Source organism: Molossus molossus, unplaced genomic scaffold (genome assembly GCF_014108415.1).
Source record: "Molossus molossus isolate mMolMol1 unplaced genomic scaffold, mMolMol1.p scaffold_m16_p_10, whole genome shotgun sequence".
Lineage (NCBI taxonomy): Eukaryota > Metazoa > Chordata > Mammalia > Chiroptera > Molossidae > Molossus > Molossus molossus.
Genome location: NW_023425345.1, coordinates 68,614,630 through 68,675,577, shown reverse-complemented (window position 1 = coordinate 68,675,577; position 60,948 = coordinate 68,614,630). Strand labels below are relative to the sequence as shown.

Sequence of the window (60,948 nt, the reverse complement as noted above, 5' to 3'; positions counted from 1 at the left end):
CATTTTAATGATGTTAATTCTTCCAGTCCATGAACAAGGTATGTGCTCCCACTTTTTTATATCTTCCTCTATTTCTTTTTTCAATGTCCTGTAGTTTTCTGCAAATAGGTACTTTACCTCTTTGGTTAAGTTTATTCCTATATATCTTAATTTTTTTTGCTGTGATGGTAAATGGGATTTTTTTTTTAGTTTCTCTTTCTGTGAGTTCATCATTGGTATATAAGAATGCCATTGATTTCTTGACGTTAATTTTGTCTCCTGCTACTTTGCCAAATTCAGTTATTAAGTCTAGTAGATTTTTGATGGAGTCTTTAGGGTTTTCTATGTGTAATATCATGTTATCTTCGAATAATGACAGTTTCATTTTCTCCTTTCCAATTTGGATCCCTTTTATTTCTACTTCATATCTGATTGCTGTGGCTAAGACTTCCAGTATTATGTTAAATAAGAGTGGTGAAAGTGGGCATCCCTGTCTTGTTCTTGTTCTTAAGAGAAATGCTTTTAGTTTCTGTCCATTGAGTATGATGTTGGCTGTAGGTCTTTCATATCTGGCCTTTATTATGTCGAGATATGATCTCTCTGTTCCTAGATTGCTGAGCATTTTTTATCAGAAATGGATGCTGAATTTTGTCAAATGCTTTTTCAGCATCTATTGATATGATCATGTGGTTTTTATTATTAATTTTATTTATGTGGTGTATCACATTTATTGATTTGCGAATATTGTACCAGCCTTGCATCCCTGGGATAAATCCCACTTGGTCATGGTGAATAATTTTTTTGGATTAATTCCTTAGACTTTTTCCACAAGTCTTCTTTAGTGTTTTCAGTTTTTTTCTACTTAAAATAACATCTAACCAGGGTTTTCTCCCATCATGTCATATAAAATAGTCCTTGTTTTTTTCCTCTAGTTGCTCACAGTTTATTATCGCTCTATCATTTTTCTTCATCATATTTATTTTGATTTGACACAAAACATGTTTGTTTGAGTGCCTGTCCTGTTCTCTACTATATCCCTAGTGCCTAGAAAAGTCCACCGCATCTAATAGGTTGGTATTTAATAAATGTTTGTCATGTGAACAAACACATATTATATAATGATGATATGTAATGCATCTGCAGTTAACAATATAAGGATCTGAAAAGGCCAGAAAACATATACATGATGCTTCTCCTTGGTGCAAGCCCTGTACTAGAAAGTGTATACAAAGCTTCTGAGAATGGTAAATTTACTCAGTAGTGTCTAATTTCTATTTAGAGATCTAACTCTGTTCAAGGGTTGGATTGATACATAGAATGATGATAGAAAATGCTAACAAAAATACAAAGTTTATCAAGTTCACGAAGACCTTAGATACTTTTAATGGGGGTAAGGGGAAGGCATCCACTTCATTCCTGAGGAAAAAATTAACACATTAATACTTCATTAGAGAAGTGACTTATGTTGAGATGTGACTGATAGTATAATTGTTTGTTGAGCACTTTTGGCAGAAGAGAGGGACACGACAGGGAACAGAGAGGCTGGGTGTGGGTGGCAGAGTGCTCATTGCTGGGACACAGCACAGCCTCACTGGTGAGGGGAAACAGAAGTCATAGGGGCCTGGTTTTCCATTCTGGCTCTGAACTTGGTGTCTCTATGGATCTTTGGCAAGTTGCTTGGGACCTCAGTCTCTGAATTTAAATAGTTAGCTTTTCCTAAGTATGAAGGGTAAAACTAAAAGGGCAATACTGAGGACAGTGTCTATCAGATTTAGAAAATGGGCAATAAATGGTAACTATTTTCTTATTTTTATCTAGGGCAAGATTCCATTTACAAAGATATTAGACTCTTGCCCTGGCCAGTTTGGCTCAGCGGTTAGAGCGTCGGCTTGTGGTCCGGAGAGACCTGGGTTCGGTTCCCGCTAAGGGCACGTACCTCGGTTGCAGTTTGTCCCCGGCCCTGGTTGGTCGTGCGGGTGGCAGCCACTCGATGTGTCCCTTCACGTCGATGTTTCTCTCTCTCTCCCTTCCTCTCTCTCCCTCCCACTCTATCTGTACAAAAAATGGAAAAATATCCTCGGGTGAGGATAAAAACAAAACAAAACAAAACAAAACAAAAAACCCACAAAGATATTAGACTCTTGTTGGAGAATGAAGTCTGTCTGTCAATAATTAGGTAAAAAAAGTTTAAGTTTTTATTATCAAATAGATCTTTAATGTTTTACTTTCCTGGATGAGCACTGTAACTTCACATAAGTTCTAAATGTTTTGCTGGACAAATACTGTGACTTTATTCAAATATATGCTTTCAGCACTTCTTATAAGTCTGTTTGAAGCTCATTATTTATAGTACAGGGTCCAGTTTGAGGACTGTGGAGCCCCTTTTCCCTACCTGAGTGATATGTGGCCCCTCCAACCCTGATGACTACAAGGCAATGTTTGGAGGGGGTCTTAGGGTCTTAGGTTGTCCTCATATAAGAAAGAAAGCCTATAATGTATATGTGCTATGGAGCCCCAAAATGGGGCTGCCTAGATTATGGGTCACGAGCATGACCCTTTTTTCTTTCCCAGTGGAGTTCTTATAAATTAGTACCATCTTCTTTTTAAGTTCTGAATTTGTAGTTTACTTTCTAATCATAATGATGTAACATTGATTATTAAAATAACTGAAACATTGATATGACTATATTTGAAGAGAAAAGATGAAGGGGAATGTGCTCAATCTCTTATAACAGGAAGTCAATAAATGACTTAAATAAATCAACAAGTTAAAGAATAAATATATTATTTAAGAGTATGGTGATACTTAACATCTGGAAAACACTTATTTTTCATTATCTTAGTATTTAATTTTTTAGATTAGATGCATGTATTACATTGTTAACTTAGAAAAATGAAAAAAATAAACAGTATAAACATAGTAAAGATAAAGATATGCAGTTATCAGCTAGAACATTTTCAATAGATTAGTGATGCTACTCTGAGATGACTATTTTCTGGTAATATGGGAATATAGCTTAATCATCTTGCTTGTGGGGAAAGACCTATTATGGGAGAGATACTCACATGTTCCTCTTAGAAATAAGAGGTTTAAGAGATGGGCCTTTATGAGGTAGACTGTGATCATACAGCAGTTAGGTAGAGAAAATCTGTAAAGGAGGGCAGTGTTCCCCTTGTTTCATCAGAAACATAGGCTCTCTTTCTTTTTTTAAAATTTTTTAATCCTCAAGTATTTTTTCATTTATCTTCAGATAGAGCGTGTGGGGGAGAAACATTGAAGTGAGAATTGGTTGCCTCCCACATGATCCCAACCAAGGCTGGGGCCAGAACTGCAACAGAGGTTGTGCCCTTGCCTGGAATTAAACCTTCAACTCTTTGGTCCTTGGGTTGATGCTCTAACAACTGAGCCAAACCGGCCAGGGATAGGCTCTTTTTCTAAAAGTTACTCTCATTTTAGCCTTTGAGTTCCCAGTCTATTCTCCTTTTCTACATTCTAGGTCTGGAATCAGGAAACTGCAAAGGAAAATTCTGAGGGCAACATTCTGGTGCAAGAAGCAGAGCAAGGAACCTCAGAGATCACTTCCCAGGAAGTGGCCAGACTGGGCAATTGATGCTACCTTACCATTTCAGAGGCTACATGTACCAGATACGGGACCAGTCAGGGATGAAACCTTGAAAATGACTAGGTAATAATTTTCATCACCATGTAGAAAACTCCAAGACCCTCTGAGGCCTGGCTACTCACAGTGTGGTGTACAGATCAGTAGGCTGTCATCACCAGGGGGGCTGTTGGAAACCTAGAATCTTATAATCAGCCCTAGTCAGTCATAACCTGCTGGATCAGATCATATACATTTAAATAAGATCCCTGGGTTATTTGTAAGTTGAGAAGCACTGGTCTGAGGATCCAGGATGCAGAGACCACCAGGTGGGCTGAAGAGAACGCGGTGAGCAAGTGTTGAGAGGCCACACTGGAAGGAGTTGCTCTCCAGGGGGAGCGGGCTGAAGCCAGGCAAGGTAGCAGAAGCTGACGAGTACAGGGCAGGGCTGCCTTACAGGTCTCGATGGGCCAGCATAATGTAGTGATATCAAGACCCAATGCCAGTTACCGGGAAGAAGAAAAAAATTTCAACTTTAGAAATGAAGTATTCTTGTTTAGAGACTTGTCTTTAGCTCCAGCACCCTGCCCTCCACCCAACCCAAAGTTGAACAGGCAAATTGGAAAGGCATGCACAAGATGGCTAGAAATAGGGACCAGTTGAAAGTCCAAGAAGTTACAGCCGAGGAGTAATTATTTCTCCCCTCTTCCTGAAATGTGCAGAGACATATGTTCTGAATTTAAATAAGAGAGAAAAATAACACCTAATTAAGTCTAAAATATTCAGAAAGAATAGGAGAGTTCATAAGACCTAATGATAGGTGTCCCTTCATCTCTCATTTACCAATGGAACTACTGAGCTGGTCACACACTTCTAATTTCTACAGAAAAATTCCTTCATCAAAAGATTTGAAATGGTAAAGACTAATTGTAGTAGCTCTTTAATCTAATGAAGATATAAATCATATTGGCATTTTATTTTCCAAAGACCCTGAACTTTTTATATCTCCTGGAATGTCAACATAAGCCTTGAAAATCAGACTTATACTCCATAACACAAACAGAAAAGGCAGTGAATGGCTTTGAAACAAATTAACTTTGTCATACTTAGCCCTTTTTTGACACCAAAACAATACCTCATTCACCTACTCAAAACATTCATTCCCACACTATTTACATAATAAGCCATTGACAATATATTACAACTTTCTATATATTTTAAAGATTACTTTCTTTATTGAACAGTTTATATATTTGTTTTAAAAAATTACAAGTTTTGCTTAGATAAGTAAGCTATTTATAAAAGTCCCTAGAAGCTGACTTTTATAGTCACCTTAATGCAACTATCTTACTGAAGTTCCATCAGGATTTTTATCAGATAAATTGTAACTTAAAATAGAAATATACGGGGAGCCTGGAAAGTGTGGCTCAGTGGTTGAGCATCGACCGATGCATCGAGAGGTCGCTGGTTCAATTCCCAGTCAGGGCACATGCCAGGGTTGTGGGCCCGATCCCTGGTAGGGGTGCAGAAAGAAGCCAACCGATGTTGATGCTTCTCTCTCTCATCGATATTTTTATCTCTCTCTCTCGAAAGAAAGAAAGAAAGAAAGAAAGAAAGAGAGAGAAAGAGAGAGAGAGAGAGAAAGAAAGAAAGAAAGAAGAGAGAAAGAGAGAAAGAAAGAAAGAGGCATTTATGTATATTTACTAAAACTTCCAAATGCCAGCTTTTATATCTTTATCATGAGGTTCCCTGTTTTTATCCAAAGCAGCTTAACCATTTATCTGCACTGTTTTGGGTCAGGGGTTGAGCAGGTTATTTGGATGCTGTAGTAAATGGTGTTTCTACAAAATGAAGCAATTGAAGAATAATTCTCAGCTAAAATACCTCAAAAATATTCATGTTTGTGTGTGTGTGTGTGTGTGTGTGTGTGTGTGTGTGTGTGTGTGTGTGGTGTTCTTTTGTTTTAGTTGAAGTTAGGTAAGAGTCTTATCTGAGCTCTTTGTTATCTCCAAATACAGTCATTGGGCCCTTTAGCTTTTCTAAAGGCTCTCACTGTTTATAGGCTGTTCTGCTTCCAAAAGTTTCTTAGGAGTAAGCATTTTTGGCATGTTCTGGGCCCTGAATTTCGCACTGACAAACAACAGGACTTGAGGGGCAAGATGCATCATTCCCAATCAGATTGTTGAAGATTGCTGTTCCTTTGAGAAATTTTGTGCCATTGCCTAAAAATTGAGCCACAGCTGGGAAGTGGAGCCTGGTCAATGTCTTTAAATTGGTATGAAGAAGAGGGAAAGAGAAAGAAGTACTATAAATGTCTCTAGCAGAGATTTTGACAAATGCCTGGGCCCAAGTGAAAGGCTCACTGTGGCAGGATTTTTTTCTTATGTTTCTATTTGTTTGAAAATATTTTAGAGTTGTTGTTGGGTTTATTTTATAAGATATTATTTTACAATAAAGTAGTAATTAGCTATACTGGAGCAAAGATCTGTGCCAGGGCATTAAGAACACAGTTGATAACACACAGCCTTGGCCAGTGTGGCTCTGTTGGTTGGAGCATCATTGTGTGCACCAAAGGTGGTGGGTTCGATTCCCAGTCAGGGCACACACCTAAGTTGCAGGTTAGATAGCCAGTCAGGGCACATACAGTTGCAGGTTAGATCGCCAGTCAGGGCACATACAGAAGGCAACCAATCAATGTGCCTCTCTCACATAGATGTTTCTCTCCCTCTCTCTCTCTCCCTTCCTCCCTCTCTGAAATCGATTAAAAAATAAATAAAATATAACACACAAAACTACAGAGATAATAAAAAGGTCAGTGGTTTCCGGAGGCTGGGGAAAGGGAGGGTGGAGCACAGAGGATTTTTATTTTTATTATTTTTTTATCCTCATCTGAGGACTTTTTTTTTTGCATTTATCTTGAGATAGAGCAGGCGAGAGAGAAGGAGGAAGAGAGAGAGCGAAAAACATCGACACGAGAGAGACACATTGCGTGGTCACCACCCACATGATCCCAACCGGGGCTGGGGACAAACAGCAACCTAGGTACATGCCCTTAGCGAGAACCGAACCCGAGCCTCTCTGGCCCATGGGCCGATACTTTAACCGCTGAGCCAAACTGGCCAAGGCATACACAGAGGAATTTTAGGCAGTGAAAATGCTCTGTATGACAGCACAATGGTGGATAATGCCATTACACATCTGTCCAAAGCCACAGAGTGTACAGCATTGAGAGTGAACCCTGTAATGTATGGACTCTTGGTGATTATGATGCATCAGTGTAGATTCATAACTTGTAACAAATGTGCCACTCTGGTAGGGAGAGGGGGTATATGGGAAATCTCTGTATCTTTCATTTAATTTTTCTGTGGACCTAAAACTGATATAAAAAAAAAAGTCTATGATGTATCTATAACTATATCTCTATATATATACCAATAGCTTGAGCATTTACGTATGCTTGACTGCTATGAAAAAGAATACTACAGAATTTTCCTCTAAGGTTATTATAGGATGAATATCTAATAGAGTATTTTGAGATGATCTTGTAACTGTGCATCTATGGGAATACAGGGCAGTCCAACCCAGAGAAATTTCAATTGTGTAAAAATTATACAGATGCATTAAAAGAGAAAAATCTGAACTATTAAGGTACCCTATATATTTCACAATCAGTATAAAAGAAATGAAGAAAAAGACCCTTACTTGTTTGGCTCAGCAGTTAGAGCATTGACCTGCAGACTGATGGGTTTCAGGTTCAATTCACAGTCAAGGGCAGGTACCTGGGTTGCAGGTTCAATCCTCGGCCCTGGTTGGGGTCCAGTGGGAAGCAACCAATCAGTGTATCTCTTTCATATTGATGTTTCTCTCTCTCTCTCTCTCTCTCTCTCTCTCTCTCTCTCTCTCTCTCCCTTCCACTCGATCTAAAAACCAACAGAAAAATATACTCGGTGAAAGGAGGCCCAAGTTCTTCTGATCGAGGCCCCCAAAAAATATACTTGGTAAGGATAAAAAAAGAAAGAAAGAAAGAAATGAAGAAAAAGGAGAAACCCAGCACGCCTTTTGGAGTGAGAATGGCTCTTATACTTGGGGAAACACCTTTAAAGACAAGGAGCTGTTTTGAAAAGCATAGTCTAAGTGAGAGTGTTTATACAAATAAAAGTTCATTAATTTTACCAAACAAAGTGAAGGAAATGTTCATTTCTGGCCGTTGGAAAAACAAGCGTTTTGAGAGGAGGATTGAGAAAGATAGCAGCCAGCAAGGTCCTAAAGGGAAGAATAATTACAGACTAACCCTTCTTAGAAGGAATGACCGTGAACCTTTAGGCGAGTGCACGTGAAGCACTCTCTTCTGAGGTATAATCTGAGCCCCCACCAGACTCCCAACCTTCAAGGCAACCCCATTGCACAGGGCAGCCAAGTGCTCGGGATTGTTGGAATAAAGGTGGCAGGAGAATGAAAGAAGAAAACGTAGTCCTAAGAAGTAAATTAATGGGCTGTGGTGGATTCAGAGGTCAACAGAAGCAGGAATTCATAATAATCTTCAGGATTCCTCTTAAATCTAGGGAAACACTTGTTTTTCTAACTGCTAGTCATTTCTCTCTCTCTGTGTGTGTGTATTATATGCGTAATATCTATATTAACTAAGCATATATTATAGACTGCTACTACTATATGAAGATGCAAAGATAAAGAGGAAATACTTTCTATTTTTAAGATAAAAATGATTATGATTGTTGTGAAGACTGACCAATAAACCAACATTGCAGTCATTTTGATATATGTCATAGTGAAGGTATTTAGAGATCATTTGAAAAGAAGAAATGCTTAACCCTGGAGATTATAGAGGGTTAAAGATAGAGAATGAATGAATAAATAAGTTCTACACTAGCACATTTCTTTATATGGGTGTCTTCTGGTACACAATGGAAGTATTAGTTCAATTTTACCTGATTGATAGGACCTTTTAAAAAATATGTTTTGGTAGAAATCTGTTTATTCTTAAGCATTTATAAGTCTTTTAAAATAACAGTGAGTTCTAAAATAGAGACTTCAAATTCTCTTTCTTCCATTCTGGGCATTCACTGTTTCTAGAGTTTAAGCCAAACCCAAAATAAGTCTTTAGTCCATGCTATTAGAGTTTAACTTGTAAAAAAATAAATAAATAAATTGAAAGTTAACATGATTTGAATTTGTTAGCCCACAGGGTAAAGAATTCCAATTGTAAAGACTATGAAATGGAAGAGTCTTCATCTGTGAGCCAAGAAATCAGTCTCGGCAACTTCTAGAGGCAAATGGACAGAGATGACATTTTTAGGCTAGGATGTCTTAGTACAGACTAAAATAAAATTAATTGGCTTTCATTATGGTAATTTATTGAAAAGGCAGTTGTGAAGTTTCATCTGTTTTTGCCATAGAGTATAAATATGAACATTTTTGTGCTCCAAATATAAAGCTATCAATAGCTACCAGCTGTGAAGTATTTCTTTGTTTCATAAAAATCAACATAATTAAATAGAAATATATTTCGTCATTAAACTAAATCACAGAAAAATTATTTCAAACAATTTTGAGATTTATTTTTATTTATAGTATCAATCCAATACACAGTAAAATTAAGAAATAAATTCACCAGTTATTTCAATATAATATCACAAGCCATTTTTTTTCTGTAAAGGATCAAATATTAGGTACAATCACAAAACATTTCAACATTCATCAGAACCAGAATCATACAATTTCCCCAAGAAAACACATTGAAATTCTCCTATATAGCACAATAAGTTAGGAGATATAGAACATTTGAAAACAGTTCCAAAAATGAAATACTAAATATGCAACATTAATTCTTAATAAATTTGTTATAATAATGAGCTAATACATCATAGAATATGTCATAAATCCTGTGATATAAAAATAACTGCCTTCATGTGTGGAAATGCTAATTATTTTATAATAATAATAATAAATTATTCTGATATTACTATTAGATTTATTCTCAGATTTTCTTTTTTGTACTTATGGTTTTGACTCTGGGACACAAAAATATTTAATTCACTCTATGACACTTTTATTTAGACTATAAATCAATGTAAAAAGATGTGATTTTATGTTATATAAAATAAAAAAATGACATTTAAATTTTAGTCATTATATATTTATTTTTTATACTGATCTACTAAAGGTCCAATATATTTTTTATTCATGATAATTTACTATACCTAATAAACTGAATTAGAACAACACTTTTTAAATGTCTGTGTATACAATAGAAACACGCAACTTGTGTGACTCAACACATTTAGGTTGCCTTGAGGACATAACTCTTCTTATGAATAGTTCTTAAAATTTTGCTCAGATTGGCTGGGGTCAAAAGACAAAAAATTCTCTAATAATTCTGTGTTACTTAGGATCCCAAGTATTGCAAATGACACTGAGTCTACAAAGGGCACAGGGACGAAGCGAGAGGAAGGGGGGAGTAGCTGCTTCTGCACCTCCTGAACTCGCATCCCAGATGGCCCTGCCCTGGGCTTTCTCTAAATAGAGCTGTTGCCTTCAGTATGAAGATCCACAAGGGCTCAGTGTGTGTGGAACTAAGGGAGACTAATCTTTGATATTTGGAGTGAAGGCTAGGCTCAGTGTCTCCCTAGTTAGCTCCTAATTACGCTTTCAAGGTAGAAAAAACTCTTAAGTTCCAATTTAAAGCTCTGAGTGTCCAAGTTCATTATAAAAATGTAGGTTTTAGAATCTGAATAAAACATAAAACTTTGATATAATTGGATTGCCTTACTTGTGTAATAACAGATTAAAGTTGTGTTTCTTAATCATCAATGGTTTGTCCGTTCTAGGAAATATAATAAGTTTAGGAGGGTACTGCATGTTATTAGGACCACTTGATTTTTTTCTCTTTAAAAACCACACTCTTCCCTCAATCGTGGCTGAAGACTGCTTTGAGGATGATAGACGTTCTATATGTAGGACAAGTATATAATTGATCATGGAATTTCACTAATTTTCTTAACAGTTATGTTCGAAATGATATTTTAGTATACACCTTAAAAATACATGTCCAAAAATTAACCCATTAAGCACATTATATACTTTAAAACATTTTTTTTCATCATCAACTACTAGTTATCAAATGCTCAACAGACAATACCATCAGTTTCTCCCTACAGGCGATTATTTATCAATCGCTTCCCCATACCCACATAGATACACTGATATTGTTTAGCTGGAGGATCTTCCCACAGATAACTCTACAAAATAAAATAAGGTGGTACAACACATTTACTCTTAACTGCAAGCCTTTATTTGGCATAATATCTCAGATCTTCTCTTTGGTCAGGAATGGGAAATCTCTTTTTTCCTTACCACCTATGGTTTCTTTTCTTCCCGAAACTGGCAGGCAGAACTATTCCAATTTGGAATATTGATTTGGGACATATGAATGTCATTCCTAGGTACATAACATTAAGAAAATTTAGCAACTATCAACGTTAAGCTTCTCAGACTAAACCACAGAGAATAAGTCCATATACTTGCTTAGTGCAGAACTAGCACTCGATCTCTGGTGTCTTCCCACCCTGTTTCTCTATCTTCTCACAATGCATTTAAAAGGAGAAAACACAGCTGGGTAGATTGAGATGCATCTTATTTGACAGAAAAGCAGAATTCTGAGACCTAAGGGCTTAATCTCTATAAAACATTTGCAAACATTTTTTAAGGTATTTCAATCCAGGGAGTAAAAGGCCTGAGAATTTGGAAAGGCAAGAGAATGAAGAAGAGTGACGTTGGTTCTCACAGTGCCATCCAGTCCTCAGTTTCTTATCTACAGAGTTAATTAAAAAAAAAAACAACAACAATGCTATTAAAATAGCTATTACTTCCCTGAAGAGTTGCTATTAAAATAGCTATTACTTCCTTGAAATGTTTATAATGTATCCTCAAATCATTGCATGGTCTCTAAGAAAGAAAAGGAGCCAGACAAAACAGCCTGAAAAAACCCACTGAGGTCCATTAATAAAAAAAAAAAAAATGCAGTAATAACAGCCAAGTGGTGCTGTAATTCATCTGTTTAGCAATGAAAGAAATGGATGCTCTTGGCGGGCTTGGATTTACCTGCATTCAAAGGAAAGCAAGCTCTACGTTTAAATTGGGGAACAGGCAGAAGTCAGGCTCGGCGGCACCGGCGGTGCTTTCCAATGAATCAGCGAAGTTATATTTAAGTTTTAGGATTTTATATCCCAGACATGAAACCAACAAATTCTGGTTAATGAAAAGTAAACAAAAAAAAAGGCTGAGTGATTCTGAAGGCCCCAAGACTACAATAAAAGCTACTGCCAGCCTTTATGCAGCCCTTGGCAGTTTATTTATGAAGGTCTTTCACACAGTTGATTTCATTTACTCCTCACAATGACCCTGCAAGGTAAGTTTTATCAACTCCATGTATAACCAAAGAAATAGAGGCTTGATGTATTTTTAAGTCGTTTGCCTAAAATGCATTTAATAACAAAAGAGGCCAGATGAGGTGCAGAGCAGTTTTCTTTCCATCTCCCTCAGCCTCTCTTCCTATTGACACCGGTAGATGGTGGGAGAGCTGAAGGAAAGACCCAGTTATTTTTATAATTAAACAGGCAGGGACATTGTATATCCTGAGTCACTCTTTAGTAGACTCTTTTATCTGTGAATCTGGACCCCCCACACATAAAGTCATGATCACATTAATACCCAGCATAGCCTTTTGTTAAAGGGCACTGTCAATAGCACAGTGTTATGGTTTGACACTGGTCAAAACATATTCACAATGTTCTAGATATAGTCTGCATAGTACCTTAGGCAATGCACTTCTACTTTTCTTTTTGTTTTTTAAATTTTTTTATTGATTTTTTTTTTTAGAGAGAGAGGAAGGGAGAGATAGAAACATCAGTCGGCTATCTTCTGCATGTCCCTCACTGGGGATCGAGCCTGAACCCCGAAACCTGGGCATGTGCCCAGACCAGGAATTGAACTGGGACCTCTCAGTCCATGGGACAATGCTCAGTTCACTAAGTCACACCGGCTGGGCGACTTCTACTCTTCTAATAAAATTGCTATTTCTGACACAAATTTGTATTTCCGATACAAATCTGACTTTAAAATGACCTTGCTGTAGAAAAAAATGTTATCAGTGAATCGACACATTTTTTTCCTAACCTTCAGCATTTTAGTCCATTAACTTTTTACAACCAATAAAACACGAGGAACCGAAGTGAGGGAACTGCCATTTCTAAGGTTCCTGTTTTGAAATTTAGGTGATTTATCGCTTCTAATAGAATTTTGCTCTTTCAGCTCAGAATCAGATACCCCCTGTTACTGCCTCTCTAAGGCACCATCCTATTTCCAGGCCACTGTTTGAGGCTGCATTTTCTAATGTATAAACTGATTCTATTGGATGGAAACAAATTATCTGAAGTCTCTTCTGATTCCTTTCAAACACTAGGACTGATTGATGGTGAGCTCACTTTGTTCAGAAATAAGGCCCCTACCTCACATGACTTCTAAGCCCATCAAACCTTAATTATGTCAGAAATAAAAAGAAAACAAAAGAAACCAACAACAAAATATAAAGTGAGGATAGTTATGATTTTTTCTTTAGAAACTTGTTATATTTCCTTTAGAAACTTGTTATATTTCTGGGACTTAGACCTGAAAATTTTAGTGTACGTTTTTGTTACTATTCTCCATAAAAAAATTCATAGCTTTTGGTCACAGCAGTGTGAAAACGGAACCAGAAACACAGTCTTGTAACCGACAAACTGATTTACGCGTATCTTAGTTCATTTGTTCTCCTGATTGCTGGTTGGGATCAGCCAATGGCAAGAACGTCTGTTTCAAGAGTCAGCTGCATGAATGAGGGGCTCAGGTTGAAACAGGAATAAATTTGATGAGCTTGGAGGATTTAGGTGAGTCTTTCCAAGTACCCATACTGTTTGTCGGGCTTCGGTTGTTAGTGTAAGAAGTCTGTCTTCTGCTCATACTGTCAGAATCTTCTTTGTTGAATATTTGCTTCATGTTTTGGCAGCACAGGAAGCTTTGGACACAATCTTGCAGGAGGTGGCCACTAAAAAACATGTATATCCAGGGGTTGCAGCAGCTATTCAAGGATGCCAGTAACGCAGTGATGGTGATGGCCGTGTTTTCTGACTCTAAGGAAAACATAAGGGGAGATTATTCAAATAGTCAAATGCAGCTAACTGACACAAGATAAATTAATTTTTCTATAGACTAATGAAAGCAGGAAAATATTTATAGGGTAATATAGAAAATGAAGTCTTGTTTATCATGCAGGGAAATAGGTGTAGGAAAACTGCTTGGTTATAAAATATTCTTGTAAGCAAAATGCCTCAAAATTAATTAAATATTTAAGTAGAATAAGTGGATGTTTAAGAGGTTAAGAATATTAAGTAATTTATTTTTTAAAATTTTGCATGTGCTAAAGGACACAGCACTTACAGAACAGCTGCAATTTCAATGAAATTTCAAGAGTCTACATCCACATACACCAAACTGTATTCATCCCAAATAACCCAGGCAAAAAGTATGACATCATGGACCATGTTTAGTGGTTTTAATATTAAAACATATTCTTATAATAACAAAACCATACAGAGGGAATAGTTGAAATAGGTCCCTGAAGGATGCAATACTTAGTTGTTTTTCTTTGGTTAACTAAAACATTATTTTAATTTAAAAGAAAACCATGTTTCATTGTGGCTTTAAAAATTAAATTATATTATTATTAAGAACAGCTGAATTAGGAAATTCCAACAAATATTCTATGTTAGTTTGCACTGGTAAACTACATACATGTTATAATCTTTCACAGTAGAACAACAGATAATATGCTTTTTGTGAAGGTAATAATTAGCAAGCACCAGCTTTTCCTCGATTGTAAAATACAAGCCTGGGTCTTCTCACTCATGCTATGCCAGAATGAAATGCAGGTTATTTAATCATACTTTGTGCTAAGATACCACACTTTTAAAGGTGGTCATAATCCATGGCTAAGACTATGCAAAAAGAATGTAAATCATCAACATACACATAAGTGAATAATTTTTTAGTAATCATGTTTAAATCCTGATAAAGTAATTATTAGACTAAATTTTTTTAGTTGATAAGCAATAATGAAAAGGCCGCTAAGACCAAGCAAGACAGGAAATGGTAAATCAAAAATATAGCATTTATGTTGTATTTTTCATTGGTATCATTATAGTCATGTAAGAATTTTCATTTGTTTGAATTAAATTCACTTTCAAATGTTTTATTTGCACACATAACTTCTAAACTATTTTACATACACTCCCTACTGAATCTCCAATAACAAGAAGACATTTCTTCCCAGATACCCATTTCCCAACTATAGTTGTTGGTAACATTCTTGTAATACAATTCTTTTGAAAGTTTTTTTTCTTACTAAAAGGAAAAAAAATTTTTTTAAGATACAATATTAAATAATTCCTTTTGGAGCAAATTCTTATGAAGTTAGTTTTTCTAGTTTGTCAAGGAATTGAAAGCAAACAAGCTAGTAGGTGTAGAAAATGTTCTTTGTAAACTGTTGCAAGGGTTGCATGAAAAGGTGTATAGCTGTGAGGTCAAGTTATTGCTAAAAAGACCAGGTAATTAGTCTAACAAATCTGATTTATTAATAATTGTGCTTTAAAATATAAAAAAAAGAGTGTTAAAGTAATTGTTAGAAAAAGATGATAAGAAAGAAAACACTAGTTAAATGCCAAATTAGAATTATTGACTTCTTGAGACTCTTCAGAGAAAAATATGTATGTTTTACCCTTGCCCTTGGGGCATTTCTACAAAATTTTTATATTAATTGTGATACTTTTCACAAACTAGCAAAAAGCAGTTGTGATAAGAGAAATATTTCCTTGGATCCAATAGATTTGAAAGCAGGGTAATTAATACAGAGATTAGTGATCAGCAAAAAGTCATTCATATATATGTGCCCCATGGACACAGATGTAGTGAAGGACAGGGGAGGGGGGACAGGGGCTGGGTGGAGGTGAACAAAAAGGGAAAATTAGGGGACATCTGTAGTGGTGACAACAATTAAAAAAAACTAATAAAAGTTTAGCATAGTTGCTGTATTCAAAATCAACACAACAATACATCTATAATCAGCAACAACCAGTTAGAATAGAATGTAATTTTAAAAAAGCTTACTATAGAATTTAAAAATATGAAACTCCTAGGAAGAAATCTAATATAAGAGATGAAGGCCTTCATGGAGAAAAATTATTAACACTGAAAAAAAAAAACAAAAGTCATTCTGTTTCGTAGTTGTGTGGCTCACTTTAGGGCACGGTTTCTGGATTTGGGGTCTTGGATCACTGCAAGCTACATGCAGATTCCTGGGTCCCATTCCAGAGCTAGGGACTCAAAATGGCTGGGGTGGGGACCCCAGGAATTTGCCTTTTTTGATAATTTCAGCCAAGGTGTAATACTTATGCAAACAAAAATTTAAGAACAATTGCCACAGAAGATATTATAAAAAGAGCCCTCACCCCAACTCGCGCCTCACCCCCAAGGTTTCATCCCAGCCCCTTCCTCCATTGTTCCGACACCTACCGACCCAGCGGAGCTTCTGATCCCAGACAGACCACATCTGGACGACGAAGAAGGGTGCCCAGCAAACGATGTAAGCCGTCACGATCACGAAAGTCATCTTCACTGTGCGGATCTTGGCGCGGGAGATGGTCTTCACACTGCTGACACAGGGTTCGAGAAGCAGCCCGTTGTGGAAGGCACCACCAGTGCCCTCCGCATTCTTGCCCTCGCGCGACGCTGTCTTCCCGCGGACGTTGCGCCAGATGTGGTAGCAGATGAAGCCATAGCAGGTGCCCAGGATGATCACCGGTGCCACGAAGATGCCGCTCGCCATCCAGGTCACGTAAGCTCGGGAACCCCAGGGCTGGATGAAGGTGGCCCAACAGTCGTAGGCCTTGGTGACGTTGTTCACCTCGACCATGGAGAAGATGAAGTACTGAGGCGTGCTCAGCACGAAGCTCAGCACCCAGGCCGCAGCGATCATGAGGCGCGAGCGGCGCGCGGGTTGCTGCAGCGTCTTCATGGGGTGGCACACCGCGATGTAGCGGTCAGCGGTCATGACCACCAACATGTAAGCCGAGACAAACATGACGAACACCTGCAGGTGCTTCACCACCCGGCACAGTGCGTCGGGCCCCCGGAAACGGTAGGTGATGTCCCAGCACAGCTGCGGCAGCACCTGGAAAAAAGCAACAGCCAGGTCCGCCAGGCTGAGGTGGCGAATGAAGAGATGCATGCGGGACGTCTTGCGAGGTGTGCGGTGCAGCGCCAGCAACACACTACTGTTACCCAGCACAGCCACCACGAAAGTCACGGCTAGCACAGCGATCTCCAGCTTGGCTAGCTCCTCGTTGCGGGTGTCCTTCTGCGGACCTTCGTCTTCCCCGAGCGACCCCGTTTCCCCAGTGGCGTTGGCCCCTCCGGTGGTCACGGGCCACTGGCTGGAGTTGCCCGCGGGGCCCGCACCGGGGCCTCTGGCGAAACGCATGCTGCCCATGCAGCGCCTCTTGGACCTCTGGGCGGTGTGGGCTCCTTGCCCGATGCTTCCTCTCCTTCCCGCACTCGCGGCTCCAGGCTCCGCTCTCCTTCCCTCAGGGGTCTCCTGGTGCAGTGTCCTACCCACCAACTGAGCTGCTTTCGGTCCCCTCGCTGGGCGCTTTTCCTGCTCTGCCCTCTCTCAACCCCCACGAAACTGGGAGGTGCGCTCTGAGCCTCTGAAAGCGCCAAACTCAATTATTTAGGCGGGGTTTGTTTCCCCGGAATGCGCTCCCTCTAGCCCCAGTGGTTGGAGACTGCTCGGTGTCTACTCTCCCCACCTCCTTACTCCCTTCCCGTGCCCGCGCGCGCGCGTGTGTGTGTGTGTGTGTGTGTGTGTGTGTGTGTGTGTGTGTGTTTTCCCCTCCCGATGTCCGCGATGTGTCCTCCTTGCATCATGACTGCAGGGGTGGGGCTGGGAGATTTGCCTTATTAATGGGTATAATAGGCGGGAGCGTGTCGCTTTCCTGCTCTTCTCTTCCAAAAATCTTGGAGGACAGTGCGTGTCGTGCCTTTTCTGGGTTTACTACCATTTTCTCAAGACTCCCTCAACAGCCACCTTAACCCCGCATTTCAATTCAACACACTCCCTCCGCCAATACCTTACTTAGAAATCGACCACCCGGCAGCGAGCCTGCCGGACTTTGGCGCTTGACTCCACCTCTTCCACCGCTTCTTCCTCCAGAGCGAGCCTGATTACTTTTATTCCCAGGGCAATTTGGCGACAGGAACTCTATCTCTCCCTGCCTCGCTAGTCCCCACCCTCCTCTGCTGCTAACAACTAGGTGATTTAGAGGGCGCGCTCTCCCCAGCAACTTCTTCGGGCACTTTGTTACCCTACCTACACTTACAAACAGGAGGGCGCACATTCCCCCTGCAGCTCTCCTGGCCGGTGCGTGTGTCTACAGCTGACCGGGGGCGAATGTCTCCCAGTTTTCCAGTTTCCCCCAGGATAGGGGGTGGGGGTGGGGCAAGACTTAGGGAGTCTTCTCTAAACTAGATTCCTGGGGTTTTCTCCGGAGAAAAGCTTGATTCCCACAGGGGGGATGGGCGGGAATTGGGCTACAGCAGTCCGTGGGGACATCTAAATCATGGGGACATCTCCTTGAGTGGACAGAAAGCAGCTGCGGGAGAACGGCCACCCAGGCAGCGCTGTTCAGGGCAACCAGTGGAAAAACTGCAGGACTCCTGCGCTGGGGGGTGCTGGGGGGTAGGGGCGGGGGTAGGAGGTGGGGATGGGTGAGAAAGGGGCAATCTCCAGGCAGGAACGAGGCACTCCGAAGGTAGAGAGAAAAGACCACCTGCCTATTAATCAGGTGCTCTGGACAGCTGGAGCTCAGCTGCGGGCCCAAGCGAGGCAGAAATACTCTCTTACAGAAATACTCTCTTACAGGAACTCTGCGTTTTAACTTCGGTGAAGATACGCTTTAAAAGACAGCAAGGGGGAGCTGTTTTCAGGCAATTTCACGAAAGAAAAACAACAATAACAAACAAACAAACAAACAACACTTTATAAGATTACCTACTCTGTGGATACACGAATATGACTTTTTGATCAGAATGTTTGTGTATGGTGGCCGTGGTATAAATTTGTCTCAGAAAAATATCTGTGAGATGTAGGAAAAGAAACCCAAGATTTTCTGAGGTGCATTTCTCTGTGGTAATTCCACTTTGCTTCCCAGTTCGTTCATGCGGAGTCCCCAGGTTGTGACTTTAAGGGTGCTGGGCTTGACCCTTGGAGTCCTCTTCACTGTGGCTGTAAAAGCCTCAGCTGACACATCTTAAAAATGGGAATAAAAGTACCTGCTTTGCCTACTGTAAGGTTATCATGAGAAGTGCGACAGAGTTCTGTGTGGGGAAATGCTCTCAAAACTACAAGCTGTGTTGCTTTGCTTCATGTTCTCCAAGTTATTTAAGAGGAAAAAATTTTTTAAAAATTCAGAGATGGGCCCTGGCCGGTTTGGTTCAGCGGTTAGAGCTTCGGCCTGCGGTCCCGAGAGACCTGGGTTCAGTTCCCGCTAAGGGCACGTACCTCAGTTGCAGTTTGTCCCCGGCCACTCGATGTGTCCCTTTCACGTCGATGTTTCTCTCTCTCTCTCTCTCTCTCTCTCTCTCCACCCCCCCCACTCTATCTGAACAAAATATCCAAAAAAAAAAAAATCAGAGATGGCAATAAGCAAAAGGTTTCCAGACCATCTGCTTGGAAAATCCTTCAAGCAATTAGGTAGTAGTCACTGACTTCCGAGGTGACTTTCTTTTAAATCACAAATTACATTAGTGTTCCTTATGAGAAATAATGTCTGACCTTAGTGTCCCTAGGTATTGCAAAAGTGGTCCATTGACCAGAACCTGGCAATTTTATTGCCCTTGGCCCTACACCTTAGATTATTTAAATTTCCTAAGGGGAGGGAATCTGCAGTGTAATGTCACAAAAGTTCTTTGAGTATTCTTATTCCAGAAAGGTAGTGGTAGCCTCTCAAGAAATCATTCATCTGTGTTAAGCCCTCTGATCCAATAATCAACTGTATCCAATTTATAAAAATAACTTGTTACTTTACATCAGTGGGCACAGTTGGAAGATATCCTGTGAACAACAGTACTAGTTACCCATATACATTGTGTGTGTGTGTGTGACACATATGGAGATATATAATATATATATTTCAGCAGGAAAAAATGTTTAATGCAGATTCCAGATCTCACTCCCTGTTTTTCTACATAATTAAAAAAAAAAAAAAATGTGTGTCTTAATTTTACTGGTTCCATATTCAAAGGAAACCAGGACCACTGAAATAGAGACTCAGTACTCATGTACCTCACCAGACCTGCTATAAAAATTATTCGGTGGGGATAAAGAAATTATGGTCCTAAAATGTGAAAAAAAACATAGTCAATATTTTCTGTGGCATCTTGTGCTTTTTCTTAGAGCAATTGCATTTGTTCTGTATGTTTTGTATTAAGACTTATTATCTTTCCCCTCTTACTCCTAGTGGATTTCAGTTAACATACTTTTGGGGTGGGGGTGAAATGATGAAAAGAAAAACATGTAAATTGTGCACACATACCTTGGAGTTATCTTTCTCTTTCATTTGCCAGTCTTTTTCCCAGTTTGCAATTCCAGATGTTTAAGAAGTATTTCAATTAATGGAAGCTGCCACTTCCTTGACTTACTAGCTACGTGACATTGAGCTTCAGATTCTTCCTCTGTAAGATCTTGGTGATAAAACATAATGCAGTTGATGCATTAATTATATAACTAGTTGTTTACATCTCTGGCATTCTGTAGGATTCAAAATGTGAATTCTCCTTTTTAAAAAATATGTAAATATCATCCATATTAGCTGTTATTAGCCAAGAAGGCTTTTCCTTTCAATGAAAGCAGCCTGTCTTCCACTACTTTCTGTGCAATGGAAGATATTGATGGGATTCTTATGAGAAAGAATTCCATGGTCCAAAACACTGGGGGAAGCACTATGTATGTACCCCTTTCTCTCCTAGAGATTTATACCAAAAAAAAACAAAACAAAACCCTGAGAAACCTGCTTAACTTTGTTTATCAATATTTCCCAAAGCTATTGAACTATAGAAAACCTCCATTCTTTTACTTTCCCCATGGAAAGGTGATGAACATGTCACAGGACGATGGATGCAGTTTGAAGAACACTGAGTAAAGTATTTGAGTTCCAGAGCACTTGGGGCCACCACTGGAGTTGTCAAGTCAAGAAGTTGAGGTGTGAATGAAGCATAACCTATTCTCCCAAGTGCAGGAATGCCCAATATAAATGGGGTATATTTAGTTTATGATATTACCTTATGTATTGCTTTAGAACCACTATTTAATATGTCTTTTCTTAAACTGTCCATTTTCTTCCCTTAAAGAGAAAATGGAGGAAATTGAGTGTCTGCAGGAACATGCGTTTTACTTCTGTAGCCCACAATGACTCCTTCTCCTTCAGGTATAAATTACTGACACTGCAGGTACAGGGCTAAGGTCTGGTATTCGTGCTGTTACTCCCTGCAGATTAACAGGTATCTAGCGCACATCACTAGGTTTTAAGCTGGATACAAAGACATATGTAGTGATTGCTAACATTAATTAACATTTGTCTGTGCCAGGCACTGCCATAGACAAGTATTACTTCATATAATCCTCCCAATAACTCCATGAGGGTCATCCCCCCCCTCAATTTTTGGACTCCTAGGTTTCTCACTGACCCTCTCCCCCTCCCCTGCCCGTTATATGCTGCTAACGGAGATCTCTTTATTCATCACTATGTCTATTTCCTAAGGTTAACTTTCTGGAAGTAGAATTGCTGGCTCTAAGGTTATATCAAATTTTGATTTTATTATCAAATCATAATATATTACCCTAATTATACAGTATATAATAATTACAGTGTGATTAGCAGTGCATGTTCCATAGTTTTATAGACAAAAAATCTGTTCTTTAAAAATATTTATATACACAAATATTAAATCATTATACTGTACACCTAAAACTTATAAAATGTTTCACGTCAGTTATACCTCAGTTTAAAAAGTTTATAGCATCAAAAGAGAAAGTCTTTTTAGATTTGATAAATGAATAAATACCCAATTGTTTTAATGTATATAGATTTGATTAATAATGAGGTTAAATGTTTTCATAAAAGTCTTTTGCAAATTAGCTACTCACATTTTTGGTGCATTATTGTAGTGTTTCTAGTTTTCCTTTTTATTTGTGCTATTTTCTTGAGTCTATTATTGGCCTTATTTAATTTGCTTTAAATTTAATTTATATTTCTTTAGTTTCTAGTGAGGTTGAATATATTTTCAAATATTTCTAACTTCCTGTGTTTGTCCTTTTATATATTGTTTACTTATATCTTTTGATCAATTTTCTATTTGGCTATATCTCTTTGCTTTTGATTGATAAGAATTATATACACAAATATAGGAGACTGAAAATGGCGGCGGAGTGAATGGAAGCTACACAGACCATCTCCCAGGACCAAACTGGAATTACAATGAAAATAAAGACAAATTGTCAGGAAAAGGCAACCGAAAAGCAGCTTGGGGGACCACATAACCAGGGACACTGACTCAATCCTGGTAGGCTTGCGGAGACCAAGAGGGGGCCGGGAGCCCAGGGTCCACAGCGGCTTGGGCTGGGAGCTGCGGCCTGGGCTGGGAGGGGCGGCCTGTGCTGGGACCTGTGGCAGCCTGGGCCGGGAGTGACGGCCTTAGTTGGGAGCGGTGCCCACGGGTTACACTGCCAAGTGGTTCCACAGCGCAGAGCCGGGACAGAGGCTAAAATAGCAGCAGCCACTCACCTTGGGCTCCAGCAGAGGGAGGGCAGACTGGACTGGAACTGTGTGGGGACACTCAGGATTGGGAGGGCGCTCAGAGCTTTTGCTGAGTGCAGCCACGCAGCACTGTGGTCATCTTACTCCTTCCCAGGGCCCTGGGGAGAGGTGGCGGCCCCTCCCTCGGAGATTCAAACCCACTCGGTGGCCATTGAAATGTTAATTGAGGCCCACTAACAACCAGCATCTGCCCCACCTTCGAGAAATCCTTTTACACTGAGCACCTGAGGGAGTTTTTCAGTCAACTCAGAAACCAAGGTTCTTCAGGTGACTGCTACTAATAACCTCCAGGCAAAAAACTAGAGGATAACTACCATTCTCTGGGCTAGCAAGTCTAACAAGGAAAGTAAGACTTGACAGTGGTGTTTAACTTGGGTCCTCCCTGCCTCATCCAAACCCAGGAGAGGGAGCCACAAACAGCAGAACACCAACACACACAGGGAAAATTTGGCAGGTTCCAAAGCCCACTGTGATAGCCAAAATAGTGAGACACAGAAACAAAAGCCAAAAGAAAGAACAAGAGACCTCTACCGAAGATGAGATAAATGAGGTGCAGTTAAGCTAGTTAACAGAATTAGAATTCAGAGCCATGATCTTGAGGAAGCTCAACAGCATGTGTAAGGACATGAGCATCATGAGTAAAGACATAGAAATGTTGAAAATCAACCAGTTGGAAATTAAAAACCACCAAGAAGAAATGAAGAATGACATATCAGAAATAAAAAACACATTGGAAGGACTAACCAGCAGAGTAGAGGAAGCTGAGGACCAGATCAGTGAATTAGAAGATAGGGTAGAAAAATCAACCAATCAGAAAACAAAAAGGAAAAAATAATTCAAAAACAGGAAAACAGCTTAAGAGAACTGTGGGACAACTGGAAACATAATAATATTTGCATCATATGACTCCCTGAAGAGGAAGAAAATGGGCAAGGGTTAGAGAATATATTTGAAGAAATAGTGACAGAAAACTTTCCTAACTTGGTGAAGGAAGAAGGCATTCAAGTTCAGGAAGCACAGAGAGCCCCAAGTAAGAAGAACCCAAACAGGCCCACACCAAGACACATAGTAATCAAACTGCCAAAAATTAAAGACAAAGAGAGAATCCTAAACGCAGCAAGAGAGAAGCAACAGGTTACCTACAAAGGAAACCCCATAAGGCTCTTAGCTGACTTCTCACAAGAAACACTACAGGCCAGAAGGGAATGGCATGAGGTAATCAAGGTCATGAAAAACAAGGATCTGAATCCAAGACTACTCTACCCAGCAAGGCTATCATTCAAAATAGAAGGTCAAATAAAGAGCTTCCCAGACAAAAAAAAAAAGGCTAAGGGAATACATTAGCACCAAACCAGCACTGCAAGAAATGATAAAAGGACTGCTGTAATTAGCAGGAGAAATAGAAGAAAAATAGAACCACACTAAACAAAAATGGCAATAAATAAGTACATATCAATAATCACCTTAAATGTAAATGGATTGAATGCTCCCATAAAAAGACACAGAGTAGCTGATTGGATAAGAAAGTATGACTCATCTATATGTTGATTACAATAGTCCCACCTCACAACAAAAGACTCACATAGGTTGAAAGTGAAGGGATAAAAAAAAATCTTACAAGCAAAAGGAAAGGGAAAAAAAGCTGGGGTAGCAATACTCATATCTGATCAAATAGATTTTAAAATGAAGGCCATAACTAGAGACAAAGAAGGCCACTACATAATATTGAAAGGATCTATCCAACAGGAAGATATAACCTTGATAAACATATATGCACCCAATATAGGAGCACCAAAATATATTTAAAATCTTCTGAAGGACTTCAAAGGAGAAATCGATAGCAATACAATCATAGCAGGGGACTTCAACACCCCGTTGACAGCACTGGATAGATCCTCTAGGCAAAAAATTAGCAAGGAAACAGAGACTCTAAATGAAGCACTAGACCAAATGGATTTAATAGATATCTACAGAGAATTACAACCTAAAACTACAGAATTCACATTCTTCTCAAGTACACATGGGATATTCTCAAAGATAGACCACATATTAGGACACAAACTGAGTCTCTACAAGTTCAAGAAGATTGAAATCATATTAAGCATCTTCTCAGATCTCAATGGCATGAAACTAGAAATCAATTGCAAGAAGAACATGCCAAGGCATTTGAACACATGGAAGCTAAATAGCATGTTATTAAGCAATAAATGGTTACCGAGGAGATCAAGGAAGAAATTAAACACTTCCTGGAAACCAATGAAAATGAAGACACAGCAACACAAAATCCATGGGATGCAGTGAAAGCAGTTCTGAGAGGGAAGTTCATAGCACTACAGGCCTACCTCAAAAAAAAAAAAAAAAAAAGAGAAGAAAGAAAAATCTCTAATAGACTATCTAACCTCACGACTCAAAGAACTAGAGAGCAAAGAAAAAAAAAACCCCAGAGCAAGTATAAGGAAGGAAATAGTAAAGATCAGAGCAGAAATAAACGACATAGAGTCCAAAAAAACATTTCAAAGGATCAATGAAACAAAGAGCTGGTTTTTCAAAAAGATAAACAAGATTCATGGACCCCTAGCTAGACTCACCAAGAAACAAAGAGAGAGAACCCAAATACACAAAATCAGAAATGAAAGAGGAGAAGTAACAACTGACACCACAGATATACAAAAGGTTGTTAACAACTACTATGAACAATTATATGGCAACTAATTCGACAATCTAGCTGAAATGAACAAATTTCTAGAAACACATAGTCTCCCAAAACTGGACTGGGAAGAGATAGAAAATTTGAACAGACCAATAACAAGAGAGGAAATTGAATATATAATCAAGACTCTCCCAGCAAACAACAGCCCAGGACCAGATGGCTTCACAGGGCAGTTTTACCGAACATTCAAAAAACAAAACTAACACACATTCTCCTCAAACTATTTCAAAAAATTCAAGAAGAAGGAAGACTTCCAAACACATTCTATGAGGCCAACATAATTCTAATTCCAAAACCAGAAAAAGACACTACAAAGAAAGAAAACTACAGGCCATACTACATATCCCTGATGAACATAGATGCCAAAATCCTGAACAAAATACTAGCAAATTGGATCCAGCAATACACCAAAAAAATTATCCACCATGACCAAGTGCGATTCATCCCAGGGATGCAAGGCTGGTACAATATTTGCAAATCAATAAACGTGATACACCACATAAATAAAATGAAGAATAAAGACCACATGATCATATCAATAGATGCTGGAAAAGCCTTCAACAAAATCCAGCATCCATTTCTGATAAAAACGTTCAGCAATCTTGGAACAGAGGGATCATATCTTGACATATTAAAGGCCATATATGAAAGACCTACAGCCAACATCATACTCAAGGGGCAGAAACCAAAAGCATTTCCCTTAAGAACAGGAACAAGGCAAGGATGCCCACTTTCGCCACTCTTATTTAAAATAGTACTGAAAGTCTTAGCCACAACAATCAGACAGGAAGAAAAAATAAAAAGGATCCAAATTGGAATGGAGGAAGTGAAACTGTCATTATTAGCAGATGACATGATACTATATGTAGAAAACCCCAAAGACTCCATCAAAAACTTACTAGACTTAATAACTGAATTTGTCAAAGTAGCAGGATACAAAATTAACGTCAAGAAATTGATGACATTCTTATACACTAATGATGAACTCAGAAAAAAAGAAACTAAGAAAACAATCCCATTTACCATTGTGGCAAAAAAATTAAGATACCCAGGAATAAACTTAATCAAAGAAATAAAGGACCTATTCATAGAAAACTACAGGTCATTGAAAAAATAAATAGAGGAAGATATAAGAAAGTAGAAGCACATACCCTGCTCATGGATTAAAAGAATTAACATCATTAAAATGTCCATATTACCCAAAGCAATCTATAGATTGAATGCATTCCCCATTAAAATATCAATGACATACTTCATAGAATTAGAACAAATACTTCAAAAGTTCATATGGAACCAAAAAAGACCTTGAATAGCCACAGCAATCTTGAAAAAGAAGAACAAAGTTAGAGGGATCACATTACCAGATTTCAGGTTATACTACAAAGCCACTGTAATCAAAACAGCCTGGTACTGGCACAAGAACAGGTATATAGACCAATGGAACAGAACAGAGAACCCAGAAATGGACCCAAGGCAATATGCTCAATTAATATTTGACAAAGATGGCAAGAGCACACAGTTGGGTAAGGACAATCTCTTTAGCAAATGGTGTTGCGAATATTGGACAGCTACATGCAAAAAAATGAAACAAGACCATCAACTTACACCATATACAAGAATAAACTCAAAATGGATAAAAGACTTAAATGTGACTCATGAATCTATAAAAATCCTAGAAGAAACTGTAGGCAACAAAATTTCAGACATCATACGCTGCAGAATTTTTACTGATATATCACCTAGGGCAATAAAAACGAAGGAGAAAATGAACACATGTAACTACATCAAACTCAAAAGCTTCTGCACAGCAAAAGATACAGTCATCAAAATGGAAAGGCTACCCACTGTATGGGAGAGCATAACTGCCAATGATACATTAGATAAGGGGTTAATTTCCAAAATATACAGAGTGCTCATACAACTCAACAAAAGGAAGACAAAGAACCCAATTAAAAAATGGGCAGAGGAACTAAATAGACACCTCTCTAAACAGTACATACAAATGGCTAAGAGACATATGAAGAAATGCTCAACATCAATAATCATCAGAGAGATGCAAATTAAAACAATAATGAGGTATCACCTCACACCTGTGAGAATGGCCGCCATCGACAAATCATCAAATAACAAGTGTTGGCGAGGGTGTGGACAAAAGAGGAATCTAGTGCACTGCTGGTGGGAATGCAGACTGGTGCAGCCACTATGGAAAAAAATATGGTGTTACCTCAAAAAATTAAAAATTGAACTTCCATTTGACTCAGTGGTCCCACTTCTAGGAATATACCCTAAGAAGCCTGAAACACTAATCAGAAAGAATATATGTACCCCCATGTTTGTAGCAGCACTATTTACAATAGCTAAGATCTGGAAACAGCCCAAGTGTCCACCAGTAGACAAATGGATAAAAAAATCTGTGATACACATACACAATGGAGTACTATGCAGCTGTAAGAAAGAAAGATCTCTTATCCTTTGAGACTACATGGAGGGACCTGGAAACTATTATCCTAAGTGAAACAAGCCAAACAGAGAAAGACAAGTATCATATGTTCTCACTTATTTGTGGAATATAATGAACATAACAGTCTGAGGAATGGGATAATCCCAGAGACATAGAAATGGGGTACAGACTGACAATCCCCAGAAGAGGGGGTAGTGGAGGAGAGATAAACCACAGAACTTATATGCATGTATGCATGAACAATGGACATGGACAACAAAGCTGGGGACAGGGCAGGAAGGGAGTGGGAGGGGGGAATCAGTGGGGGAAAAAGGAGAAACATCTGTACCAAAAATAAATAAATTAATTAAAAAATATACACATAAATATACACATTTGCATATTTATGCAATACAGAAATTTTTAGTTTTTCTCAAGTCAAAGCTATAAAATGTTTTCTTCAATGACATGTTTAGAAAGGCTGTCCCCAAATTAAAATGATAATTGTTACAAAAAATTTATATTTTTAGATTATATATATTTTTAACTTTTAGATCTTCATTTGGAATTTATTTTGGTGTAAGGAGTGATTTTGGGATTCCAGTCTTCCATTGTAATGGCTAGCCAGTTGTTCCAGCTGCATTTATTGAATAAACAATCCTACTACGAGAGCCTTCAATCCATTAACCTGCCAACTTTTCTGTCCAACACCATTCTCCAGGTCCTAGTTTATCTTCTTACCTATTTTAGATTCCATAGTCCTCTAGTTTAATGAACTCTTTTGCATTTGTAATTTTCCGTACCCCTCCCACCCCTTTTTAAAATCCTCCGGAAACCACCCACTTTTGGTTAAATACAGTTTTGTTCCTATAGCAGAGCAGCTGAACTTGACTGAGGAACATCACAATGGTGCTAACTGGTCTCTTTTTACATTTACAGTCACAAACCTCAAGGAGTTTCCAATGCCCAGTAACTCTAATATATTTACCAAGTTAATTTATTCTGCTGGGCAAGACAACGCTTCCACCTTTTTTTATTTCAACTACCCATCACCCCCTACCCTTCCTCACTCTCACCTGATAATCTTCATTTTTATTTCACATATAAAATGTACATAAATCAGAAGAGAACTTAACACCACTTCCTTTATCAATTTACCTGCAGCCACACCCACATATTCTGTCTCTACTTCTTTTATGCTGTCAATTTCCAAACCTTACCAGCTCATTAGGTCTCTTCCCCTCTACTCTACTTAAGGATTTGCTTCTGGAATCACTAGTTTTCTCCTCTTGGCAGGCTGATCACCATCAGCTTACTCGTATATTGCAGAATCTCCTATCTTAAAACCATCTCTCGAACTCGTACACCCATTGTTATTCTATTTCTCTGCGCCCTTTTATAGCAAAAACGTGCACTTATATATGCTGTTCCCGATTCTTTTTCAAGCCTCCTTTTTTTTTAGTAGCACCTAAGTAGTATAATATATATCATTTACTATACATGTGAAACAACATAAATAATATGTATCTAAAGTTATAAATAATAAAAACAAAATCATTACCTATGAACTTATCACCTTACTGAAGAACTAAAACAACACTTTGCCTTTTCCTGTATGTTCCTTCCTTCTCTCACTGGCCTGCCTTCTCTTCCATCATAGAGAATAATTTATACAGTCTATGTTCTTTCATTTTGTAAAAAGAATAGTTGCTTATATATATATATAGTTTAGTTTTGCTTGATTTTTAAAATATGTAGTGATTACATCATATAATGTATAATCCTATGTAATTTGTTTTTTGCCACTCTGTTATATATATTAAGTATAATATATAAATCTCCACCCAAGAATATGCTTTTTTTTCATCGGTTTTAGAGAGAAAGGAAGGGAGAGGAAGAGAGAGAGAGAAAGAGAAACAAACATTGATGGGTTGCCTCCTGTATGTGTCCTGACTGGGGATCAAACCCATGACCCTTCAGTTCACGGGACACCGCTTCAACCAACTGAGCCACACCTGCCAGGGCCATACTATATTTTTAAAGATTCGTCCATGTTGTTACATAGGCTATAATTCATTCATTTTAACTGTACTTTACTATTCATTCTATGCCATCATTTATTCATTTTCCTTTCAACTGACACTTGAATTGCTTTCTTTTTTTTTTTGCTCTAATGAATAGTGCTGTTATGAGCTTTCCTATTTCTTCTTTCTGGTGCACATGTACAAAAGATCTTTAGGAAACATATATATGAGTGGAATTGTTGGGTCATAGTATATATGACTATCCAAATCAAACCTCAGAGGGATGGGGGGAGGGAGAGGAGGGAAGCAATAAACAGAAGAACTTATATGCATATATGCACAACCCGTCAATACGGACACTAGGCTGGGGAAGGCAAGAGGGGGGTGGGAGTGGGAAGGAAGGTCAGTGGGGGGGGGGGAATGGGACATCTGTAATACTTTCAACAATAACAATAAATAAATAAATTTTCTATTGATGTAATAAGACAATTCTCAATGTTACCATACAACCTCCCCAAAACAAAGGGATAGTTCTTTCATCAACAATAAGCTACCCCATAATTAAATATATTTGTCAACACTTGTTATTAGCAGATTTTTATCAGTCTAGAATAAATGGTATATCACTGCAGTCTTAATTTGCGTAACATTGGTTACTAAGAATGTTGAGCATCATTTTATATGTTTATATGCCATTATTTTCTTTTTTGTATAATGTCTATTTCTGTAGGTTGCCCATTTTACTATTGGTTTTTTGTCTTTTTTTCTTATTGATTTATAGAAGTTACTCATATATCTGGATACTAATACTTCTTCACATAAGTGAATTACAATATATCTTTTTGTCCAGTTAGAAGCTGTTTATTCCTGTACCAAATCCATACTGTCTTATAATATGGTTTTGTAAAAAGTCATGATATCTGTTTGAACAATTATTCCTCCTCCTCCTCCTTCTCTTCCCTTTCCTCCTTTCCCTCCTTCTCCCTTTTCCCGTGTCAGATAGCTTATGCTAATAATGTGATTTATGGTGGGAGCCTTAGACTAAACTGCAGCAGTTTGACCTCTGGAGGTACTGTGGAGACTGAGAAATTAAGGTCAGTCCAGGCCTGCAAGTCTGACTCCAATACACCAAAGCTTGGGTGAGCTTCTCTAGTTGGCAGTACTTGTGAGTACTTTGTCACATATTGTCCCTGAGAATTAAGTGCTGTCTGTATAGATCCACTGGGTGAGGGCAACTGGAGTCTTGCACCTGTTCTCTCCTGAACTCTGCCCTCTGTGCTTTCCGCGTTTGCAAATTTTAATCTGTGATAAACTGAAACCGTAAGTATAATAGCTTTTTCTGAGTTCTGTAAGTCCTAGAGAGGCATGGAATCACTCCTTCCTGGTTCAGTGGATTTAGGGCAGGGCGTATAAATCTCTATTTTTAACAAGCATACCAGGTGATCTTTGGGTCATACTTTGGAAGACATTAAAACACCCCGTAGTGCACACTGCTACAGAATGCATCCTGTGTTAGTTACCACTAAAATACATTACATTAGGTGACTGCATATGCCAGAGTGTCATGCTACCAGATATGCCTTCTCTCTGCCACACAGGGTTCTGGGAATTGAAGAGTCTGAATAAACTCAGGAAATGAAATCAGTGGAATCATATAATTTGCACCCTCAACTTACATGACTTCAACTATATTCCCAACAGGGAGAGAAGAAGAGAGAAACAAGGAAAATAGTACAAGGAACTCTATCTGGAATTCCACTTCCTGAGCACACACCCTGAACCGAAGGTTAAATGGGTGAAATGAGTCTAATCTTTTCTCTGTGTGGTTCAGTTCCCATGTATCTTTCATCTTAAAATGCTGGGTGACCCAGAATGCTTACCAAAATGCTACAGATATCCATTGTTCACACATTCTCCCCCAGTACAAGCCAGCCATGTTTTCTAGCATTCAACGGTAACCTCTCACAGTGCTAGTGGAGACCCCTGCTGTTCTAGGCTTATAGAGAGGTAGTATGTCCATTTCCAAGTCTTACTTGGAGAATTTTCAAGGGCCATTTGGACTGTACACAATTTTTACTTTTTTTTTATCCTCACCCAAGGACATTTTTCTATTTTTTGTTCAGATAGAATGGGAGGGAGAGAGAGGAAGAGAGGGAGAGAGAGAAACATCGACGTGAAAGGGACACATCGAGTGGCCGCCACCCACATGACCAACCAGGGCCGGGGACAAACTGCAACCGAGGTACATGCCCTTAGCGGGAACCGAACCCAGGTCTCTCTGGACCACAGGCCGATGCTCTAACCGCTGAGCCAAACCAGCCAGGGCTACTTTTTTTTTTTTTTTCTGACTTTAGGACTATACCTGGTATCAGATCAAGCAAACATCCCTGAATGATGGGTGGTCAGGCTTTTCAAGTTGTCTCTAAAAATGACAGCAGTTGTTCACATATTTTCTAGGTGGAGTAAAAGCTCCATCTTCGAGCTGGATATTAACAGTGTGGCCACCACTGAACCTCTTACGTCCATTTCCTAACAGGTTGTGCTGTTTTGGTTTGGGGTGAGGTGGCCACACATTTGTTCTTTTACATCAACTTCATCTGTTGTAGAGAGCGTGGACATTTTTCCCAGATTCTTACAGATGCTCAGTCCTTTTCTCTTGATTTCCTGAGTAGTCATGATTTTTTGTATTTTTGTAAATCTATATTTGTACTTAAAAGGGAATTTAGAAGTGAACATAGTGGGTACTATTAGCTGAAACTTTTCTAAAGTAGGCAGTTTGTTGAAACACTTTTCATGTGGTTATCTTCACTAGAAGAGCATTTTCTTTGAATGTACTTTCAAATCTTAAGGTCACCATTACGTTATAATAAATATTTTTCTGTTTTATGACAAATAATGATTATTTTCTTGCATGTTTTGATGCTGAAAATTACTACCAATGGTCAACACCATCCTTGTTCCCTATAACTTTGGTGCTTTTTCAAATTCCCACCCTTTTTTTGTTGAATTTATTGGGGTTGCACTGGTCCGTAAAACTATGTAGGTTTCAAGTGTACAGTTCTACAAGTCATCATCTGCACACTTCATTGTGCGCTTATCATTCAAAGTCTAGTCTCCCTCCATCACCATTAATCCCATTTATCCTCTTCCACCTGCCAGGTTCTGCATGCTCAATGCATTATATTGGTTTGTCTGTCTATTCGTGTCCTGCTACCATACTGTTGTAATTGTAATGAACAATTGCTTTCCAACTTCTAAGAACTCTACTATTCATCTCCAAGTTAGAATATTACAGATTGGAGTATACAATAGAAATATAATGAAAATTACATATATGTAATAAAATTGGAAAAATTTAATTAAATAATAGACGAATAATTGGAATATATTAACAATGAAAATTAGTTTTATAAAAGCCAATATATCTGAAATATGATTCTAACATATAATCAATATAAAAATGAGATATTTTCAAAGGCTAAGTCTTTGAAATCCAGCATGTATTTTACACTTACTATCTACCAGACAGCATGGTTAAAGGACATATTTCTCAGATTTATTTTTCTGAAGATATTAGAAACATGAGTTTATAAAAACAAATATAATCTCATTTAAGAATTTAGATACAAACTCTGCAAACAAAATATTAGTAAAACACTGAGCATTATCTTTTATTTATTTTTTATTTAATATTTATTTTTGTTACAATTGTTTCTCCTTTTCCCCCATTGGCACGGTCCTCCCGTTCCCACCCCTCCCCCAGCATTGTTGTCTATGTCCATTGGTTATGCTTATATGCATAAATTCTTTGGTTTAGCCCTGGCCAGTTTGACTCAGCGGTTAAAGTGTCGGCCTGTGGTCCAGAGAGACCCGGGTTCAGTTCCCGCTAAGGGCACGTACCTCGGTGCAGTTTGTCCCCGGCCCTGGATAGGTCGTGCTGGTGGCAGCCACTCAATGTGTCCCTTTCACTTCAAGGTTTCTCTCTTCCTCTCTCTCCATCCCACTCTATCTGAACAAAGAAATGGAAAAATGTCCTCGGGTGAGGATAAAAAAAATAAATAAATTCTTTGGTTTATCTCTCGCCTGCCCCCTCCTCTGAGGTTTGTCAGTCTGAATTCTACTTCTATGTCTCTGAGTCTATTTTGTTTATTATATTCCACAAATAAGTGAGATCATGTGGTATTTGTCTATCTCTGATTGGCTTATTTCACTTAGCATAATATTCTCCAGGTCCCTCCATGTCGTCTCAAAGGATAAGAGATCTTTCTTTCTTACAGCTGCATGGTATTCCAAAGTTAAAACTCAGAACTCTGTGTCTCATAAGAAATTGATCTTAGGAAGGCATACCATTTTAAATAATTCCAATAGTATTTTGTTCCTGGAGTTTTTGTCTTACTCTGCTTTTTATGGCTAGCAAATTGCAAGTCACACTGCCTCCTCCTAATAGGACTCTGTCTATGTCAGTTTACACCATGCTGAAAGTTGTTTTGTCAAAGCAGACTATTATGAAAAGGCAGTTTTAAATTAATCATTGTCTCTTCTGGCTCTCTCTTCATAGCAAGTTATTTTACTTTTAATGTTCTATCTTAAAACATTTATATTTATATTTGATGATAAGTAAAGATGACAAGGTTCTACTTCAAAGAGAATATTATCAAATATTTCCTCTAGTTCCCCCTGAGAAACAGAAAAAGAAATCATATACGTGGAATGAGAACAATATTTTCTAAAGATGTTGTTTCTGATTTTTAGTGAAATGTTCTAGCGTTTATGAACAGTCTGGCAAAAAAAAGCTTTCCATTGTTTTCCTCAAAGTAAATAAATGATGAAGTTTGAGAATAATAATGACTGCAGAGAGATGATCCTGCCTGTAGGTGGGTTTACTTCAACTTGCCTGCAGTTTTCAAAGCTAGTAACATAATTGGAGCCAAACTGATGAAATGAGCCTTATATGCAATCTTCCTATGAAGGGCTCATATGCAATAAATTCAATAGCTCATTTATTTTCCTTGTTAGCAATAGGAAAAGAATATAGCAGAATGAGCTATCATAAATATAGATGAACAGGATAGTCAAGTTGGTAACTCACAGATAAAAACTTATTTACCAGACTGACAGAAAATTTACATTCAGCATTTGATTAAAAAAACAATGAAGAAAGTGCTTCCAACATGCTGAAGAAAAATATTTGTCAATCTGAAACTAACGTGAAGCTAAGTGATCTTAGAAACACATTGAATACATTCTCAGATACACAAACTTTTAGAGTTTCTACTCATAGTCCCTCCTCAGAAACCTGTAACAGGATATACATCAGCAGTAAGAGAAGTAAACTCCCAAGAGAATACAATAAACATTTTTTTTTTCTTTATTGATGTTAGAGAGAGGAAGGGAGAGGAGATAAAAACACCCATGAGAGAGAACATTGACAGGCTGCCTCCTGCATGCCCCACCCTGGGGATCGGGCCCACAACCTGGGCATGTGCCCTGACCGGGAATTGAACTGGCAGCCTCTTGGTGCATGGGTCAACACTCAGCCATTGAGCCACACCGGGTGGGCCACAGTAAACTTATTAAAGAAGTCAGTAAATTTGAATAGTTATTGTCTGTAAGATAATGTCAGACTTATGTTTATGTATTTAATAAAAAGGTAAAATAATATTCTGGAAAACAGAAATAATGATGAGAAATGGAGTCTTCAATGGGTTTGATGGGCTAGGGTATCATCATATTTAGAGGGAGATCAGAAATATAGAATAAATTTAGATGTTGCTTGTCATAAGCAGAATTTCTAAAATGGTCCCCCAACGAGGACCATCCTTAATCACTGGAAGCTGTGAATGTGTTTTAAAGAAGCAGGTGGGCAAAGCTAGGGTAGGGGGAAATGGGAACATCGGTAATAGTGTCAACAATAAAAATAAAATTAAAAGAAAAGAAGAAGTAGGGGCCACCTGAAAAGGAATGCAGGTAGCTTCTGGAGCAGTGAAAAGCCCTCTCTGACAGCCAGCAAGGAATTGGGAACCTCAGTTCCACAACCATAAGGAACTGAAATCGGTCAGCAACTTGAATGAGCTGGGAAGCAAATTCTTGCCTACCAAACAAGAGCCCAGTCTGGTCAACATCTTGAGTTTGGCTTGTGAGACCCTAAGCAGAGAACCCAGCTGGCCATGCCCGATGTCTGACGACAGGGCTGAGAGCTATGGTGTTGTAGTAGTCATTACCTTTGTGGTAACTTGTTACTCAGCAATAGAAAATCAATGCATTGTTAGAAGCTTTTATAATTAAGCATGCTTGTTAAAAATGAAGTAAATCCATAAAAAGATAAGTTAATAATTCCAAATCAGCTAAAGATAAATAAGTAATATAGTGAACTTTATATGCCCCAAAAAAGTCTGGAAAAGAGGAAAAGTTCATACAGCCAAGTTAGGTGATAGGTCTAAAAATACATAGAAATACAATAGTAGTAGGATATTTTAAGTAAATTCTCTTACCTTGTTACAATTTAAGTATTTAAAAATTAAGTGAAGATATAAAAGGCTAAATAATATGTTTAATAAGTTATATCTACTTGATATATATCAAACCTGTATTTTAACAACAGAAAATATACCCTTTTTTCATATGCAAATGTACTACTACTAAAAATAAAAATAGTACATATAACATTCTCTGATAAGTATGCATTCAAACCAGAAATTAGTAACAGAACCAGAAAGACAAATAACCTAACCAATTGGATTTAAATAATATAAAACTAAATAAACAAAAAAACTCTCCAATCAACTCTTGGATCAAAGGAAATCTAAATCATACTTATATACTGAATATCTAACAAATATTGTTATATAAAAATGTTATCATGATTTCCAAGATATTTATATATATGTATAAATAGTTAATATTAAAATAAATATTTAATGCTATAAATTATCCTCTGAATTTTCTTTAGCTACATACACTTTATATATGTATTTCTTATCTATATATAGTTTATATATTTTTGAATTTTATAAATAATACTAATAATATATTTATATATTATATTTTTGTTTTAGTTTTTATTTTATATATGATATAAATATTATATTTATGTATAATATAAAATATATTGTGTGTGTGTGTGTGTTGATCAGGTCAGGGTAGTTGATAGTTATCTATTTATTCTTGGGTGAGCTTTGATAGTTTGTGTCTTTAAAAAATGTGAGTGGGAGGGGTGGGAAGAGATAAACAAAAGAACTTATCTGCATATATGTACAACCAATGAACACAGACATTAGGTTGGGGAAAGAAGGAGTGAAAGGGAGTGGGGAAGAGGGGGTATGGGGAGAAAGGGGGAAACATCTGTAATACTTTCAACAATAAAAGATTCAAGCCACAAAAAAAAGAAACAAATGTGTCATCTTGTCCAAGTTGTTGAGTGTACTGGCATAAAGTTGTTCATAGTATTCCCTTATTTTTTTTTTCTTTTATAAATTTTATTTATTTTATTATTTTTTAAATTAATTAATTTATTTTTGTTACAGATGTTTCTCCTTTTCCCCCCACTGATTCCCCCCTTCCAGTCCCTCCCCACCCAGTCCCCACCTTTGTTGTCCATGTCCATTGTTCATACATACATGCATATAAGTTCTGTGGTTTATCTCTCCCCACCACCACCTCTTCAGGGGATTGTCAGTCTGTACCCCACTTCCACGTCTCTGGGACTATCCTGTTCCTCAGACTGTTATGTCCATTATATTCCACAAATAAGTGAGATCATGTGATATTTGTCTTTCTCTGCTTGGCTTGTTTCGCTTAGGATAATAGTTTCCAGGTCCTTCCATGTCGTCTCAAAGGATAAGAGATCTTTCTTTCTTACAGCTGCATAGTACTCCATTGTGTATATGTACCACCACTTTATTATCCATTCGTCTACTGATGGACACTTGGGCTGTTTCCAGATCTTAGCTATTATAAATGGTGCTGCTACAAACATGGGGGATACATATATTCTTTCTGATTGGTGTTTCAGGCTTCTTAGGATATATTCCTAGAAGTGGGATCACTGGGTCAAATGGAAGTTCAATGTTTAATTTTTTGAGGTAACACCATATTGTTTTCCACAGCAGCTGCACCAGTCTGCATTCCCACCAGCAGTGTACTGGAGTCCCCTTTTCTCCACACCCTCGCCAACACTTGTTTGATGATTTGTTGATGGCGGCCATTCTGACAGGTGTGAGGCGATACCTCATTGTTGTATTAATTTGCATCTCTCTGATGATTAGTGACGTTGAGCATTTCTTCATATGTCTCTTAGCCATTTGTATGTCCTGTTTGGAGAGGTGTCTATTTAGTTCCTCTGCCCATTTTTTAATTGAGTTCTTTGTCTTCCTTTTGTTGAGTTGTATGAGCACTCTATATACACTGGAAATTAACCCCTTATCTGATGTATCATTAGCAATGATGTTCTCCCATACAGTGGGTAGCCTTTCCATTTTGATGATTGTATCTTTTGCTGTGCAGAAGCTTTTGAGTTTGATGTAGTTCCATGTATTCATTTTCTCCTTTGTTTCTGTTGCCTTAGGTGATGTATCAGTGAAAATTCTGCTGTGTACAATGTCTGAAATTTTGTGGCCTACATTTTTTTCTAGGATTTTTATGGATTCATGAGTCACATTTAAGTCTCTTATCCATTTCGAGTTTATTCTTGTGTATGGTGTAAGTTGATGGTCTAGTTTCATTTTTTTGCATGTAGCTGTTTTATTGTTCCAACACCATTTGTTAAAGAGGCTGTCTTTACTCCATTGTATGCTCTTGACACCCTTGTCAAACATTAATTGAGCATTATGTGTTGGGTCAATTTCTGGGTTCTCTGTTCTATTCCATTGATCTATCTGCCTGTTCTTGTGCCAGTATCAGGCTGTTTTGATTACAGTAGCTTTGTAGTATAACCTGATATCCTGTATTGTGATCCTGCCTACTTTGTCCTTCTTTTTCAAGATTGCTGTGGCTATTCAGGGTCTTTTTTGGTCCCATATGAAGTTTTGAAGTATTTGTTCTAGTTCTGTGAAGTATGTCTTTGGTATTTTGATGGGAATTTAATTAAATCTATAGACTGTTTTGGGTAGTACAGACATTTTAATGATGTTAATTCTTCCAATCTATGAACAAGGTATGTGCTTTCACTTTTTTATATCTTCCTTTATTTCTTTTTTTCAATGACCTGTAGTTATCTGCAAATAGGTCCTTTACTTGGTTGGTTAAATTTATTTCTAGGTATCTTAATATTTTTGCTGTGATGATAAATGAAATTGTTTTCTTAGTTTCTCTTTCTGTGAGTTCATCATTGGTGTATAAGAATGCCATCGATTTCTTGATGTTAATTTTGTATCCTACTACTTTGCCTAATTCATTTATTAAGTCTAGTAGATTTTTGATGTAGTCTTTAGGGTTTTCTATGTACAATGTCATGTCATCTGTAAATAATAACAGTTTTACTTTCTCCTTTTCAATGTGGATACCTTTTATTTTTTCTTCCTGTGTGATTGCTGTGGCTAAGACTTCCAGTACTATGTTAAATAAGAGTGGCAAAAGTGGGCATCATTGTCTTGTTCCTGTTCTTAAGGGAAACGTTTTTAGTTTTTGTCCATTGAATATGATGGTGGCTGTAGATCTTTCATATCTGGCCTTTATTATGTCAGGATATGATCTCTCTATTCCGACATTGCTGAACGTTTTTATCAGAAATGGGTGCTGGATTTTGTTGAATGTTTTTCTGCATCTATTGATATTATCATATGATTTTCATCTTTTATTTTGTTTATGTGGTGTATCACATTTACAGGTTTGTGAATATTGTACCAGCCTTACATCCCTAAGATGAATCCCCCTTGGTCATGGTGAATAACTTTTTTGATGTATTGGCTGGATCCAATTTGCTAATATTTTATTCAGGATTTTGACATCTGTGTTCATCAGGAATATTGGCCTGTAGTTTTCTTTCTTTGTAGTGTCTTTTTCCGGTTTTGGAATTAGAAGTATGCTGGCCTTATAAAATGAGTTTGGAAGTCTTCCTTCTTCTTGAATTTTTAGGAATAGTTTGAAAAGAATGGGTGTTAGTTTTTTTAATGTTCAGTGAAACTGCCCCGTGAAGCCATCCGGGCCTGAGCTTTTGTTTGCTGGGAGTTTCTTGATTACATCTTTAATTTCTTTTGTTGTTATTGGTCTGTTCAAGTTTTCTCTCTCTACCAGGTTCAGTTTGGGGAGACTATGTGTTTCCAGAAATTTGTCCATTTTGCTTAGATTGTCGAATTTGTTGCCATATAATTATTCATAATATTTGTTAACAATCCTTTGCATTTCTGTGGTGTCAGTTATTATTTCTCCTCTTCAATTTTTAATTTTGTGTATTTGGGTTCTCTCTCATTGTTTATTGGTGTGTCTAACTAAGGATATCTCAATCTTGTTTATCTTTTCAAAAAACAAGCTCTTTGTTTTATTTATCCTTTGAAATGTTTTTTTTGTTTGTGTTTTTTTTGGTTTCCATATCATTTATTGCTGCTCTGATCCTTACTATTTCCTTCCTTCTACTTGCTCTGGGGTTTTCTTTTTGTTTGCTTTCTATTTCTTTAAGTTGTGACGTTAGGTAGTCAATTAGAAAGTTTTCTTGTTTCTTGAGGTAGGCCTGTAGTGCTATTAACTTCCCTCTCAGAACTCCTTTCACTGCATCCCATAGATTTTGTGTTGTTGTATCTTCATTTTCATTGGTTTCCAGGAAGTGTTTAATTTCTTCCTTGATCTCCATGGTAACTAATTCATTTTTAAATAACATGCTATTTAGCCTCTATGTGTGCCAATGTTTTTGCATGTTCTTGTTGCAATTGATCTCTAGTTTCACGTCATTGTGATCTGAGAAGATGCTTGATATGATTTCAATCTTCTTGAACTTGTAGAGACTTAGTTTGTGTCCTAACATGTGGTCTATCTTTAAGAATGTTCATGTACACTTGAGAAGAATGTGAGTTCTGCAGTTTTGGGGTGTAATTCTCTGTAGATATCTATTAAATACATTTGGTCTAGTGCTTCATTTAGAGTCTCTGTTTTCTTGCTAATTTTTTTTTTTTTTATCCTCACCCGAGGATATTTTTCCATTTTTTGTACAGATAGAGTGGGAGGGAGAGAGAGGAAGGGAAAGAGAGAGAGAAACATCGACGTGAGGGGACACATCAAGTGGCTGCCACCCGCACGACCAACCAGGGCCGGGGACAAACTGCAACTGAAGTACGTGCCCTTAGCGGGAACCGAACCCGGGTCTCTCCGGACCGCAGGCCGATGCTCTAACCGCTGAGCCAAACAGTCCAGGGCTCTTGCTAATTTTTTGTCTAGAGGATCTATCCAGTGATATCAGCAGGGTGTTGAAGTCCCCGGCTATGATTGTATTGCTATCGATTTCTCCTTTGAAGTCCTCCAGAAGATTTTTGATATATTTTGGTGCTCCTATATTGGGTGCCTATATGTTTACCAAGGTTATATCTTCCTGTTGGATAAATTCTTTCAATATTATGTAGTGGCCTTCTTTGTCTCTAGTTATGGCCTTCATTTTGAAATCTATTTTATCAGATATGAGTATTGCTACCCCAGCTTTTTTTTTTTTTTTCTTGCCATTTGCTTGGAAGATTTTTTTTATCCCTTCACTTTCAACCTATGTGAGTCTTTTGTTGTGAGGTGGTTCTCTTGTAAACAACATATATGTGAGTTATGCTTTCTTATCCAATCAGCTACTCTGTGTCTTTTGACTTGCTAGACATTTATAGTACATTTCATCCAAAACTGCAAGTTACACAATTTTTGCAAGTGTACATAGAACATTTTGCAGGATAGATCACTTACCAAGCCACAAAACAGGCCTCAGTAAATTCAAGGAGATTGAAATTATAGGAATCATGTTTTTCTGACCACAGTGATATGAAAGTAGAAATCAACTATAGGAAAAACACACACAAATATATGGAAATAAAACAACATGCTTCTAAATAACCAATGACTCAAAGAGGAAATCAAAAACTACCTTGAGACAAAAGAAATGAAAACACAACCTTACAAATTCTGTGGTATGCAGCAAAAGCAGTTATAAGAGAAATGTTTATATCTATACAGGCCTACCTTAACAAGCAGTAAAAATCCCAAGTAAACAATAAATTTACACCTAATGAAACTAGGAAAAGAGGAACAAACAAATCCAAAGTTAGTAGAAGGAAGGAAATAATAAAGATCAGAGTGGAAATAAATGAAATTGAAAATACAAAAAATAATGATTAATTAAACTAAGAGCTGATTATTTGAAAGTACAAATAAAACTGACGAGCCTTTAGCAAATAGGAAAGAGAGAGAACACAAATAAATAAAATCAGAAATGAAAGATGAGAGATTACAATTGACACCAGAGAAATACAATGTATTATTAAAAAATAGTATGAACAATTATATGCAAACAAATTCAACAATCTAGAAGAAATAAATAAATTTTTAGAAACAAACAATCTTTCAAGATTAAACCAGGATGAATAGGATTATTTCTAAAAAAGCTCAATCAGTTAAAATTAGTTAAATAGAAATTCTAATTTTGTCTCTGTAACTTAAAGAAAAATTTAAGGGTCTAATTCAAAATCTATAAGAACTTTTTCCCTTCCCTGAATTATCACATGCTCACTTACTCTTGAAACTTTCATTCAACAAACCCCCAAACTTTACCCTTGAAACCATTCTTCTCTTTCTTTTCTCTTTATTCGTCACCATATTTATATCATCTTAACCTCTAAGAATATAATACTTTTTATAGTTTCATTTCTGCTTTTCCCCTTATTCAAAATCCCCACAACAACAACGAAAGACTCCTGAAACTAATAAATGTGTTAGGGTAGAATAACTTCTATCTTGTAATAACACAAAAACCCTGACATGTAAATTTTTTACACAAAAATTTATTTTTGTTCATGCAAAGATCAATGCAAATAGGGTGCTTTCTTCCAGGTAGTGCCGTAGTGGTCCGGGCTTCTTCTGTCAAGGGTTGCATGGAATCTCTCACTTCCAGACTCATGCTCAAGTTGGTAGGAGGCCAGAAAGGCAGGATAATAAGCCAAGAGTTTTAAGAAAAATTTTAAGGGCCTGACCAGGAAGTGGCATACATGACTGCTCACCACATTACAGAATTATCCTCATAATTCTAACACAATTGTAAGGAAGACTGGGACATGTGGTCCTCCTTTGTGCCAGGGAAAGGAAATGAGGTGGGGAGGATTTAGCCAGTCTAGCTCACAAAAGCAAGTGAGCTACAGTCTTTCTTTCTTCCCAAAGTACTTATCTGACAATTAATTTGAACTTCTAGTTCCCTTTCACTTACATTTTATGATTCTATGACCACATATTTTTTTTTCTTGGAGTCCTATAAAAATAAATCATTAGTGAGGTTTTGTGTTTTAGATGAATAAGTGTAAAGTGGGTTTATACCAAGTCTAAATCTCATTAACTCATTCAATTCATAATGGATTTTTTTTAGAGGTCCCATTGCATTAATAAGTACTTTTCTATCTGAGGGCAGAAACTCAACACTAACTTGCTTTAGCTAAAAAAAGAGAAGTGCAGAGGCACAAAGCTTCATGCAAGACTAGATCCAAAGGGCAGACAACTAGTTTAAAAATTTCTACCAAATTTACTTTAGAAACCAGTGAAAACTGAACCACTCTGCTCCCCTTTGCCCTCTTATGGGCGAGATGTACCCCATACCAGGAGGGATTCTCCCCTTATGAAATTATGTATGGTAGACCTCCTCCCATTCTTCTCAAGCTCAGAGAAGAATTGAAGGCTACAAGTTCTTGCAGGCCCTGCAGTCCACCCAGAAGGCTGTCCATAAGCACGTCTGTGATGCGTTGCCTGTGCCTGACTCGGACCCTGTGCAACCCTTCCAGCCCAGGGACTCAGTGTGGGTAAACAAGTTCACCACCCAGGGACTAAATCTGGCCTAGAAGGGATCATACACTGTTATCCTAACTACACCAGTGGCTGTCAAGATCAATGGCATCCTGACCTGGCTACACCATTCCCGGCTGAAGGCGGAAAAAGCAAAATGGACAGTCCAGGCCTCTCCAGACCTCTTAAAAATAAGACTCTCATGAGTATTGTAATCTTAACATTGCTTTTACTCTGTATAAATGGGAACCCCCATAAGCCAAAACCCAAATGGGATTCGGAATTTAGGAATGGAATCACAGGGGAAGTCCTTGCCAAGGTGACTGCAGGGGAACAGGAACAGGTGCAGCTCACTATAAATCTGCATTCCCTATTTAAGGATGTTATCCCTATATACCAAGGAATAGGAGGCTATGGGAACAGGGCTCATGGACTTAGGAGTGAGGAAGAGGCAGGCAGTGTCCAGTAAGGTCAAAGGGAAAGGGAGAAAACAGAAGGATAAGCAGATGCGTGTAGGTCTGAGTAGAAAGGAGGAGAAGGAAAACTAGGGGACATGTAGACAGCAAGTAGATTGAACAAGCTCTCTGGAGAGGGACTAGGAAAGTTGAAGAAGGATTGTGTAGGTTGTAGAGGGTCTGTGCAAGTTGAAGAAGGGAAGAAAATAGGACACTGAGTGAGAGGGGGAGAGCTTGTCCTTGGTGGTGGGATAACAGTCTGGGATGTAATAAAGGGAAAACAGGGACAGAGTTAGTATCCTTAGAGAGAAAGAACATTGAAGATAAAAGAAGACAATCTGATAATTAGTTCCAAAGAAGGTTTTATTAGTGCCCTTGGCTGACAACCCTCCTGTCTGCCGTGGCAGGGACCCTCGCCCTCTTGCTTTTAGCCCTGACTATCGAACCCTACCTTGTCAACTGCCTTATCAAAACTATACAGAGGAGAATAAATTCTATAAAACTCCTTGTAGTTAAGAGACAATATAACCCTGTCCCAGAGGAGGAAGGAGAGTCAAGGATTTAACTCATATACATAAACCAGTGGGGAATGAACTAGACGACTTAATTTAAGTAACTCCATTCTGACCAGCAATTGAGCAATTGATACACATACACACCCTGACTTATCTAAACACCATAGCCTTAGGGAACCAAAACAATAAAGACAAAGGAATTAGTAATAGCCTTGGGAAACCCAGAAAAACATACAAATACTGTGATTAATGATGGCCCTGACCTTTGTAACAGCTCCTCATGCCCCCTATATGTATCTGTTTCCCCCTTGATGATGCCAAGGCAGCATCAAGAAGGTGAAGTTTTGGTCTTTATAAGCAGACTGTAAGAATGCTCATGACTGTTGATTTGGGGAGACTATACCCCCTGCAACTGCCAGTGAATAAAGTGCTCCTCTCATTTACAACTCGGCTATGTGTCTCTGATTGTCTTGCTGACATGTTACAACACAATGTCACAAGGCCTCCATCTTCCTTGTGATTTTTTAGACTCTCTTCATGTTTCAAAATGGTCTTAGAAGCCCAAGATTCATATCCTAACATCTTGGCAACCTCATTAGAAAGATACAAGAGTGGAGTAGAGGGAGTCAATGGAATAAAAGGAGGGAGATATCTGTAACACTTTAAAAACTAAAGATAAGTTCAAAAAAGGAGAGAGTATATTTCTTACTAGACCTAACAGAAATTTTCCAGGGAGAATTTTATTCAGGCTGGATTATGTGCCCATCCTTAGACCAATCATATTAGACAATAGAATGGGGTTCTGTGATTGTCTTGGCCTGGTTACATATCTATCCCTGTGGGCAAGGGATGAAAACAGCCTATGTAAACCACATGAAATGGATACATCCTAGGAAATAATAGTCCTGTTTCCAGAAAAGAGGGAGCAGATACTAAGATGGTAAACACAACAGATGTTCACACCACAAATTAAACCTACCCGTTGATCTCAGAATTACAATAGATGGCTGAATTTTATTTAAGCCAATCTTTGCATAAATGAAGAGAAGAATAAGAAACTAACTCCATTTTTTTCCCAAAAATTATTCTTGGCGATGTTTACTATGTTAGTTAATTAAATTGAGTGAAAGAAATTTCTACATTGTGAATATTTTGTCTCACTAACAGTCAATAAATGTTTCTGGAAATTACCCACATTTGTATTGAATGTTGAATATTCTATCAATGAATGTTTTATTAAAAGTTTCAGCAATTTGAGGATAAGAATCTTACAACTAGTTATCAGTAAGCTATACATTCTGTTCACATCTGGCACGCATCACGACTTAGCTATACGTGCAGAAAGCTGCTGGCCTTGATAAAGGATTGTGGATATATCCTGTCATCTTCAACTGACAATGAATACATTTCAGAAACAGAAGTTAAAGAGGAAAAAAGAGCATGGAACCTCTGACAGAGTGGTTCTTAATCTTTTCTGAGGAATGAAAATTATTTAAAGAAGTTGATTAAATTGATTGTTCTTTTCCTTGGCAAATGCATATACACAAAGTTTTGTTTCCATTTCAGGAATTCTGGACCTCTGGTGTCCATTCCTGAAGAACCACAGATTCTAGCTTACAAACCTGGGCTGTGTAACAGAAAGACACAGGAAAAACTGATGTGTTAAGAGTAGTTTGGGACAAAGCAGAAGAGACACCTCTTGATCTTACCTACTTCAAAGCGGTTCTAGAAAAGTTGTACGTGGGAATTTGTTTAACCTGAATGTAAGTGTTCATTTGGGCATAAGCTCCAAATGTGTCCAGAAGCTCATGTGTCCAAGATAAACCAAGCTGACAGTTTTCACAGAGAAGCCTAGTTTTATAGGAAGATGATAAACTCATGTGGCAGATTTTAAAAGAGTGTAATTTTTAAAACTTTCTTTCTTTGAGAGGAGGGTTCTGTGTCCCCTTTCCTTGAATCAAGGCAGGCTCCATGATTGTTTTGATCAAAGAAAACAACAGAAGTGAAGTTTCAGGCTCTGACTTGGAAAGATTGACAGTTTCCCCTTCCTTTTTCTTGGACTGTTCTTAGAAGCCAGCTCTATAAGAGATCTGACTATCCTGAGACCACCATGCTGTGAGAAGGTATATGAAGAGACCCTAGGTGGTGAGATACCATGTAGAGAGGAAGACGGCTGAAGGGCACCAATGCACCAAACGTGAGTGGAGAAACCACCTTGTACGTGGGATCCTCTAGTTCCTGCTGCCCCAGGCTACATCACATGGATTAGAGACAAGCTAACCTGCTGAGCCTTTCCAGTATTCCTGGACCACAAGATCATGAGCAAAATGAAATTGTTGTTTGAAGCAATCTGTTTTATATAATAATAGATAACCAAAACAAGTCAAATCACAGAATGCCTGTGAAAGAACTGATGTGTATTCATAGTTTATGCTGGTATGAATGTGAAGAAACTTCACAATGATCACTGAAGATTTTGGTTTTGCATAATAAAAGCACATCTTGGAAAATATATTAATCCAAGCATGTTAACTCTGGTTATGTCCAATGAGTGGTCATTAGTTTCATTAGTACTGCCTCTTTAAAAATGATTCCAGCTGTGTCATTCCCACATGAAGAATATCACACTGCGTGCTATGCTACCATTTGTTTGATTGGATTCATCAGTTTTTATTTAGGACCCACGGTGCTTGACATTGGGGGCTATCTAGAAGACGGTATGCTGTTTTCAAAGGATTTGTCTCCCAGTTAAGAGAAGCAAGGGATATATAATCTAATTCAATTGGAGAATAATACTTTACAAGACAAGCAACTTCGAAAATGTGTGAGATGGGTAATAAGAACTTTGTATATAAAAAATTAAGACAATGAGTGCCTTTGAGTAATAATGAAAATAACAATTATGCTTTATACAAATTATAAGTAAAGGTGTGAGATGAGAGTTGAGAGGTAGAGGATTGTTGTAGGCAAAGAGTTTCCTAGTTAGAACACTGAACACAAAATGACGACTTTGTGGGACATTTTAATACGGTACTTATTTAGAGATGAAGCTGATTATATTTCTTTTAGTGACATCTGTTCTAAAACACTTCTTTTTGGAATGAAAAATGTAGGTAATTTAGCTTACTGGCTAATAAAAGAAGGAAAAAAATTTCTTCAACTTTCATATTTAAAAAGGTTAGTCTGAAATGTTCACAACAGTTATTCCCGTCTTAAAATTTCCAAAAACTTGGCAGATGTTTTGTTTCCACCAATCTTAACATGTTCCACTTAAGTTTAAGTGATTTGGGGTAACTCTAGGATATCTGCAAAGGAATGCTTCCAGTTCAGCTTCCAATTTTTTGCTGCCTTTTATTATTCATTAACTCAACAAATGTTTAATGAGCATCTATTCAATACTGGCCTTTTCTATGCCCTCCATAAGAAATTATTTAAAGAGGAATTTATGGATTAAGAACACTCATGAAATATAGCATCTCTAAAATTTTTTTCTAAATATAGTATAGCTTTTTTTAGTAACACAGTCCATTAATCATATCTCAGGGCAATCTTAGGCAGAACAGGGGATTCTTTGAGAGGATAGAAGGCTCCTTGATAGAAATTTGAACCTTGAATTAACATAAAATTTACCTAAAAGGCAGTGTTAATTCAATAAAATCAAAAAGTCTACACACACATTTGTATTGATATTGGAAGAAACAGTAGGGACTTTAAGCTGCTTAATGTCTGGCATGCAGTTCCTAGTGCCTCATATACTACAAGCCTATAATAACTATTTGCTGACTCTTTTTTAGCTCTAGCTCTAGCTCTAGCTCTAGCTCTAGCTCTATCTATATCTATATCTATATCTATATCTATATCTATATCTATATCTATATCTATATCTATATCTATATCTATATCTATATATCATCATCTATCTATATCATCATCTATCTATATCATCATCTATCTATATCTACATATATATATATATCTGATTGACTTTTTTTGGAGAGAGAGATAGAAACATCGATGTGAGAGAGAAACATTGATTAGCTGCCTCCTGCACACCCCCTACTGGGGATCGAGCCTGCAACCTGGGCATGTGCTCTGACCAGGAATGGAACCAGGACTTCTCAGTCCATGGGATGATGCTTAGTCCACTGAACCACACTAGCCAGGACTGACTAATAAAAGAGCTCAAAAAGAATTTCTAGATCTAGAAGGCAAACTATTACTCTTGTTCAGGCTGATTCTTTCTTAACTACTGAGACAAATGTTTTGAGAAACTTGTGTTGCTTTTCTACTTCACATTTTTGGAGGCACTGTTAGGCAGTTCATTCTGACATTAGGTAAAGGATATTTATTCATATAATAACCCTCACATTATAGACCACATTGCCAAATGGGTTATCCGTAGGTTAAAAACAACATACCATACGTCCTTATATAATAATATTTAAAACACCTTATACAACAGAGCAATTTAATAAATATAAAAATTAAGTAGTTGAAAAGATTAATATTTTTGTTCTAACTTAAAGTATATGCATTTATTATGACCACGTGTTTTCACTTTTCATGGAGAGTAGATATATTGCCTGCTAATTCAGTTTTCTAATGATGTTCCACATCCCAAAAGCAGGTTTTTAAACATTATTCAATTGCTTATTAAAGATGCCCTCTTGCCCGGTTTGGCTCAGTGGTTAGAGCTTTGGCCTGTGGACCAAAGAGTCTCAGGTTCAATTCTGGTCAGGGGCATGCACCTTGGTTGCAGTTTGTCCCCAACCCTGGTCAGGGTCCTGCAGGAGGCAACCAATTGATGTGTCTCTCTTGTGTCAATGTTTCTCTCTCTCTCTCTCTCTCTCTCTCTCTCTCTTTCTCTCTTTCCACCTCCAATTCTGTCTGAAGATAAATGAAAAAAATGTCTTCAGGTGAGGATTACAAAAAAAAAAAAAGATGTCCTCTTACATCACAAGAATTTTTGCATCTTCTTATAAATTTCCCTACCCTGAGTTGTTACCATGTGGTGTTATTATTGAAGTGACTTTGGCAAACAACTGTCTCTTGAAGTTTGTATTTGTTTATTACCCTGTATGCCTCAGTCTTATCTGATTCCTCTTAAGCTCCAAAAGTCACAACTTTGCCAATTGTGGTGCTCTGTCTGTAACAGTTGAAGCCAATGTGAAATTTCTAGAGCTCCTATGTGTACAGCATACCAAAGGTTAAGATAGGGTGTATTGGCGATGCCATCTGGCAAGTGATTCTCAACCCCAGCTGCACATTAGAATCATCTGCGGACTTTTAGAAACTACAGATGATCCCAATATGTAGCTGGGGTTGAAAACTGTACTCAAAATGGATGTACTCCAAATAGAAATCTGCAGACAGGAGTCAGTGGGCTGCAGAGGAAGATGAATTCTTTGTTCTTCTTTCCTCCATGTATATCTTCCTCATTCTATTTCCCTCCTCTGCCCTACCAAGATTTTTTTTTTTTGATAGAGAGCACTGTCTTAATGCATACCTTTGTGTGGGTATGCTTTCTCTGGGGGCAGAGGCGAGAAGGATGATAAAGAACGAGGGAATAAAGGGTATTGGTATGAGCAAAGACAATATTATGATGAACTAGACTGAAGACTCCATATTTCTACCCAACATCAGAGGGTTATTTCAAGGTGAGAGGTAAATGAGTCAATCTAAGGAACCCAGAAAAAAATAGGGAGACAGAAGGTAGTTTTGACCTAGGAAAGGCAGCCTGATTTGGAAGAGGTCACCATGGTCATGGGAAGCACTGGGAAAACCTTCGAAGGGTTCTCTTCACCTCCACATGGCCCTGGCAAGATCATTGCCTGGAGAGTTGTGACTAGAAGCAGAAAAACAATAGCTGCCCAGCGTTGTAGGAGTAACATTAGGAGAGTTTCAGAGGTCTGACCGAGGAAAGTAGTGAGGATCCAACTCTTGAGTCCCCTGATCTCACCCCTTCTTCTACCTCTTGCCATGCTATAGTAAGGGCATTCAAGTTTTGGAAAAGGGCAGTGAAGTGGGTAAAGGAATAGGAAAGTTCTCTGAACCACCTCTCTCCCTCTCTGCCCACCTAAAGTCCCCAGGAGTGGGTAAGCAGGGCCTGTGCTTTGCACTCTGACCTCATGGCCAACAAGAGTGGCTGCTACCCCCAAGGGAAAGTGAGTTCAGAGGAATAATAGCCGAACCTGTGAGGAGCACAACCATTTCATAAAAGAAATAATACGTGAATGATTGATGCAACATGAGCCAGGATTAATGAAACAGACTAAAAAATTTGAAATAAACATCATAAATTTCCTGCAAGAGATAAAAGAGAACCAGGAATATGCCATTATAAAGAAGAGCCAAATGGAAATAATGGGTATGACAAATATTATAGTAGAGATTAAGAACTGAAAAGATAGGCTAAATATTAAAAGGAATATAGTTCAAGTATGTTAATGATCTGGTCAAAGATTTTTTTCCAAAGGGCGTCAGAAGGAAAAAAGAGAAGGTATTTTCTTAAAGAAGAGTTAGCAAACTCGATGATGAAAGAGGAAGTATGAAGATCTGTATATTATTATATAGGAAATATGTAAAATTAAGAGCCAAACATCCCCAGAATCAAGTTGAGTAGAAGAATAAATACCCCAAATAAACAGATTACTATAAATTTTGAAACATCAAAAAGAAACATGTTTCCAGAGAAAACAAAACACATAAAGAAAACACAGTAAAATTGATATAAAACCTTGGAAGAGAGACACAAGAAAGAGGAGTAATATTTTCTAGGTGCTGAAAAGGAAAAACTTTGAACTTAAAAATTTATATCTAGCTAAATAATATTTTAAATGTGAATTGCTATAAAGATATTCTCAGATGTAGTAGCTTCAGAAGGTCTTTCAGCAGAGATGAAAGCATTTTTGTAGGAAGTATAACAGCAGAGAGAGAAATTAATTAAGGAGGAATCTTTGCAATATAAGAGGAAGAGAAGATAAATAGTTCAGTGAAGACTAGCAGAGGCCACAAAGAAAGTCTTACTGACATTTCAAAACTATCAGTAAGAGAGAGGGGGTTGAAAGTAGGGAGAAACGAGACGTGCTAAAAGCAATGGATTTCCTTGGGGAGAAGATACAGGTATTGAGTTTAAGAAATTAATCTTCTTCTCCCCGCTATGGGGTGTACGGGAGAGCAGATCAGTGTTTCACTGTCACGTAGATGTTTTTCTTTCGCTCTCCCTTTCTCTTTATCTAAAAATCAATTAAAAAATTTCAAAACAAATGACAAAAAACAAAGTCATTAAATAATAGTTAAAAGGATAAGAATACATAAAAACACAAATATCCTTACACAGAAGTCATAATTATTAGGAGAGATAAATCAATACTTTTAGTTAAGATTTTTAAAAATTCCACTTAGAAATTGATAAGTGATCAATTTCTGCAAAGGCGGAAGATATTTGAGTAATGCACTGAGTTTGAACTAATAGGCCTAAATGCCTATATAGTAATGAGTAAGTTTTTGGTTTGTTTTTGTGCACATGTGGAACAATCACAAAGAACAGACCTGGAGCAAAGTGCAAGGGACTTACCAATAACATCAAAGAATTAGCATTATACAGAGTATATTCTCTAACTCCAATTCAATAAAATTAGACTTTAATAACAAAAGAGTCAGTAAAATTCTGCAAGTTTGAAAACTAAAAACTAAAGAAAACAGAAAAAACATAAAATGTGGAACTTTGAGTAAAAGAAGAAATAAAATATTTAGCATCGGATAACAAAGCAGTGCATGTCAAATTATATGGAACAGAGATAGAGCAGTGCTTAGAAGAAAAATTATAAAGCTTTTAATAAATAATATTTGAAAGGATTAATAAGATTAATACATTTCTTGCATTCTATTAAAAAAGAATATGTAAATAAAAAATACAGAGTGAAAAGATGAAATGACCATAGAAAACATATATAAACACATACAAAACACATCTAGGATGAGATAAACCAAAGAATTTATATGCATGTATGTGTAACCAATGGACATAGACAACAATGCTGGGGGGAGGGGCAGAATGATGAGGAGGGTGTCTCGGGAAAAAAAGCAGAAACATCTGTAATGAAAATAAATTTTAAAAAATTTGGGGAAAAAAACATCTAAAATTTAATTCAAAATTACAGACATCTATTTGCACATAAATATTATATCTCAGATGAAATATATACATTTATAGAAAAACAGAAAATTCTAAGTTTTCCAATAATAAATAAAAATAATTTTTATTGACTCAATAAATTTCTACCATATTTCTGAGGAAGTAAACACCCATTTTAAAAAGAATATGGAAGAATAAAGGTTCATGAAAAGTTTGCAAATAGAAAGCAAAGTGGAGAGGTTTACTCATTAAGGGACTGCAAAGTCATAGAAATAAAAAACAGTATGGTACTAGTTTAGGAATAGACAAGCAAACTAATGGAACAGAATAGGTAGCTCATAAATGGTTCCATGTATATTTGGGTACTTGCTATTTGACAAAGATGGCCCCACAAAAATGAGCGAGAATGGCTTCCTTAGAATGAGGTTGGGAAAACCAGCTCATTAGATGTACAGAATTAAGCTAGATTCCTCTACCTTCCCCTAAAACACCTTAACGGTAGAATTTAGATGAATTAATGACTTAAATGTAAAAGGTAAAATTACAAACCCAATAGAAGGAAAATGTAGTAGAGAATCTATATGACCCAGAGATTGGAAAAATACTTCTTAAGCAAGACCCCAAAACCACATACTATAGGTAAAGTAGCAGATGCTTTTGACTACATAAAAATTAGTCATTTCTCATTAGTGTGTGCTACTGTAGACAGATTTAACAGATGGAAGACTGGAAGAATTTATTTCCAGTGTGCAAAACAATAAGAAACTAATATCTAGAAATAACTGGGGTCTCCTCCAAATCAAAGGCAATGCTAGAAAAACAGATAGAAAAATAAAAAAATAGATATGAAGAGATACTTTACAAAGGGAAAATAGCTAACATGTACATGAACAGATACTTAAACTAAATAGTAATTAGAAAATGCATATTTTATTATTTATAAATACCACTTTATCCCATTTAAATGACAAAAATAAGAACATGGATGATAACAAGTGTGCAAGATGTGGATATATAGGAGCTCTCATGACCTGTTGGTGGAAGAGGAAATGATTACAGCTATACTGGAAAGAAGTATTAAAGAAATACCTTGTAGCCCAGTAGCCTTCTGAAGTACATGACAGAGAATATTTGTCCTCATGATATTTGTGGCAGTAGGTGTGTAGGAAGCAGCCCAGTCGTCACTCACGGAAATATGGATAAACAGAATGTGGTAGATGCATACTGTGGGATATTGTGCAATAGTTAAAAGAGAAGCTCCAGAGGCACAAACAGCCAGATTGATCTCTAAAGCAGTGTTGAATTAACATAGAAACATAAAAGGTTTATGGCTCAACAATGTATGTACATTTATTTTATTTTTGGTATATGCCCTTAGCGGGAACCAAACCCAGGACTCTCTGGTTCGCAGGCCGTCGCTCCAACCCATGAGCCAAACTGACCAGGGCAATGTATGTACATTTAAACCTACACCCGACAAAACTGCATCATCTACTAGGATACATAAATATTCGAGGACCTATATTAAACTTCTCAGAGTGCATTCCTATGTAAAGGAGAGAATGGAAGTGGTATTTTGAAATAAAGTGAGATTTACATTGAAATAAAACAGGAGAGGGGTCTTGTTTAGACTAATAATAATATTGTGCTATGAATAATGATGTGTGAGTGAATAGTGAGTAATTCAACTCTCTAGGCCTTAGGTGCAAACATTGAATTCAAAAGGAGAGAAATTTATACACATTTGTTGATGGATGTCTTCACTGTGCTATAAACACCAGCTATAAGCATACATGGTTCTCTCTGTCTCTGACCGAGTGAAATGGTTATGTCTTTATATCCTGCCATCAACCAGAATGTTGAAAGGTTTCAAAAACTGAGTTTGGTCTTCAAAGATGTGACACACTCTTATAGTACCAAGAGCCAAAGTCACATGCTCTAAAACAGCTTCACCAAATCTCGGCATTATTATTAGATGCAAGTACCAGTCAAGTGGCATTTTGAGTCCCATTATCCAGAACCTACTGAGAACAGAGAACAGACTTGAAACCCAGTTTTGTCCACTACTACTTTGTTTCTTTGACAAATAACCTTCTATCAAATCTAGTAAGAAGGCTTAGAGATGTAATGGTTAGTGCATTATTGGGCTTTTGACAAAACACCTTAAGAACCCCACCTTGAGACTTCTGGTCAAGATGGCGGGTAGGTAAACGCAGTATCATGTCCTCCTAAAACCATATCAAAGTTACAACTAAACTACAGAACAACCATCATTCAAAACTGCCTGAGACCAAGCTGAATGGAAGTCCTACAACTAAGGAATTGAAAAAGCAGCCACATCGAGACTGGTAGGAGGGGCAGAGGCGCAACGGGCTGGTCCCACACCCACATCTGGTGAATAAACATCAGGAGGGACCCCTGTGCTGGGAATGTCCTCCCTGAGGACTGAGGGGTCCCCGTCCCACACCAGGCACCCAGCTCAGTGTTCCAGAGTCAGGAAGAGAAGTCCCCATAACTTTTGGCTGAAAAAACCAGCAGGAACTGAGGCTGAGGGAGGCTGAGGCAGCTGGAGCCCCAGGCAGCTCCTCTTAAATTGCCTGCGCATGGACTTACGCAGACTCATGCCCTCCAGGCCCCAGTGTGGGGGAGGCAGCTTGAAAGGCACCAGAGACACATGGGGAAGAACTGAATTATTTGGCGTTGGAGCACGGGCTGGAGAGGCGGCTTTCTCCTAGACAGATGTGCTATCAGAGGCCTTTGTTCCTTTGGTGAGCCCTTTCCCAGGGCAGCAGATGGCCACTTGGGACTCTAGCAACTTGGCTCACACTGTTTGCCCTGCCAACATTCGCATCCTGGGCGGGGGGTGGGTGTGTGTGTGTGAGTGTCAGAAGGAGAAGAGAGAGAACAAGAAATTGAAAACCTATTTGAAACAATAATGTCAGAAAACTTCCCTAACTTGGTGAAGGAAACAGACATAAAAGTGCAGGAAGCACAGAGAGTCCCAAACAAGATGAACCCCAAGAGGCCAACACCAAGACACATCATCATCAAAATGGAAAAGGTTCAAGACCAAGAGAGAATCTTAAAAGCAGCAAGAGAGAAGCAGTTAGTTACCTATAAGGGAGTTCTCATAAGGCTGTCAGGTGATTTCTCAAAAGAAACTTTGCAGGCCAGAAGGGAGTGGCAAGAAACATTCAGAGTGATGAAAAGCAAGAACCTACAACCAAGATTACTCTATCCTGCAAAGCTGTCATTTAGAATCGATGGCCATATAAAAAGTTTCCCAGACAAGATAAAGTTAAAGGAGTTCATCACCACCAAACCATTATTACATGAAATGATGAAGGGTCTTTTTGAAGAAAAAGATAAAAAATATGAACAGACAAAATGGCAATGAATACATATCTATCGACAGTGGAATCTACAAACAAAATGAACAGGCAGAACAGAAGCATTCTCATAGATACAGAGAACATTTTGTTGGTTGCCAAATGGGAGGGGGTTGGGAGAATGGGTGAAAAAGGTGAAGAGATTAAGAAGTACAAATTGGTTGTTAGACTGACAAACCTCAAAGGGAAGGGGGGGGTGTGGGAAGAGATAAACTAAATCAATGGATATATGCCTAACCAATGGACACAGACAACAGTGTGGGGAAAGGCAGGAGAGGGGGGGCAGGAGTGAGGAGAAGGAGGTCAATGGGGGAAAAATAAGGAACATGTGTAATACATTAAACAATAAAGATAAATTAAAAAAAGAATCCCACCTTGATAACAAAATTCATAGTGTGCTAGATACCTTTCATTATGAACTTTACCTACTTTATCATTTTCAATCATCAGCAAAACCTTAAATCAACAAAACATTACCTGAGAAATTAAATGAGTATCTTATCCAAGGTTCTTTGTATCAGGCATTAGACATGAACCCTGGCTAAGTTATCCAGAAAAGGAATTTATTAGAAGAATGTACAGAAGGCTGGAGAACCAGGTTCTAAAAATGAGCAGGTGCCATTGGAGACTGGGTGGCAGGAACCACAAAGAACAGCCTGGTTGGATGCTGTCCTGAGCCCTAGTTTTCAGAAGTGTGGAGGAGAGCAATTATCATTATCCCTTAATTGTTGTAGTACACATTGGCCAACACCAAGGTTCAGGCAATAAAAACATTCTCATAAATACAAAGACGAGTTTGGAAGTGGGCCAGTCACTATACCAATAAAACTCTAATGCACCAGTCACCGAAGGTCTAAGTCATTTGTCAAAGACACAGATTATGAGGTGACACAACTGGGTGTCTAGTCTGTTCCTTTCTAGTATATTGTGTTTTTATCAAAAAATGGATCAAAAACATTGAAAAGTCCAAATACGTTAGAATAAAAGATTAAATAGTTTCTAGTCCTCCTCCTCCTCAATTCTCCCCACTCCCCACTTGTCTCTCATTTTAGATCTCATAACCCAAGCACTTAACTCTATTAATATCACTTTGCACATGACATTCTTATTCCTACTTACACATCTCTCATTCCTATTAGACCGACAATTAACTATTATTTATTTGCACATTATACAACTGGACACATTTTGGGAACTCAATGAAATTATGTTGAATAAGCAAGTTAACTGATACATCACCGAAGGCAACGACAACAAAGGAGAAAATGAATACATGGGACTACATCAAACTCAAAAGCTTCTGCATAGCAAAAGAAACAACCACCAAATGAAAAGGCAACCCACTCTATGAGAGAGCATAATTGCCAATGATACATCAGATAACAGGTTAATTTCTAAAATATATAGAGTGCTCATACAGCTCAACAAAAGGAAGACAAAGAACCCAATTAAAAAATGGGCATACAAATGGCTAAGAGACATATGAAGAAATGCTCAACTTCACTAATCATCAGATAGATGCAAATTAAAACAACAATGAGGTATCACCTCACACCTGTCAGAATGGCCACCATCAACAAATCATCAACAACAAGTGTTGGCAAGGTGTGGAGAAAAGGGGACTCCAGTACACTGCTGGTGGGAATGCAGACTGGTGCAGCCACTATGGAAAACAATATGGTGTTACCTCAAAAAATTAAAAATTGAACTACCATTTGATCCAGTAATCCCACTTCTAGGAATATACCCTAAGAAGCCTGAAACACCAATCAGAAAAAATATATGTACCCCCATGTTTGTAGCAGCACTATTTACAATAGCTAAGATCTGGAAACAGCCCAAATGTCCATCAGTAGATGAAAGGATAAAAGAGCAGTGGTACATATACACAACGGAGTACTACGCAGCTGTAAGAAAGAAAGATCTCTTATCCTTTGAGATGACATGGAGGGAACTGGAAAGTATTATCCTAAGCAAAAGAAGCCAAACAGAGAAAGACAAGTATCATATGATCTCACTTATTTGTGAAAAATAATGAACATAACAGTCTGAGGAATGGGGTAGTCCCAGAGACGTGGAAGTGGGGTACAGACTGACAATCCCCAGAAGAAGGGGTAGGGGGAGAGATAAACCACAGAACTTTTATGCATGTATGCATGACCAATGGACATGGACAACAAAGGTGGGGATAGGGCAGGGAGGGAGGGGGGGTGGAATCAGTGGGGGGAAAAGGAGTAACATCTGTAACAAAAATAAATTAATTAAAAAATAAATGGGTAACTAAAATAAATAAATAAATTCATCTCATCGAAAATAAAAATAAAAAATAAGTGAATGTACAGAAAAATGACTATAAAAAACCACCTTGACTTAAAGATCAGGGCATCAAGGCATTAGTCCTTAAAGAGATGGTAAAAAGTAATGACCTAGATGAAACCTGAAACTAACAATTTTTTTAAATCTAGTGTTTTTTCTTGAGTTCAACTAAGAAAATAATTTGTCCTTTGCTCTCTGTCTGGGTAAATAGAAAGGCTAACAAGGACAGCTGTAAGGCATTTCAAATAATACTGAAAAAGATCCTATCACTTGAGTTGTTGTGAAAATATTACTAGGTGACCAGACAAGGCCTAAGCTGAGTGGGCTGGAAGCCAAAATCCACAAAACATGCAAATGATTTTTAACAGTCAATCCACACACACACTCTGCACAAAGCAATTATTATCAAGGACACCATGCAGCCTTCAATTATTTGAAAATTTGTCAAGCCCTAAAATTTAAATATGTTCAAACAATCTGCCATGCATCAAGTGACTACGTCAATAATATTTGGATGAAAATGTAAATTTGGCATTTGAGAAAATGCCAATTTTTTTCCTGTAAGTTTTCTTTCCACTTGGTTTAAAAGAATGTGGTTTCAGAATAAGCAGAAGGAAATTTTCACCTCAAGCCCAGTTGGATAAGATTTGTTGGGTTCAGAATTGCTACTTTAAAAAGCAATGCGTTCTTGGAGAGACAGGTTTAAGCTGGTGGCATAGGAGGATGCCGAACTTGCCCCCTTCCATGAACACACAAAATATACACCTACATTTAGTGCAATTCCTCCCGAGAGACAACCAAGGGAGATTGAGCAGCTTCTTCACAACAAGAGAGACAGACCAAAGAGAGAAGGTTGGGGGACTGTGAGAGTTCTCTGGAATCTGAGGGAACTCCCTGGGATTAAAGGTGCTGCTGAACACCACTGTTGGGTTCCTCCCCCACCTAGAGAGTGCCAGCAGGAGCTCTGCTCAGGTGCTCAGCTGGGCGGGCGATCTGCAAGGCTGCTGCATGTGTTCCCTGCCGCCCGCCCGGGAGCTCACTCCAGCGGGACCAACATGGCGCTGAAGTGTGTGTTCACAACTGGGTGAACATGCAAAAAAAGAAACTGGACCAGTCTGTTATACTATATACAAAATAAACTCAAAAAATTATTAAAGACTTAAATGTAAGACCTGAAACCATAAAGTTCTTAGAATAAAACAGGTGGTAAACTCTTTGACATTGATCTTAGCAATATAGTTTTGATGTCTCCTCAGGCAAAGGAAAAAAAAGAAAAAAGAAACAAATGGGAGCTACATTGAACTAAAAAGCTTCTGCACAGTGAAGGAAATATTTAACAAAACAAAAAAGACAGTCTACTTAATTGGAGAATATCTTTGAAAATGATATATCTAATAAGGAGTTGTTATCCAAAATACATAAGAAACATATACAACTCAATAACAAAAATAAACAAACAATCTAATTAAAAAGTAAGCAGAAAGCATCAAAATACATTTTTCCAAATAATACATACAGCTGGTCAACAGACCTATGGAAAAAAATGCACCATCACTAATCAGGGCAACACAAATCAAAACCACAATGAGATTCAACCTCACACCTTTTAGAATGGCTTTTATCAAAAAGTCAGCAAATAACAAGCGTTGACAAAGACGTGAAGAATAGGGAGTCCTTCTGCACTGTTGGTGGGATTGCAAATTGGTGCAGCCACTATGGAAAACAGTATGGAAATTTCTAAACAATTGAAACTAGAACTTCCATATGACCAAGCAATTTCACTTCTTAGTATTTATCGAAAAAAAACAAAAACACAAATTCAAAAAGATATATGCACGCCTATGTTCATTGCAGCATTATTTACAATAGCCAATATATGGAAGCAACCTAGGTGTCCATCAACAGATAAATGGATAAAGAAGATGTAGCATATACATATATATGAAAAAGTAGGTTTATAGTTCTGAGTACATAAAATACAGAGTTTATTCTTGCATTATTAGTTCTTAATTATTGTATTATTTTCCATATGAGCAACTGTAAACTTATTTTTGCTCCACCAAATGTATGTGTGCATGTGTGTGTGTGTGTATAATGGAATATTAATATTACTCAGCAATAAAAATGGAATGAGATCTTGCCATTTTCAACAACATGGATAGACCTAGAGAGTATTATGCTAAGTGAATTAAGGCAGACAAAGACAAATACCATATGTGGAATCTGAAAAACAAATGAACAACACACAAAAACAAAATAAAAACGGACAGAAACAGAGAACAAACTGATGGTTTCCAGAGGGGCAAGGTGTTGGGGGAGGTGGTGAAATAGGTGAAGGGGAATAAGAGGTACAAACTTCAAGTTTTAAAAGGAATAAGCCATGGAGATGTGTTGTACTAGCACAAGGAGTATAGTCAATAATATTGTAATAACTTGGCATGGTGGCAGATGGTTACTAGA

At 37.8% G+C, this 60,948-nt stretch overlaps 1 protein-coding gene across 1 annotated transcript; it reads right to left on the bottom strand.

Annotated features, from left to right (window-relative positions):
- Positions 1-13,326: 13,326 nt before the first annotated feature.
- On the bottom strand, positions 13,327-17,189 carry AVPR1A (arginine vasopressin receptor 1A). Its single transcript, XM_036252253.1, has 2 exons — positions 16,200-17,189; positions 13,327-13,762 (listed from the first exon to the last, which is right to left on the bottom strand). Exons 1-2 carry the CDS (start codon positions 17,173-17,175, stop codon positions 13,476-13,478), a joined length of 1,263 nt encoding a protein of 420 aa, XP_036108146.1. The 5' UTR covers positions 17,176-17,189; the 3' UTR covers positions 13,327-13,475.
- Positions 17,190-60,948: the final 43,759 nt, after the last annotated feature.

What these genes read in the sequence shown, in the direction of transcription:
- AVPR1A (XM_036252253.1), bottom strand. Translation starts at nt 17,175, where the DNA reads ATGGGCAGCATGCGTTTCGCCAGAGGCCCCGGTGCGGGCCCCGCGGGC. An exon ending in TCAGAAGCTCCGCTGGGTCG is followed by an intron (nt 13,763 to 16,199) that starts GTAGGTGTCGGA and finishes TGTTTTCCTTAG; the next exon opens with AGTCAGAAAACACGGCCATC.